Source organism: Salvelinus fontinalis, chromosome 29 (genome assembly GCF_029448725.1).
Source record: "Salvelinus fontinalis isolate EN_2023a chromosome 29, ASM2944872v1, whole genome shotgun sequence".
Taxonomy (NCBI): Eukaryota; Metazoa; Chordata; class Actinopteri; order Salmoniformes; family Salmonidae; genus Salvelinus; species Salvelinus fontinalis.
The window spans coordinates 27,141,586-27,213,674 of NC_074693.1; the positions used below are offsets into that span (position 1 = coordinate 27,141,586).

At 43.3% G+C, this 72,089-nt stretch overlaps 5 protein-coding genes across 6 annotated transcripts; all 5 read left to right on the forward strand.

The window, feature by feature from the left end:
* Window positions 1–12,007: 12,007 nt before the first annotated feature.
* Window positions 12,008–21,191, forward strand: LOC129827740 (protocadherin beta-15-like). The gene is made up of 4 exons (XM_055888850.1): window positions 12,008–14,889; window positions 19,441–19,499; window positions 19,644–19,759; window positions 20,146–21,191. Exons 1-4 carry the CDS (start codon window positions 12,358–12,360, stop codon window positions 20,499–20,501), a joined length of 3,063 nt encoding a protein of 1,020 aa, XP_055744825.1. The 5' UTR covers window positions 12,008–12,357; the 3' UTR covers window positions 20,502–21,191.
* A 17,049-nt stretch (window positions 21,192–38,240) lies between these two features.
* Window positions 38,241–40,929, forward strand: LOC129827744 (protocadherin alpha-C2-like). Its single transcript, XM_055888855.1, has one exon. It carries the CDS (start codon window positions 38,444–38,446, stop codon window positions 40,886–40,888), a length of 2,445 nt encoding a protein of 814 aa, XP_055744830.1. The 5' UTR covers window positions 38,241–38,443; the 3' UTR covers window positions 40,889–40,929.
* Window positions 40,930–41,476: 547 nt separating this feature from the next.
* Window positions 41,477–43,984, forward strand: LOC129827742 (protocadherin beta-16-like). The gene has a single exon (XM_055888852.1). The coding sequence runs from the start codon at window positions 41,487–41,489 to the stop codon at window positions 43,977–43,979; it is 2,493 nt and encodes an 830-aa protein (XP_055744827.1). The 5' UTR covers window positions 41,477–41,486; the 3' UTR covers window positions 43,980–43,984.
* A 429-nt stretch (window positions 43,985–44,413) lies between these two features.
* LOC129827741 (protocadherin beta-16-like) lies at window positions 44,414–46,984 on the forward strand. Its single transcript, XM_055888851.1, has one exon. It carries the CDS (start codon window positions 44,414–44,416, stop codon window positions 46,967–46,969), a length of 2,556 nt encoding a protein of 851 aa, XP_055744826.1. The 3' UTR covers window positions 46,970–46,984.
* A 384-nt stretch (window positions 46,985–47,368) lies between these two features.
* Window positions 47,369–58,749, forward strand: LOC129827743 (protocadherin alpha-C2-like). 2 transcript variants are annotated; one of them, XM_055888854.1, is made up of 3 exons: window positions 47,369–49,780; window positions 55,181–55,216; window positions 57,150–58,749. In XM_055888854.1, the coding sequence occupies exons 1-2, from the start codon at window positions 47,369–47,371 to the stop codon at window positions 55,190–55,192; spliced, it is 2,424 nt and encodes an 807-aa protein (XP_055744829.1). In that variant the 3' UTR covers window positions 55,193–55,216; window positions 57,150–58,749. The 2 variants fall into 2 exon arrangements, with proteins under 2 accessions (XP_055744829.1, XP_055744828.1); XM_055888853.1 differs by lacking the exon at window positions 55,181–55,216.
* The last annotated feature ends 13,340 nt before the right edge of the window (window positions 58,750–72,089 follow it).

The following is a 72,089-nucleotide window of genomic DNA, read 5'->3' on the forward strand; positions in this document are numbered from 1 at the left end:
TTCTTGTTTTAGTTGTCAAGTTTGGTTGCCTTAGTTTCTGCTTCTTTTTCATGGCCTAAGTACAGCACTGGTAAGTGCACCGACGCGTTGCACATTACACAAGGCCCCGTCAGTTCTGCGTTATTTAAGCTCCCTGTGACGTAGGCTTTATCTCATTCAAATGTCGTTCTGCAGCCTGAGATTCTCGACGCTGGTTTAGCTCAGTGGTTACTTCAAAGCGAAAATCCTGTTTCACGGTCCGCGGGCCAGAAGTACGAACCACGGGCGCTGTCCTGCGTTTTATTTTTTTTATTTTTTTTTATAGATCACCAAAACAAATACTTCAATTCTATTTAAAGTAGACAATTACAATACAGGTTACATTTTTCATTTGTATTATGGACATTTAATAATGAAATACATAGTGACCCTGTGGGTATCTTTATTTTGTTAAGTGTATTTATCTTTAAATAAAAAAAGACATTCTGAAAAGTTTGTGATAAGTCAGTAGCCTATCTAATCCAACAATTACACTGCATCCTTCACTTCTTTACAAAACCGTCTAAACCATTCAAACGAAACCTGGTCTGTGTTTACCTGCACTGCCAGAATCTACAGTACATTGTCCGTGTGTAGGCTGCCTGATTTACCTGAATATACCAGCAGGAGTCGCTCTGAGACCACGGAATATCAGATAGGCCTAATAAACATGAACAAACTGCAATTATTTCTTGCATTTCAAATGAGGCCATTGGGCAACCAGTTTTAGATATATAGGGCCTAGTATTAATGAAGACTGCAAAAACTAAACAAAAACAAATTAAACATAATTATCAGAATTATTTATTGAGTTTTTCCTATGGAAAGTATGTGTATATTGGAAATGATTTTTATATTGTCATATGCCTAAGTGATTTAAGCACTTAGTTAACGGCACATGGAGTTAAACACGTGGGTTGCTTGACCTCAGAAAACTTGAACACAATCTCAATCATTATTCTTATTGTCAAGTTTGGTCGCATTAGTTTCTGTTTTTTTCTCATAGCCTGAGTAATACACAGGTAAGAGCACCAACGCTTTCCACAAGGACCTGTCAGTTCCGTGTTTTTGGAGAGCTCTGTGACGTAAGCTATATCGCATACAAAGGTCTATCTGCAACCCTTGATTTCCGGCGCTGGTTTAGCTCAGTGGTTACTTCAACTTGGTTTCTGTTTCACGGTCCGCGGGCCATGAAGTACGAACCACGGGCGCTGTCCAGCGTTTTTTTTATATCGAAAAAATGTATCCAAAACAAATATGTTAATTCAATTTAATGTAGACAATTGCAATTCAGTTGATAGGTTACATTTTTCATTTGTATTATGGACATTTAATAACAGCATAAAAAAATAATAATAACATTTCTACTTTATTTAACCAGGTAGGCTAGTTGAGAACAAGTTCTCATTTACAACTGCGACCTGGCCAAGATAAAGCAAAGCAGTGCGACACAAACAACAACACAGAGTTACACATGGAATAAACAAACATACAGTCAATAACACAATAGAAAAATCTATGTGCAGTGTTTGCAAATGTAGTAAGATTAGGGAGGTAAGGCAATACATTAATAACATTAACTGAATTGACAGCAATAGATGTTGACCCCGTGGTATCTTTATTTTGTTAAATGTATTTACCTTTAAAGAAATCTAATCCATAGTCCCTATTAAATGTTTTTGCAGTCTTTATGAACGTAAGCTGTTTAACCGGTAGATGGCGCAGAAGATCATTGATGAAAGAAGAAAAGGATTTGACTTCATTTTATCTGTTGCCAATGACCTTGAGCCTTCTTGGATGGGCGCTTCTAATGTAGCTCTATGGCAGCACTCAAGGGGCTTGAATTTTGGAGCTGTACCCTTAGAGGTGACATAGTGTCCCAGTGAGTGACAGAACACTCAAGGGGCTTGAGTTTTGGAGCTGTACCCTTAGAGGTGACATAGTGTCCCAGTGAGTGACAGAACACTCAAGGGGCTTGAGTTTTGGAGCTGTACCCTTAGAGGTGACATAGTGTCCCAGTGAGTGACAGAACACTCAAGGGGCTTGAGTTTTGGAGCTGTACCCTTAGAGGTGACATAGTGTCCCAGTGAGTGACAGAACACTCAAGGGGCTTGAGTTTTGGAGCTGTACCCTTAGAGGTGACATAGTGTCCCAGTGAGTGACAGAACACTCAAGGGGCTTGAGTTTTGGAGCTGTACCCTTAGAGGTGACATAGTGTCCCAGTGAGTGACAGAACACTCAAGGGGCTTGAGTTTTGGAGCTGTACCCTTAGAGGTGACATAGTGTCCCAGTGAGTGACAGAACACTCAAGGGGCTTGAGTTTTGGAGCTGTACCCTTAGAGGTGACATAGTGTCCCAGTGAGTGACAGAACACTCAAGGGGCTTGAGTTTTGGAGCTGTACCCTTAGAGGTGACATAGTGTCCCAGTGAGTGACAGAACACTCAAGGGGCTTGAGTTTTGGAGCTGTACCCTTAGAGGTGACATAGTGTCCCAGTGAGTGACAGAACACTCAAGGGGCTTGAGTTTTGGAGCTGTACCCTTAGAGGTGACATAGTGTCCCAGTGAGTGACAGAACACTCAAGGGGCTTGAGTTTTGGAGCTGTACCCTTAGAGGTGACATAGTGTCCCAGTGAGTGACAGAACACTCAAGGGGCTTGAGTTTTGGAGCTGTACCCTTAGAGGTGACATAGTGTCCCAGTGAGTGACAGAACACTCAAGGGGCTTGAGTTTTGGAGCTGTACCCTTAGAGGTGACATAGTGTCCCAGTGAGTGACAGAACACTCAAGGGGCTTGAGTTTTGGAGCTGTACCCTTAGAGGTGACATAGTGTCCCAGTGAGTGACAGAACACTCAAGGGGCTTGAGTTTTGGAGCTGTACCCTTAGAGGTGACATAGTGTCCCAGTGAGTGACAGAACACTCAAGGGGCTTGAGTTTTGGAGCTGTACCCTTAGAGGTGACATAGTGTCCCAGTGAGTGACAGAACACTCAAGGGGCTTGAGTTTTGGAGCTGTACCCTTAGAGGTGACATAGTGTCCCAGTGAGTGACAGAACACTCAAGGGGCTTGAGTTTTGGAGCTGTACCCTTAGAGGTGACATAGTGTCCCAGTGAGTGACAGAACACTCAAGGGGCTTGAGTTTTGGAGCTGTACCCTTAGAGGTGACATAGTGTCCCAGTGAGTGACAGAACACTCAAGGGGCTTGAGTTTTGGAGCTGTACCCTTAGAGGTGACATAGTGTCCCAGTGAGTGACAGAACACTCAAGGGGCTTGAGTTTTGGAGCTGTACCCTTAGAGGTGACATAGTGTCCCAGTGAGTGACAGAACACTCAAGGGGCTTGAGTTTTGGAGCTGTACCCTTAGAGGTGACATAGTGTCCCAGTGAGTGACAGAACACTCAAGGGGCTTGAGTTTTGGAGCTGTACCCTTAGAGGTGACATAGTGTCCCAGTGAGTGACAGAACACTCAAGGGGCTTGAGTTTTGGAGCTGTACCCTTAGAGGTGACATAGTGTCCCAGTGAGTGACAGAACACTCAAGGGGCTTGAGTTTTGGAGCTGTACCCTTAGAGGTGACATAGTGTCCCAGTGAGTGACAGAACACTCAAGGGGCTTGAGTTTTGGAGCTGTACCCTTAGAGGTGACATAGTGTCCCAGTGAGTGACAGAACACTCAAGGTGCACCACTCTGTATTTTCTGCTGGCTTGCCCCCCCACCACCACCACAGAAAGCACTGAGCTAGGCTGAAACACCTGCATGTTGGTGCTGCCTTACTCCAGAAATGTTAAAAAACAGACCATGTTTGTATGCGGCTTTATTAACTCAATTCTATCTTTTTTTACATTGTTTGGAAAATGATATGTAAATTAAAAAACATGAGCTGTCGCACACCCAGAAAAGTGTGTTTGTGTGCAGGTGCTGACTAATTGCAAATCAACTGCAAACTGTCAAAATGAAGAGAGTATTATGTATTGAGTTTTTCCTATGGAAATGATGTCTATGTTGGAAGTGATGTTTATACTGTCATATGCCTAAGTGATTTAGGCACTTGGTTAACGGCACATGGTTTTAAACAGGTTGGTTATTTGACCTCAATAAATGTATATATAGTCATTCATGTTCTCTCTGACTGATTGTACTATGCACATCAAGACTATATATAGATATTTTTCTTCTTCTGAATGTTCCCTGCGATGATTCAAACCCACGGGCCTGCCTGGTGTTTTTCGACTGAAATTAAATGTTGTTCACAAAAGTTAGCCTATGACGTTATATCAAGAAAATCACATAGTTTATTGATCTAACGAACAATTCTTAAGCCATATAGATGAATGACGAATTTTACAAACCTTTATAGCACTGTGATAACCTATAGCGCAAAGAATCTTCAACACCTTGGCCTACTCTGTTTATTATGACTCGAATGGAGTGTCAAGTCTGAAATTCTTGTTTTAGTTGTCAAGTTTGGTTGCCTTAGTTTCTGCTTCTTTTTCATGGCCTAAGTACAGCACTGGTAAGTGCACCGACGCGTTGCACATTACACAAGGCCCCGTCAGTTCTGCGTTATTTAAGCTCCCTGTGACGTAGGCTTTATCTCATTCAAATGTCGTTCTGCAGCCTGAGATTCTCGACGCTGGTTTAGCTCAGTGGTTACTTCAAAGCGAAAATCCTGTTTCACGGTCCGCGGGCCAGAAGTACGAACCACGGGCGCTGTCCTGCGTTTTATTTTTTTTATTTTTTTTTATAGATCACCAAAACAAATACTTCAATTCTATTTAAAGTAGACAATTACAATACAGGTTACATTTTTCATTTGTATTATGGACATTTAATAATGAAATACATAGTGACCCTGTGGGTATCTTTATTTTGTTAAGTGTATTTATCTTTAAATAAAAAAAGACATTCTGAAAAGTTTGTGATAAGTCAGTAGCCTATCTAATCCAACAATTACACTGCATCCTTCACTTCTTTACAAAACCGTCTAAACCATTCAAACGAAACCTGGTCTGTGTTTACCTGCACTGCCAGAATCTACAGTACATTGTCCGTGTGTAGGCTGCCTGATTTACCTGAATATACCAGCAGGAGTCGCTCTGAGACCACGGAATATCAGATAGGCCTAATAAACATGAACAAACTGCAATTAGTTCTTGCATTTCAAATGAGGCCATTGGGCAACCAGTTTTAGATATATAGGGCCTAGTATTAATGAAGACTGCAAAAACTAAACAAAAACAATTAAAACATAATTATCAGAATTATGTATTGAGTTTTTCCTATGGAAATGATGTCTATGTTGGAAGTGATGTTTATACTGTCATATGCCTAAGTGATTTAGGCACTTGGTTAACGGCACATGGTTTTTAACAGGTTGGTTATTTGACCTCAATAAATGTATATGTAGTCATTCATGTTCTCTCTGACTGATTGTACTATGCACATCAAGACTATATATAGATATTTTTCTTCTTCTGAATGTTCCCTGCGATGATTCAAACCCACGGGCCTGCCTGGTGTTTTTCGACTGAAATTAAATGTTGTTCACAAAAGTTAGCCTATGACGTTATATCAAGAAAATCACATAGTTTATTGATCTAACGAACAATTCTTAAGCCATATAGATGAATGACGAATTTTACAAACCTTTATAGCACTGTGATAACCTATAGCGCAAAGAATCTTCAACACCTTGGCCTACTCTGTTTATTATGACTCGAATGGAGTGTCAAGTCTGAAATTCTTGTTTTAGTTGTCAAGTTTGGTTGCCTTAGTTTCTGCTTCTTTTTCATGGCCTAAGTACAGCACTGGTAAGTGCACCGACGCGTTGCACATTACACAAGGCCCCGTCAGTTCTGCGTTATTTAAGCTCCCTGTGACGTAGGCTTTATCTCATTCAAATGTCGTTCTGCAGCCTGAGATTCTCGACGCTGGTTTAGCTCAGTGGTTACTTCAAAGCGAAAATCCTGTTTCACGGTCCGCGGGCCAGAAGTACGAACCACGGGCGCTGTCCTGCGTTTTATTTTTTTTATTTTTTTTTATAGATCACCAAAACAAATACTTCAATTCTATTTAAAGTAGACAATTACAATACAGGTTACATTTTTCATTTGTATTATGGACATTTAATAATGAAATACATAGTGACCCTGTGGGTATCTTTATTTTGTTAAGTGTATTTATCTTTAAATAAAAAAAGACATTCTGAAAAGTTTGTGATAAGTCAGTAGCCTATCTAATCCAACAATTACACTGCATCCTTCACTTCTTTACAAAACCGTCTAAACCATTCAAACGAAACCTGGTCTGTGTTTACCTGCACTGCCAGAATCTACAGTACATTGTCCGTGTGTAGGCTGCCTGATTTACCTGAATATACCAGCAGGAGTCGCTCTGAGACCACGGAATATCAGATAGGCCTAATAAACATGAACAAACTGCAATTAGTTCTTGCATTTCAAATGAGGCCATTGGGCAACCAGTTTTAGATATATAGGGCCTAGTATTAATGAAGACTGCAAAAACTAAACAAAAACAATTAAAACATAATTATCAGAATTATGTATTGAGTTTTTCCTATGGAAATGATGTCTATGTTGGAAGTGATGTTTATACTGTCATATGCCTAAGTGATTTAGGCACTTGGTTAACGGCACATGGTTTTTAACAGGTTGGTTATTTGACCTCAATAAATGTATATGTAGTCATTCATGTTCTCTCTGACTGATTGTACTATGCACATCAAGACTATATATAGATATTTTTCTTCTTCTGAATGTTCCCTGCGATGATTCAAACCCACGGGCCTGCCTGGTGTTTTTCGACTGAAATTAAATGTTGTTCACAAAAGTTAGCCTATGACGTTATATCAAGAAAATCACATAGTTTATTGATCTAACGAACAATTCTTAAGCCATATAGATGAATGACGAATTTTACAAACCTTTATAGCACTGTGATAACCTATAGCGCAAAGAATCTTCAACACCTTGGCCTACTCTGTTTATTATGACTCGAATGGAGTGTCAAGTCTGAAATTCTTGTTTTAGTTGTCAAGTTTGGTTGCCTTAGTTTCTGCTTCTTTTTCATGGCCTAAGTACAGCACTGGTAAGTGCACCGACGCGTTGCACATTACACAAGGCCCCGTCAGTTCTGCGTTATTTAAGCTCCCTGTGACGTAGGCTTTATCTCATTCAAATGTCGTTCTGCAGCCTGAGATTCTCGACGCTGGTTTAGCTCAGTGGTTACTTCAAAGCGAAAATCCTGTTTCACGGTCCGCGGGCCAGAAGTACGAACCACGGGCGCTGTCCTGCGTTTTATTTTTTTTATTTTTTTTTATAGATCACCAAAACAAATACTTCAATTCTATTTAAAGTAGACAATTACAATACAGGTTACATTTTTCATTTGTATTATGGACATTTAATAATGAAATACATAGTGACCCTGTGGGTATCTTTATTTTGTTAAGTGTATTTATCTTTAAATAAAAAAAGACATTCTGAAAAGTTTGTGATAAGTCAGTAGCCTATCTAATCCAACAATTACACTGCATCCTTCACTTCTTTACAAAACCGTCTAAACCATTCAAACGAAACCTGGTCTGTGTTTACCTGCACTGCCAGAATCTACAGTACATTGTCCGTGTGTAGGCTGCCTGATTTACCTGAATATACCAGCAGGAGTCGCTCTGAGACCACGGAATATCAGATAGGCCTAATAAACATGAACAAACTGCAATTAGTTCTTGCATTTCAAATGAGGCCATTGGGCAACCAGTTTTAGATATATAGGGCCTAGTATTAATGAAGACTGCAAAAACTAAACAAAAACAATTAAAACATAATTATCAGAATTATGTATTGAGTTTTTCCTATGGAAATGATGTCTATGTTGGAAGTGATGTTTATACTGTCATATGCCTAAGTGATTTAGGCACTTGGTTAACGGCACATGGTTTTTAACAGGTTGGTTATTTGACCTCAATAAATGTATATGTAGTCATTCATGTTCTCTCTGACTGATTGTACTATGCACATCAAGACTATATATAGATATTTTTCTTCTTCTGAATGTTCCCTGCGATGATTCAAACCCACGGGCCTGCCTGGTGTTTTTCGACTGAAATTAAATGTTGTTCACAAAAGTTAGCCTATGACGTTATATCAAGAAAATCACATAGTTTATTGATCTAACGAACAATTCTTAAGCCATATAGATGAATGACGAATTTTACAAACCTTTATAGCACTGTGATAACCTATAGCGCAAAGAATCTTCAACACCTTGGCCTACTCTGTTTATTATGACTCGAATGGAGTGTCAAGTCTGAAATTCTTGTTTTAGTTGTCAAGTTTGGTTGCCTTAGTTTCTGCTTCTTTTTCATGGCCTAAGTACAGCACTGGTAAGTGCACCGACGCGTTGCACATTACACAAGGCCCCGTCAGTTCTGCGTTATTTAAGCTCCCTGTGACGTAGGCTTTATCTCATTCAAATGTCGTTCTGCAGCCTGAGATTCTCGACGCTGGTTTAGCTCAGTGGTTACTTCAATCAAAAATCCTGTTTCACGGTCCGCGGGCCAGAAGTACGAACCACGGGCGCTGTCCTGCGTTTTATTTTTTATATCTAAAAATGTCTCCAAAACAAATATGTTAATTCAATTTGAAGTAGACACTTACAATTCAGTTGATAGGTTGCGTTTTCCATTTGTATTGTGGACATGTAGTAATAACATTAAATCAATAGCAGTAACTGAATTAACAGCAATAAATAGTTTAGTTTAATCTTTATTTAGTTAAATGTATTTATCCTGGCCTGGGGCATAAAAAACTAAATTTTTGATTTAGGTCTACCAAATTATTTAAATCTTATAATAACAGTGTTTTTTTCCCAGTATAGTTTCTATCTCGTACTTGCATTCACTGGGAACCTGCAGTCCCCCATTGACCTATAGGTTAGGGAAGACTTGTGCAATACACTGATTAACGTAGCCTGAATCATAGCGGAGGTCTTCAGTCGTTTTACAGGCTCCCCTCTCGGCGCTGGGTTTCTGCAGAGGTTACTTCAGCTGTGAAACGATCTAAAGGGCATCATGTGGGCCCACATACAAACCAGCAAAAATGAAAAAATCTACTACAAATGAGAAATTGTTGTTATTGGTGAGGGTTCAGCATTACGATTGGGTTAACTTCCCTTTAGAGAGTTGTTACGTTGTACATTTTTTTGTAGCCTTTGCCTTCACATTTCACCCGTATTTTAAAAATACATATTTAGGCTTTGTTTTGAGGATATAGTTTAATATGAAATTGAAGTGTTTTTATTGTTTCAATGTAAAGAAAACAAAGATTATGATTGTAGGCTACAGTATTGCAGTACTGTCTATTCTGACATTTCTCCTCAAACAATTATCCGGCAGATGGCGCTCTAGGATCACGAATAAAAACGCATGTCAGTAAGCCTGTACATTAACTGTGTTCGACTTTCCACATGGCTTAAGGTCAAGTCCATTTCAGTACAATTCAGAATTTAGGAAGTGAATGAGCCGCAGTTTAAGATTTTCAGTATTTTCAGTTAATATTCTTATTCATTTGTAATGTTATGACAAATGATTTCTAGCCTACTTTACTGACATTTGGATAATTAAATAATAATGTGCCCAACTTCTACAAACAAGAATCAAGTAATACCGATACATGATAGAGCAGGTCTGGACTATGATTTTCCGACAGAGTTGAACGTTGTGTGTTTCAAGCCTCCAGCAGATTGAGAGAGTCAGGCTGGAATAACATGACTTGAGCAGAGGGAGGACATCGACAGGGGAGAGGCTAGTAGACTATAGAGACATTAACATATTTTTTGTCGTTCTAGAAATCTTTGTAAACAAATGATCTTCAGCTTCATGTAATGTTTAAAACACGTATAGTTGCTGTCACGGATTGTTGTTCATTGAACTCCATGCCCACTCAGTGATGGCACATCTTGCCTCTATGTCAACATAGAAAAGAACGAACTGCCGTTCAGCCGGTTAACTCTCGGTTTAGTTAGCCTATCACCGGACTGCCGCCAATCGTCTCTCCCCGCGTCTCTCGGCTCTCTCTCCTGCCTCTCTATCAGCTATCCTCTCTCATTGTGTGTGTGTGTGTGTGTGTGTGTGTGTGTGTGTGTGTGTGTGTGTGTGTGTGTGTGTGTGTGTGTGTGTGTGTGTGTGTGTGTGTGTGTGTGTGTGTGTGTGTGTGTGTGTGTGTGTGTGAGTACGTGTGAGTACGTGTGAGTACGTGTGAGTACGTGTGAGTACGTGTGTGTGTGTGCGTGTGTGTACGTGAGAGAGAGGAAGGGAACGGTAGAGACAGAGAAAGCAATTAAATGGCCTCTGTGTGCTCTGCCGGGTCACGGTTAAGGTGATTGTTGAGTGTGAGAGCAGTTCAGAGAATGCCGTGGTGCTTTTGCCATCGGACAATGCAAGTGGGAGTGCGAGGAGAGGCGAGGGCGGTTGAAACGATGCGCCATGTAAATGCATGTTAATGTAACAGGCACCCAGGGACTGTCGGTGCATCCAGTGGAGTGTTTAGGGATTATTTATCACAAAACATTTGTTTTCTTCTGTTGGGGAACGGTTGATCCCGGATAGCTACACACTAATCCCCCACTCCGTTAATTAAAAAGACGAGGAAACCAATGGAACTGGTGTTTTTTCAGAAATGTAATCATTTCTGGAGAAACTTAACCATCTGCTGGAGGTTAAGTCTGTGAGCAGCTTGTGTTTTCTGGTTATTTAAAACCGCGGATTTCCCTTTTTTCTACTAGAAGAAGAGGCGGGTGGATGGTCTCTGGGGGTGAAGGGAGAAGAGGGTCGTCGCTAAAAGAGGGTGTTGGTCTCGGTGGTTGTGTCGTCAGCTGAAGTGGAGAAATTTGAGCTCGAGCCACGGGGTTTATTTGGAATGCGACTTGAGTCTGTCAAGAGACGACGCCGAGCGCGCCGAGGGATTCTGTATGCCTAATGTGTGTGTGTTTTGGATGTCTGACTGACTGACCAGGATTAAATGGGAAAGATTAGATTTGAGCAAACATGTGCCACACTCTTAAGAGTCCCGGGCTTTCCTCTTTGTCTTTTCAGAGCCAAAACTGCCATCTCCATAATCTTATAAAGTTATTCCATCATATTTACATCTGTTCAAATTACTTTGGCTAAGATTGTGCCTTGTCTGTACAAATAACCTCCTGTCTTGCCATGTTTTTATGTTATCTCCGTAAAATGATCGCAATTATCCCTTTAAATAATCATGTCAAATGTGACTATGATATAATCCCAACAGTAATACCTTCCTGTGATTAAACGGTGTGATTATGGTTTTGTGAAGTTGCTTTTATGTTGATTGAGTTGATACGTGTTCAGGTCTGCCTATACAGATAAAGCCGTTGTAATGCGTGTTTCTTTGTACCAGTGCCTCTTTTTTTGCCTTCATTATTTTTAGCTGGAAAATAGATGCTCACAAACAATCATTAAAATTGAATAACCCATTAAGGATTCTTTTAGTTAACCCCAAATACTCTCTGATGATAAATCCATGGGGTCATTTTGGTCATTCATTTTCAAAGAAGCCCTATTTGCAATCACATGTAGACCTACAGTGGCCAATAGCGATATGATACAAGAAGAGCCTTTTACTTGTTGTTATAGTTGTATTCCCAACACTGTGTTTATATCAATTGTTTTATTGAAAGGCCTGAAGGACCATGAGCAGGACGAGATCTTTGAAATCTGCACAGCGAATAACTAGAAAACGGCACCCTCGATGGAAAGTGATTTACCCCTAATCCAAATCTGCCCCTGATGTCTCGAATGAAAGTTACGCTGTTGTCGCGTCTCTAATCGCTCTGAGGAGCCGCGCCAGATAAAGGGTTAACCGTGCTACTGTAATTAGAGTCGCTGCTCTCATCTCGTCGTCCTCCAATATAGTGCTGGGCGTAGCCACGGACCCCTACCTCTCCTAACACACACACACACCTCCCCATCGGCTCCTCGGAATATCTAATACACTGGGAAATCATAGTGCGAGCCTCACCCGCTCACACACTGCTACTGCGCGCGTGGAGCAGAGACGCTTTATACTCCTCTCATCCAAGTTTACGTTCCTGTTTTATATTATTCTAAAGTGCAATAATTTGGTGAAAGTATATTGTACGTGCGCAAAGGAGCAATCTGCTCGGAAGTGTTGCCTTTTTATTTGTTTCTACAACAACTGGAAACAAATCGACAAATAATATTATAAAGTGCATAATGTCATTGACGGGTAAACTCATTCTGTGCTGTTTTCACTCTTGACGATTTTCTGGTGCGCGTTTGAGATGGGGCACAGGCTCGTGAGCACCCGGTGGACACCGTTAACCGGGCTGGTGGGGTGCCTGCTGGTGTGCACTTGTGTGGTGGAACTAGTTCTCGCACAGATTCGGTACTCTATCCCCGAGGAGTTGGAGCACGGAGCTTTTGTCGGTAATATCGCCGAGGACCTGGGCTTGAATGTAGCCAAGCTGTCCTCTCGTCGGTTTCGTATTGTATCCGTGGCCAAAAAACAATACTTAGAAGTGAATCTGGAAAACGGTATTTTGTTCGTTAATGAGAAGATTGACCGCGAGGAACTGTGTGAACGGAGTCCGACCTGCTTCTTGCACTTGCAAGTGGTGATCGAGAATCCGTTAGAACTGTACCGAGTGGAGGTGGAGATTTTGGATGTGAATGACAATTTTCCCAATTTCCCATGGAGCGAGTTTAATCTGGAGATTACAGAGTCAGCGGCGCCCGGGTCTCGGTTCCCGTTGGAAAGTGCGCAGGACCAGGACGTGGGCACCAACTCGCTCCGCTCCTACCAGCTGAGCTCTAACGAACACTTTGTGCTGAACACCCAGACGCGTAATGATGGGAGCAAGTTTGCCGAGCTAGTTCTGGAGACCCCACTGGACCGGGAGCAGCAGAAGACGCATGAGATGGTGCTCACATCCGTGGACGGGGGGTCGCCTGAGCGCTCGGGCACAGCGCTCATCACCATCACGGTGTTGGATGCCAACGACAACGTGCCCGTTTTCGATCAGTCTGTTTACCGGACGAGCCTGGTAGAAAACGCACAGAGAGGGACATTAGTGCTGAAGCTAAATGCTACTGATTTGGACGAGGGTGCGAACGGGGAGGTGTCCTATGCATTCAGCGGGCACGCACCACTCAAAGTGCGCGAGCTGTTCAGCGTAGACCAGTACACAGGTGAGATCCGAGTGAAGGGGATTGTGGACTATGAGAAAGAGAGTGTGTATGAGCTGTACGTGCAGGCTAAAGACAGGGGTCCCTCGGCAGTGGCCGTGCACAGTAAGGTGTTGGTGGATATCTTAGATGTGAATGACAACGCGCCAGAAGTCATCCTCACCTCCGTGTCCACGCCTGTCCAGGAGGACGCGCCACCGGGAACGGTGATAGCCGTTATAAGCGTCATGGACCGGGACTCGGGAGAGAACGGGAATGTGGACTGCCAGATCCCCAGCAACGTCCCCTTCCAGCTCCACTCCTCTTTTAAGAACTACTACACTCTGGTGACTAGCAGGTTTCTCGACAGAGAAGCCTTCTCCGAGTACAACATTACCCTCACGGCCCGGGACTTGGGCTCCCCGTCCCTCTCCACGAGGAAAACCATCCTCGTCCAAGTGTCTGACATTAACGACAACCCCCCGCGCTTTGCCCAGCCATCATACACAGTTTATGTGACTGAGAATAATGCCCCGGGCGCATCCATTTGCTCAGTCACTGCTTTCGACCCCGATTCTAATCAGAACGCCTATCTGTCCTACTCGATTCTAGAGGGTCAGATCCATGGCATGCCCGTGTCCACTTACGTCTCCATCAACTCGGACAACGGAAACATCTACGCGCTGCGCTCCTTTGATTACGAGCAGCTAAGGAACTTTCAGATACGGGTGCAGGCGCAGGACGCCGGTTTCCCCCCACTCAGCAGCAATGTCACAGTAAATGTGTTCGTATTGGACCAGAACGACAACTCTCCAGTCATCGTGTCCCCCTTGCCCAAGAACGGGACTGTAGCGACAGAGGTGGTTCCGAGGTCAGTGGATGCGGGGTACCTAGTCACCAAGATCACTGCGCTAGATGCGGACATAGGACAGAACTCCCGCCTCTCCTACCAGGTGCTCCAGGCTACAGACCCGGGGCTGTTTAGTGTCGCGCTCTACACAGGAGAAATTAGGACAATTCGCCGGTTCGTGGATAAGGACGCTACGAGGCAGAGACTCGTCATCCTGGTCAAGGACAACGGCCAGCCGCCTCTCTCCGCCACCGTCTCCATCCTCCTCTCCGTGGTCGAGAACGTGCCCGAGTCCCTGTCTGATTTCAGCGACCTCACTCTGAGCCCGCAGCCCCCCTCCAACCTCGCTCTCTACTTGATCGTGTCACTGAGCACCATCTCGCTAATCTTCCTGGTGGCTATTATTGTGCTGGCTGCGGTCAAATGTTACAAGGACAGAGACACCCTCAGTGGGTACAGCCTCCCTCCCTTCGCCTGCTACTGCTGCGGGGGCTTCCAGCCAGAGCCACCCCCCGAGGTATTCAAAAAATCTAACCTGAACCTGCAAATCTCCACCGGGGCTAAAGTGCCTACCAACTGCATGGAGGTAAATGGCAACGGTACTCTGTCCCAAGCCTACTGCTATAAAGTGTGTCTGACCCCCGAGTCAGCTAAGAGTGACTTTATGTTCCTGAAGCCGTGCAGCCCCAGCAGTACCTCGAGGAACAACGAGTCGAAGGCGGCTGACAACTTTGCCTGGAGCGCGCACAACCGGAGCGCATCCGTGAATAACAATTCCGGAGCCACCACTCCGAATGAGGTAACGTGAGAGTGAATGTGCTAGAATTAATATAATCATTTAGCCCCTTCACTTATACTTTCACATATACTGTGTGTTAATGCCCATTGTTGTTTAAAACATAATCAAGTACTTCACATTCTATCTAATGAAGGTGAAATCATACATGCGGCAGTGTGACTGTATCTGAGTGAACTTGAACGACACAATATTCAGACGTCAATATTCATCAGGAGTAAAATTCTCTACTAATGCAACCTACACATGTTTATTTTCCATTCCTGTTAGTGTTTATACCTTAGTTATAGACCTACAGTAATGACGTGATAAAATGTTTTGGTTTTATAATAAGAGAGTGGATATTCTATTCACGGAGGCTATGAAAGAAATATGAGACCAGAACCACAGTATATTTTACACTGAACGTGTGTTGTGGGGCTTCTGTCTCTCTCGTCGCGCACAGAACAGAACCGTCTGCCAGAAATATCCGTTTCACAGAGCAACGGAGATCAATAAACCCCAGTCCTGTTTGTTTCGCTGCTTAAACATCGATCCCTAATCTATTTTTGCTTCTAAGCTATTTGAGCTGTCTATGATCATCATTTGTCCATTGTTTATTTGAAAACATTTCCCAAGTAATAATATAGTAAATGAGAAATCCCATAACGTTAGTATGCTTGTGTATTGGTGTGGTAGCATACAATCAATGTCATTGCATGTTCTATCTCCTGCTTTGTGATACGACGAGAGAAACATCGCCCATACTTTTCCTTCACAAACCACCAGTTGGAATTGATTTCTAGTAGTGTCTGCGAATAGAGTGTTTACCATAAGTACAAGGTTAACGGCTGACAGACCGTTAACAGACAGGCCATCTCGGAAATAGAACTCCGCTTTTCTGGGCTAAAGTAGGCTGTCAACGACCGTTCTGGAGAATCGTCCACCTCTCATTTGTTTGGACAGATCACCTCACTAACTATGCCTCAAGGGCACAGACACGGTCGAGCCGTTATACTGCACACAACGCGGTGCATACGAAAGAGGGGTCACGTCCATTATTGATGAAAAATGGCAAAGGGCTGGTTTCTGGGGTACTGGGGAGGAGAAGGGGTGGGGGAGCCATGGTCCTGGCTGGGACGTGGCGCGCCTGTAGATTACCCCCGGCGAGGAGAGAGATGTGGATCCGTGTTTTGTCCTGAGAGAAGGAAGGGTGGGGGGACCGAGGGAGGGACGGGGAGAGAGAGAGGATGGCGAGACTGCTGTTGTCGGAGTCACTAGATTGGACCGGCAAACCGTGAATGTGATGTGTGCGTATTGCCCACTGTACATCTCTATAATCTGCTACAATGTAAGCAGACAGTGACGGATGAAGGGACACTTTTCTTCCTAGAATATCCCATCTCCGTATAGACTGAAGACTAAAAATGTCAGTCCCATTCATAGCAGGAACACCTCTGGCCATATAAAGAGCTTGATTCGAGGTCATGCTGATTGTTCTGCTCGTATTTATGTCCCTCCAGGGGCTTGGTGTCCTTGATGACGTTCATTGGTTCCCTTAAATCACCCCTGTGTTCGCCGAGAGTCACTCTCCCATATGAGTCAAATTGGATGGGTGCACAGCATGCGGCGGATCGGCGGATGACAGGATACCACCTCAAATACTTACCAACTAAACAGTGGGATGGTTATATAGCCTATTGTCAACCATATCAATGTTTTATGTAGACCTACATGTCGGCCTAGTGTAATCTCAGCAGGGTGATAAAAAATACATCAATTGAAGGTGAAAGAGGAGACAGATTAGGCCTCTCCTACTCACAGGTCAACTGTGAAATAGACTGATCAGCTGAGATGACCTAGATAAGTGGATAAAGCTGCAAGGACGGCACAACTTTTCTCGCCTCAGCAAGACATAATTAAAAGCTGATCTTCTCGGAGAATCAGGGCAATATTCATGTAAAAAAATATACATAAAACACAAAAAACAATTACGTGTATAATTGTATTAATTTCCTGAGAATTTCCTGTGTGCCACGGTTTCCTTTGAATATTAAAATCGTGTTTTCGTTTCATCTCGATTGGGCTCTAATTGTTTTTTGTGCAGAGCTGGCGTGGAATGTATTTTGAATACCGATTCTAATAATAGTGAATTAATAGAGCATGGAATCCACACTATGAGACTTATTCCCAGAATACATATCACTCTGGAGTGCCCGTCCCGCTCCCCTGCTGTGTTGTGCTGCAGTGGATGAAAGCGAAATAAATGACAGGCGAATCATTGCTCAAGGCACGGCGCACATCCTCGCTGCGTTCTGAAAAAAGGCCACAGGGAGGCAGTCAAGCTCCATGGAAAAAACATAATTTGTCGAATTCATTTTGACATCCGTTCCTTAAATGTCCAATTCAGCCGTTTTTATTTCAATATCACGTAATTTCTGGGTTACAATTAAGTACCTTACTGCGATTGTTGAAATTAAAATGGTCAAAAAGGAGACAAAAATAGCTTTTTAGCAAAGAGCAATATCTCAAGCAATAATTTAGCTAGGACTCTGGGAGTGGTCTGAGTGAGGAGGGGAAAACTAAAAACTAGATGTTATTAGCAGAGAGGTTTGGAACTCTCTTATTGGTCAGGGTTATTACCTAATTTATCACATGGTAATGTCAACAGGCCAAAAACCATCCCACCACAACAGGCTGAAATATCAGGCAGTCGTTTCAAACAGCTCTTACACTAAAAGGGCATTATCATCATTTTCACAAGTTCACAGTGTTATTCCAACCTCATAGTGTGGAAATATACACTGCTCAAAAAAATAAAGGGAACACTTAAACAACACAATGTAACTCCAAGTCAATCACACTTCTGTGAAATCAAACTGTCCACTTAGGAAGCAACACGGATTGACAATAAATTGCACATGCTGTTGTGCAAATGGAATAGACAAAAGGTGGAAATTATAGGCAATTAGCAAGACACCCCCAATAAAGGAGTGATTCTGCAGGTGGTGACCACAGACCACTTCTCAGTTCCTATGCTTCCTGGCTGATGTTTTGGTCACTTTTGAATGCTGGCGGTGCTCTCACTCTAGTGGTAACATGAGACGGAGTCTACAACCCACACAAGTGGCTCAGGTAGTGCAGCTCCTCCAGGATGGCACATCAATGCGAGCTGTGGCAAGAAGGTTTGCTGTGTCTGTCAGCGTAGTGTCCAGAGCATGGAGGTGCTACCAGGAGACAGGCTAGTACATCAGGAGACGTGGAGGAGGCCGTAGGAGGGCAACAACCCAGCAGCAGGACCGCTACCTCTGCCTTTGTGCAAGGAGTAGCACTGCCAGAGCCCTGCAAAATGACCTCCAGCAGACCACAAATGTGCATGTGTCTGCTCAAACGGTCAGAAACAGACTCCATGAGGGTGGTATGAGGGCCCGACGTCCACAGGTGGGGGTTGTGCTTACAGCCCAACACCGTGCAGGACGTTTGGCATTTGCCAGAGAACACCAAGATTGGCAAATTCGCCACTGGCGCCCTGTGCTCTTCACAGATGAAAGCAGGTTCACACTGAGCACATGAGCACATGTGACAGACGTGACAGAGTCTGGAGACGCCGTGGAGAACGTTCTGCTGCCTGCAACATCCTCCAGCATGACCGGTTTGGCGGTGGGTCAGTCATGGTGTGGGGTGGCATTTCTTTGTGGGGCCGCACAGCCCTCCATGTGCTCGCCAGAGGTAGCCTGACTGCCATTAGGTACCGAGATGAGATCCTCAGAGCCCCTGTGAGACCATATGCTGACACATGCACATTTGTGGCCTGCTGGAGGTCATTTTGCAGGGCTCTGGCAATGCTACTCCTTGCACAAAGGCGGAGGTAGCGGTCCTGCTGCTGGGTTGTTGCCCTCCTACGGCCTCCTCCACGTCTCCTGATGTACTGGCCTGTCTCCTGGTAGCGCCTCCATGCTCTGGACACTACGCTGACAGACACAGCAAACCTTCTTGCCACAGCTCGCATTGATGTGCCATCCTGGATGAGCTGCACTACCTGAGCCACTTGTGTGGGTTGTAGACTCCGTCTCATGCTACCACTAGAGTGAGAGCACCACCAGCATTCAAAAGTGACCAAAACATCAACCAGGAAGCATAGGAACTGAGAAGTGGTCTGAGGTCACCACCTGCAGAATCACTCCTTTATTGAGGGTGTCTTGCTAATTGCCTATAATTTCCACCTTTTGTCTATTCCATTTGCACAACAGCATGTGCAATTTATTGTCAATCAGTTTTGCTTCCTAAGTGGACAGTTTGATTTCACAGAAGTGTGATTGACTTGGAGTTACATTGTGTTGTTTAAGTGTTCCCTTTATTTTTTTGAGCAGTGTATATAATACACAGGAACATCACGTTTCTGACTGCACTGCTCCTTTAAAGTGACATGAATATAATGTAGAATATGGAAATTAATAGAACTCTACTAATATTTACTGAGAAAACATTGAATCCCTATTTGTGTCAAAGCTCATCTCTTTAACAAGGTTTTTAGACATGAGGTTTTAATATCATATTTTCTCTCTTAATCTATAGCTCAAGCAACCAAACACAGACTGGACCCTCCCAAAGAACCAGAAGTCCTCTCTGAAAAGGTAACAGTCACAGTTGACATGTACACTTCCAACTACCTCAGCATACCGGTCTTTGAGACAGAATGTTATTCATGAATGGCTGGTGTGTGGTCATGCCAGAACATATTACGTGATTCTTTATGGATGGATCTATATCCTCCACAGCTATAACTCTATCAACATGGACGGCACTCTGATGAGGAAGGCCATGCATGCAGACCCAGAGAACTACATGACACCCATGACGGGCCAGTACTGGACCTGGGGCACCCACATGAGGGGTACGTGAGGGCCTGGGCTTGAAACACACACACACACACACACACACACACACACACACACACACACACACACACACACACACACACACACACACACACACACACACACACACACACACACACACACACACACACACAATACAGAGAGAGAGCTAATGCCTCTCCCTGGATATTAGCAAACAGATGTATGTTATACCCTGATGAAGACGTTGGACATAAATATTTTTGCACCTGAGCTCCTAGAGTGTGCGGCTCTCCTTTATTTAAAATAAATAAATGTTATGACGACGTAAGCACCACTTCCACAGCGTTTACGTGTGTGTCTGTACTATCCTTGATTTCAGTCATACAGTATATTAATCAACATTATGTTTCTTCTTCCATAGACTACAAGATGTCTCCTCCTGCCACTGGGCCTCCTCCTCGCTCCTGGACCCCTCTGTGCACCCCTCCACCCCAGCAACAGCCCCAACCCCAACCCCAGCAGCCTCAGCAACCTCCACTCCCCCCTCACCCCCATCCTCACCCTCACTCTCAACCACCTCCAGACTACCAACACAACGTGTACATCCCTGGCACGCCGTCGGCCCTGTGCACCCTGAGGCCAGCAGCCAGCCACCACCGCAGCGAGCTGGATGTCCACAACTCCTTCTCCACCTTCGGCAAGAAGAGACGCTTCATCCACAACTACGAGCCCCGGACAGAAGCAGCTGTCATCAACAACGACCTGTATAACGATTAATAATGGGACTCTGAGAGAGGGATTGAGTGAGTAGCCTCTATGATATGAATGAATGAATGAGCCCTATGGTCTGTAAACATAGGAAACATACTATGGACAGAGAGTTAAATGAAAAGGGATTCATTCATGACTGAATTAATGAAATATGTGTACAAACGGAGGAATGAATAAATCAACTTTCGACCTCTATGCTAACGGAAAGAGTGAGATGGATGGATGAATCCAAGAAGAGGGATCTTTAAACCGTTTTAAGATCTGCCACTGTTGGCCATTGTTATTTTGTATACATTACTGTCACATGTTTTCCACAGTCTGTTTTTTAATTGATTACATTTATTATTGTTATTATTATTATTTAATGTTTTGACAATCAGCCTGGAGCAAAGAAAATTATGAGAAATATCCAAACAGCCTAAGATTGGACAGCGCTTTGCACATTGTTATAAATATCAATTCTATTTTTGAATGTTTACAAAAACGGACACAAATAACCAGGTTGCGTTTATTCATCTAAAACGGTTTTTAAATGTACGGTTCTGTTCAGCAGAACTTGTGAGAATATGTATGAATATACCTGTAGATATGCAAACTGCATTTGTGATGCAGGTGATCCACAAATGCTTAAACAGTCATCTCCCAAACACATATATTGTATATACATTTCTGAGAATAAAGTATTTTTTCTCATAATATGCTCTTCTTCCTCATGTATCAAGTATGGATCCTGCTCTGTTGAGCCCATGATGCTCATGTCAACGCCAGCTTCCCACAAACAGGTTTCATTCTGAGGATGGGTTGAATTGATTGAGACACCTTTTCAATGTCAATCAGCATCAGTCACACATCCACTTTAAAGTTGGGAAATTGTTTTAGGGTGAAAAAGTTGCCAGGAGCACTAACACCGGGGAAAGCTTTCTGCCACGGTCAGCTGTGGCAAGGAATAAACATAGGAAAATGCCAGTACATGTCCATTGGAGTGCTTGCATTTCCATTTGCCCGCAGAGAATAGTCGAGGTTCCTTAACTGAACAAACAGAATATCATTTTAATTAAAGACAGTGGAACTGGGCTTGGGAGTTTAAATGCCACCCCTGGACGAAAACAGCAAAACGTTCGTCACCCCTCTCTCCATGCACTTTTCCTTTTAAAATCCCGGGGAATGAGTTCCCGAATGTCAACAGATCAGTATCCGCCGGATCCAGAAGAGTAATTAGGGCGGCAGGTGCCACAGATTGAAAATAATTATCTTAATAAGGAAACGGTTTCCATGGAGACGCTTCTGGAACTGGAGCGTAACCTTCTGTCTGGCTGGAGAGGAGGAGGAGAACCATAGGGACGGTATAGCAGGGCTGGAGAGGAGGAGGAGAACCATAGGGACGGTATAGCAGGGCTGGAGAGGAGGAGGAGAACCATAGGGACGGTATAGCAGGGCTGGAGAGGAGGAGGAGAACCATAGGGACGGTATAGCAGGGCTGGAGAGGAGGAGGAGAACCATAGGGACGGTATAGCACGGCTGGAGAGGAGGAGGAGAACCATAGGGACGGTATAGCAGGGCTGGAGAGGAGGAGGAGAACCATAGGGACGGTATAGCAGGGCTGGAGAGGAGGAGGAGAACCATAGGGACGGTATAGCACGGCTGGAGAGGAGGAGGAGAACCATAGGGACGGTATAGCAGGGCTGGAGAGGAGGAGGAGAACCATAGGGACGGTATAGCAGGGCTGGAGAGGAGGAGGAGAACCATAGGGACGGTATAGCAGGGCTGGAGAGGAGGAGGAGAACCATAGGGACGGTATAGCAGGGCTGGAGAGGAGGAGGAGAACCATAGGGACGGTATAGCAGGGCTGGAGAGGAGGAGGAGAACCATAGGGACGGTATAGCAGGGCTGGAGAGGAGGAGGAGAACCATAGGGACGGTATAGCAGGGCTGGAGAGGAGGAGGAGAACCATAGGGACGGTATAGCACGGCTGGAGTTACCGGTCAGCTAGACATCATTTCAATCAGCGTGATATGGCACGTGGAGCTACTGTATCAGCTTGAAAAATAGAGGCATACAACTTTTCACACCCACTAAAATATCACCAAACAAGATGTGTCTATGAATAGAAACCATAGCCTGGTATAACATGCTGGGGTGTTGTTTAGTAGATTTCATAGTCCGAATGAATCTGAGGCAGTGTTGCGTTCCGTAGGATGCATGAACAAACAGGCATTCTTCTCATGATCTAATAAACTAAGGACCCCACATTCATAATGACGAGGGCTGCTAAATTGCATTTCCCTTCAGGACATAATCCAAGTCTTGACCTTATTGAGGCCTAGTCAAGCCTCTTCCCCTGGACCTCAGAGGGAACACCTGCAGTATGTCTCATTAAACAATGTGTACCTCCAGCAGCTCTGTGAGCCATGGGGCTTCTTCTGCGTGGTACAATGTTCTCCTCCTCTCATCATACCTACCTCCTCCCCATAAACATACTGTTCATCTCCCCAAAACTTCGCCCATCCTAACGTCCCGCCAATCCCTCGCCCATCCTAACGTCCCCCCAATCCCTCGCCCATCCTAACGTCCCCCCAATCCCTCGCCCATCCTAACGTCCCCCCAATCCCTCGCCCATCCTAACGTCCCCCCAATCCCTCGCCCATCCTAACGTCCCCCCAATCCCTCGCCCATCCTAACGTCCCCCCAATCCCTCGCCCATCCTAACGTCCCCCCAATCCCTCGCCCATCCTAACGTCCCCCCAATCCCTCGCCCATCCTAACGTCCCCCCAATCCCTCGCCCATCCTAACGTCCCCCCAATCCCTCGCCCATCCTAACGTCCCCCCAATCCCTCGCCCATCCTCACCTCCCTCTAATCCCAACACATTCTCCTCCATGTCAGCTTCCCTCTTTCCGATCACTGGATCAATAAAAGTCCATTAAATACACTAAGACCACAACATTAGTTATGTAAGCAAAACACGTACATAAAGTCAAAGTAAATGCAAAAATGCTCTTTCAAACCAGCAGGGAACACCATGACCTAGATATGTGTTATTGTGAGCGAATACAAGGATAATACACCATTTAGAGAACTGAATGAAACACATGGCCTATTGTGGTTTCACAAGGCATGACCAATGTGATCAGGCACGGCACAGTATGTATCTAGACATACAGTATCTGTATAGTGTAAAGACAGTAGATCTGTATATGTGGTCTACCTGATGTATCTCCACCAGGGGGCACCATTCAGTCACAGAGGGAGAAAGAATGAAAAGTAGCAGACATGATGGAATAGGAGAGCTTGTTGCATTTCACAATACAGATTTAATCACGTAAAGTACACCTTCAATATAACAATGGAACAGATCACATAACAAACATTACTAACTCTCAGACAGCACATAAGGCCTAGTTGTGTTTCAGAAATTGCAGGTATGTTTGCTGAAGTTAACACGTGTTGGATATTGGTTTGAGAAAGGCGAAATCAGTTTGTGGATTTGGTGGCTTCCTGGTAATCTGTAGAGGTCGTCTGTAGAGTCATCTGTTGTCTGAGGTATCCTCTGGTTCATCAGGAGGTGACCTGTGATGACAAAACAACACAGAATACAGCGCCAGTTAGATAGTGACAGAGGGGGAAAGAAAGCTGTATATATATATATATCATTGCAATACATTATATTAATAAAAGGGGCAATTTGCAATTGCTACAACCATTTTTGAACTTTTAAATTCATGATATACAGTGCATTCGGTAAGTATTCAGACCCCTGGACCTTTTCCACATTTTGTTACAGTACATACTTATTCAAAAATGGATTACATTTGTTTTTTTACTCATCAATCTACACACAAGTCCCCATAATGACAAAGCAAAAAAGGGTTTTTAAATTTTTTTGCAAATGTATTACAAATAGAAAATGCAAATATCAAAATGACATACTGTACATCAAACATATGGTTTCCATGTGTTTGATGCCATTCCATTTACTCCGTTTCAGCCATTATTATGAGCCGTCCTTCCCTCAGCAGCCCTTTTACATAACTATTCAGACCCTTTACTCAGTACTTTGTTGAAGCACCTTTGGCAGCGATTACAGCCTTGAGTCTTCTTGGATATGACTCTACAAACTTGGCACACCTGTATTTCGGGAATTTCTCCCATTCTTCTCTGCAAATCCTCTCGAGCTCTGTCAGGTTGGATAGGGAGCGTCGCTGCACAGTTATTTTCAGGTCTCTCCAGAGATGTTTGATCTGGTTCAAGTCCGGGCTCTGGCTGGGCCACTCAAAGACATTCAGAGACTTGTTCCGAAAACACTCCTGCGTTGTCTTGGCTGTGTGCTTGGGGTCGTTGTCCTGTTGAAAGGTGAACCTTCACCCCAGTCTGAGGTACTCAGCGTTTTCATCAAGGATCTCTTTAGACTTTGCTCCGTTCATCTTTCCCTCAATCCTGATTAGTCTCCCAGTCCCTGCCTCTGAAAAACATCCCCCCAGCATGATGCTGCCACCACCATGCTTCACCGTAGGGACGGTGCCAGGTTTCCTCCAGACGTGACGCTTGGCATTCGGGCCAAAGAGTTCAATCTTGGGTTCATCAGACCAGAGAATCTTGTTTCTCATTTTCAATGCTGCAGAAATGTTTTGGTACCCTTCCCCAGATCTGTGCCTTGACACAATCCTGTCTCGGAGCTCTACGGACAATTCCTTCAACCTCATGGCTTGGTTTTTGCTCTGACATGTAATGTCAACTGTGGGACTTTATATAGACAGGTGTGTGCCTTTCCAAATCATGTCCAATCAATAGAGTTCACACAGGTGGACTTCAATCAAGTTGTAGAAACATCTCAAGGATGATCAATGGAAGCAGGATGCACCTGAACTCAATTTCGAGTCTCATAGCAAAGGGTCAGAATACAGTTTAAAAAAAAAAAAAAAAAAAATAGCTAAAGTTTCTAAAAATCTGTGTTCACCTTGTCATTATGGGGTATTGTGTGTCAATAGATGAGGAAAATGTAATTTAATCTATTTTAGAATAAAGCTGTAAGGTAACAAAATGTGGAAAATGTCAAGGGGTATGTATGAATACTTCCCGATTGTACATTACCGTATTGTACATCTAGGTTTGTACCTTCCATCACCATGATTAAAAACAATGCACAATACAGGCATTGATGTAACGGCATTCCTCCTCCTCTTCATCTTCGGAAGAGGAGGAGTATTGAGGGAACCAAGGCGCAGCGTAGTGAAAAGACATATTTATTTAACGAAAAAACGAACTTGATTAAACTAACAAAAACAACAAACGGTGTAGACAGACCTAGACGACGTACTTACATAAAACAAGAAAACGCACGAATAGGAACATAGGCTACACAAACCGAACAAACCGTAAACAGTCCCGCGTGGTGTACAGACACAGACGACAATCACCCACAACGAACACTGTGACAACGCCTACCTAAATATGACTCTTAATTAGAGGAACGCCAAACACCTGCCTCTAATTAAGAGCCATACCAGGCAACCCAAAACCAACACAGAAACAGAAAACATAGAATGCCCACCCAACCTCACGTCCTGACCAACTAACACACATAACAAACTAACAGAAATAGGTCAGGAACGTGACATAACCCCCCCCATAAGGTGCGAACTCCGGGCGCACCAGCACAAAGTCTAGGGGAGGGTCTGGGTGGGCATCTGACCACGGTGGTGGCTCAGGCTCCGGGCGAGGTAACCACCCCACCATAATCCATCCTAGCCTCCATCTCCCCCTAAGAATGTCCACCCTCATTTTACCCCCACAAAATCCCCTTAGTAACATCAATGACAGGGACAGCACCGGGACAGAGAGATAGATCAAGACAGAGGGATAGCACAAGACAGAGGGATAGATCAGAATAAAGAGGTAGATCAAGATAGAGAGGGAGATCATGATAGAGGGGCAACTCCGGACTGAAAGGCAGCTCCGGACAGAGAGACAGCTCTGGACTGAGGGGCAGCTCTGGGTATATAGCAGCTCATGGCTGACTGACGAATCTGGACGCTCATGGCAGGCTGACGGCTCTCGACGCTCATGGCAGGCTGACGGCTCTCGACGCTCATGGCAGGCTGACGGCTCTCGACGCTCATGGCAGGCTGACGGCTCTCGACGCTCATGGCAGGCTGACGGCTCTCGACGCTCATGGCAGGCTGACGGCTCTCGACGCTCATGGCAGGCTGACGGCTCTCGACGCTCATGGCAGGCTGATGGCTCTCGACGCTCATGGCTGGCTGACGGCTCTCGACGCTCATGGCTGGCTGACGGCTCTCGACGCTCATGGCTGGCTGACGGCTCTCGACGCTCATGGCTGGCTGACGGCTCTCGACGCTCATGGCTGGCTGACGGCTCTCGACGCTCATGGCTGGCTGACGGCTCTCGACGCTCATGGCTGGCTGACGGCTCTCGACGCTCATGGCTGGCTGACGGCTCTCGACGCTCATGGCAGGCTGACGGCTCTCGACGCTCATGGCTCTCTGACGGCTCTGGCCGCTCATGGCTCGCTGGCGGCTCTGGCAGATCCTGTCTGGTTGGCGGCTCTGGCAGATCCTGTCTGGTTGGCGGCTCTGGCAGATCCTGTCTGGTTGGCGGCTCTGGCAGATCCTGTCTGGTTGGCGGCTCTGGCAGATCCTGTCTGACGGACGGCTCTAGCGGCTCCTGTCTGGCGGGCGGCTCTAGCGGCTCCTGTCTGGCTGACGGCTCTGTAGGCTCATGGCAGACGGGCGGCTTTGCAGGCTCATGGCAGACGGGCGGCTTTGCAGGCTCATTGCAGACGGATGGCTCAGACGGCGCTGGGGAGACGGATGGCTCAGATGGCGCTGGGGAGACGGATGGCTCAGATGGCGCTGGGGAGACGGATGGCTCTGGCCGGATAAGGCGCACTGTAGACCTGGTGCGTGGTGCCGGAACTGGAGGCACCGGGCTAAGGACACGCACCTTCATACTAGTGCGGGGAGCAGGGACAGGGCACACTGGACTCTCAAAGCCCACTCTATACCTGGTGCCTGGTACCGGCACTGGTGGCACCGGGCTGAGGACAAGCACATCAGGATTAGTAGGGGGAGAAGAAACAGTGTGTACAGGGCTCTGGAGACGCACAGGAGGCTTAGTGCGTGGTGCCGGAACTGGATGCACCGAACTGGATACACGCACTACAGGGAGAGTGCGTGGAGGAGGAACAGGGCTCAGGAGACACACTGGTAGCCTAGTGCGTAGTGTAGGCACTGTAGGTACTAGGCTGGGGCGGGGAGGTGGCGCCGGAAATACCGGACCGTGGAGGCTTACTGGCACTCTTGAGCATTGAGCCTGCCCAACCTTACCTGGTTGAATGCTCCCGGTCGCCAGACCAGTGCGGGTAGGTGGAATAACCCGCACCGGCCTATGTAGGCGAACCGGGGAAACCATGCGTAAGGCAGGTGCCATGTATGCCGGCCCGAGGAGACGCACTGGAGACCAGACGCGTTGAGCCGGCCTCATGACACCTGGCTCAATACCCAATCTAGCCCTACCAGTGCGGGGAGGTGGAATAACCAGCACTGGGCTATGCACTCGTACAGGAGACACCGTGCGCTCTACTGCGTAACACGGCGCCTGCCCGTACTCCCGCTCTCCACGGTAAGCCTGGGAAGTGGGCGCAGGTCTCCTACCTGCCCTTGGCCCACTACCTCTTAGCCTCCCCCAAGAAATTTTTGGGTGTTACTCACGGGCTTTTTGGGCTTCCGTGCAAGACGCGTTCCCTCATAACTCCGGTTCCTCTCTCTCTTTTCCTCCACTCTCCGAGCTGCCTCCAGCTGTTCCCATGGACGGTGATTCACTTTAGCCCATGGTCCTTCTCCGTTAAATATTTGCTCCCAACTCCACAAGTCCTGTATACTTCCCCGTTGCTCCAAATTACGCTGCTTGGTTCTGGATTCTTGGTGGGTGATTCTGTAACGGCATTCCTCCTCCTCTTCATCTTCGGAAGAGGAGGAGTATTGAGGGAACCAAGGCGCAGCGTAGTGAAAAGACATATTTATTTAACGAAAACACGAACTTGATTAAACTAACAAAAACAACAAACGGTGTAGACAGACCTAGACGACGTACTTACATAAAACAAGAAAACGCACGAATAGGAACATAGGCTACACAAACCGAACAAACCGTAAACAGTCCCGCGTGGTGTACAGACACAGACACGGAAGACAATCACCCACAACGAACACTGTGACAACGCCTACCTAAATATGACTCTTAATTAGAGGAACGCCAAACACCTGCCTCTAATTAAGAGCCATACCAGGCAACCCAAAACCAACACAGAAACAGAAAACATAGAATGCCCACCCAACCTCACGTCCTGACCAACCAACACACATAACAAACTAACAGAAATAGGTCAGGAACGTGACAATTGAATACATTGAGACATCAAGTTGTTTGTGTTGATGTGATGATGAGGCTCAGTTGGTAGAGCATGGCACTTGCAATGCTAGGGTTGTGGGTTCCATTCCCAAGGGGGAGCAGTATGAGAATGTATGCACTCACTGCTGTAATCAGTGTCTACTGATAAGGAATGAATAGACCATTTCAGTTTACTCATAGAAAACTGGAAAACATACAGTACCAGTCAAAAGTTTGGACACACCTACTCATTCAAGGGTTTTTCTTTATTATTACTATTTTCTACATTGAAGAATAACAGTGAAGACATCAAAACTATGAAATAACACACATGGAATCATGTAGTAACCAAAAAAGTGTAAAATAAATCAAAATATATGTAATATTTTAGATTCTTCATTGTAGCCATCATTTGCCAGCTTTGCACACTCTTGGCGTTCTCTCAACCAGCTTCATTGGGAATGCTTTTCCAACAGTCTTGAAGGAGTTCCCACATATGCTGAGCACTTTTTGGCTGCTTTTCCGTCAGTCTGCGGTCCAACTCAACCCAAACCATCTCAATTGGATTGAGGTCGGGTGATCCTGGAGGCTAGGTCAGCTGATGCAGCACTCCATCACCCTCCTTCTTGGTCAAATAGCCTTTACACAGCCTGGAGGTGTGTTTTGGGTCATTGTCCTGTTGAAAAAGGAATGATAGTCCCACTAAGCGCAAACGAGATGTTATGGCGTATTGCGGCAGAATTCTGTGGTAGCCATGCTGGTTAAGTGTGCCTGGAATTCTAAATAAATCACTTACAATGTCAACAGCAAAGCACCCCCAAACCATCACACCTCCTCCTCCATGCTTCACGGTGGGAACAATACATGCTGAGATCATCCGTTGGCCTAATCTGCGTCTCACAGACACGGCGTTTGGAACCAAAAATCTCACATTTGGACTCATCAGACCAAAGGACAGATTTCCCCCGGTCTAATGTTCATTGCTTGTGTTTCTTGGTCGAAGCAAGTCTCTTCTTATTATTGGTGTCCTTCAGTAGTGGTTTCCTTGCAGAAAATCGACCATGAAGGCCTGATTCATGCAGTCTCCTCTGAACAGTAATGTTAAGATGTGTCTGTTACTTAAACTCTGTGAAGCATTTATTTGCGCTGCAATTTCTGAGGCTGGTAACTCTAATGAATTTTATCCTCTGCAGCAGAGGTAACTCAGAGTCTTCCTTTCCTGTGGCGGTCCTCATGAGAGCCAGTTTCATCATATCGCTTGATGGTTTTTGCGACTGAAGAAACGTTCAAAGTTCTTGAAATTCTCCGGAATGATTGACCTTCATGTCTTAAAGTAATGATGGACTGTTGATTATCTTTGCTTATTTGAGCTATTCTTGCCATAATATGGACTTTGTCTTTTACCAAATCTTCTGTATATAACCCCTACCTTGTCACAACACAACTGATTGGCACAAACGCATTAAGAAGGAAAGAAATTCCACAAATTAACTTTTAACAACGCACACCTTCAAATTGAAATGCATACCAGGTAACTACCTCATGAAAATGGTTGAGAGAATGCCAAGAATGTGCAAAGCTGACATCAATGCAAAGGGTGGCTGCTTTGAAGAGTCAAATATAAAATATATTGTTGAAGTCGGAAGTTTACATACACTTAGGTTGGAGTCATTAAAACTCGTTTTTCAACCACTCCACAGATTTCTTGTTAAAACCTCTAACGAGTCACCCTCCCGGATCCGGGATCCTCCTCATCAAAAAAGCTGGCTAGCATAGCCTAGCCTAACGGGACAGGGATATCATATAATATAATTTTCATGAAATCACAAGTCCAATACAGCAAAGGAAAGATAAACATCTTGTGAATCCAGCCATCATTTCCGATTTTTTTAATGTTTTACAGCGAAAACACAATATGTATTTCTATTAGCTAACCACAATAGCCAAAGACTCAACCGTATATTTTCACCATGTTTCTACCGCATAGGTAGCTATCACAAAACCGACCAAATAGAGATATAATTAGTCACTAACCAAGAAACAACTTCATCAGATGACAGTCTTATAACATGTTATACAATAAATGTATGTTTTGTTAGAAAATGTGCATATTTGAGGTATAAATCATAGTTTCACATTGCAGCTACCATCAAAAATATCACCAAAGCAGCCAGAATAATTACAGAGAGCAACGTGAAATACCTCAATACTCATCATAAAACATTTATGAAAAATACACTGCTCAAAAAAATAAAGGGAACACTTAAACAACACAATGTAACTCCAAGTCAATCACACTTCTGTGAAATCAAACTGTCCACTTAGGAAGCAACACTGATTGACAATACATTTCACATACTGTTGTGCAAATGGAATAGACAAAAGGTGGAAATTATAGGCAATTAGCAAGACACCCCCAATAAAGAAGTGGTTCTGCAGGTGGCGAACACAGACCACTTCTCAGTTCCCATGCTTCCTGGCTGATGTTTTTGGTCACTTTTGAATGCTGGCGGTGCTTTCACTCTAGTGGTAGCATGAGACGGAGTCTACAACCCACACAAGTGGCTCAGGTAGTGCAGCTCATCCAGGATGGCACATCAATGCGAGCTGTGTCAAAAAGGTTTGCTGTGTCTGTCAGCGTAGTGTCCAGAGCATGGAGGCGCTACCAGGAGACAGGCCAGTACATCAGGAAATGTGGAGGAGGCTGTAGGAGGGCAACAACCCAGCAGCAGGACCGCTACCTCCGCCTTTGTGTAAGGAGGAGCACTGCCAGAGCCCTGCAAAATGACCTCCAGCAGGCCACAAATGTGCATGTGTCTGCTCAAATGGTCAGAAACAGACTCCATGAGGGTGGTATGAGGGCCCGACGTCCACAGGTGGGGGTTGTGCTTACAGCCCAACATCGTGCAGGACGTTTGGCATTTGCCAGAGAACACCAAGATTGGCAAATTCGCCCCTGGCGCCCTGTGCTCTTCACAGATGAAAGCAGGTTCACACTGAGCACATGAGCACATGTGACAGACGTGACAGAGTCTGGAGACGCCGTGGAGAACGTTCTGCTGTCTGCAACATCCTCCAGCATGACCGGTTTGGCGGTGGGTCAGTCATGGTGTGGGGTGGCATTTCTTTGTGGGGCCGCACAGCCCTCCATGTGCTCGCCAGAGGTAGCCTGACTGCCATTAGGTACCGAGATGAGATCCTCAGACCCCCTGTGAGACCATATGCTGACACATGCACATTTGTGGCCTGCTGGAGGTCATTTTGCAGGGCTCTGGCGGTGCTCCTCCTTGCACAAAGGCGGAGGTAGCGGTCCTGCTGCTGGGTTGTTGCCCTCCTACGGCCTCCTCCACGTCTCCTGATGTACTGGCCTGTCTCCTTGTAGCGCCTCCATGCTCTGGACACTACGCTGACAGACACAGCAAACCTTTTTGACACAGCTCGCATTGATGTGCCATCCTGGATGAGCTGCACTACCTGAGCCACTTGTGTGGGTTGTAGACTCCGTCTCATGCTACCACTAGAGTGAAAGCACCGCCAGCATTCAAAAGTGACCAAAACATCAGCCAGGAAGCATAGGAACTGAGAAGTGGTCTGTGGTCACCACCTGCAGAACCACTCCTTTATTGGGGGTGTCTTGCTAATTGCCTATAATTTCCACCTTTTGTCTATTCCATTTGCACAACAGCATGTGAAATGTATTGTCAATTAGTGTTGCTTCCTAAGTGGACAGTTTGATTTCACAGAAGTGTGATTGACTTGGAGTTACATTGTGTTGTTTAAGTGTTCCCTTTATTTTTTTGAGCAGTGTACATGGTGTACAGCAAATGAAAGATAAACATCTTGTGAATCCAGCCAATATTTCCGATTTTTTAAGTGTTTTACAGCGAAAACACAATATAGAATTATATTAGCTTACCACAATAGCCAAACACACAAATGCATTTATTCACCGCAAAAGGTAGCTATCGCAAAAACCAGCAAAAGATATAAAATTAATCACTAACCTTGAACAACTTCATCAGATGACAGTCTTATAACATCAGGTTATACAATACACTTATGTTTTGTTCGAAAATGTGCATATTTAGAGCTGCAAACCGTGGTTATACATTGTGAATATGTAGCAACATTTCCCCAAAATGTCCAGAGCTATTTTGGACACTCACCTAATCTGACCAAAGAACTCATCATAAACTTTACATAAAAATACTTGTTGTATGGCAAATGAAAGATACACTGGTTCTTAATGCAACCGCCGTGTTAGATTTTTAAAAATAACTTTACCATAACAAACAACTTGCGTTATTGCGAGACAGCGCTCGCCAAAACGGCGGAGAATTGGAATCAACATTTTCCACAGAAATACGAAATAACATCATAAATTGTTGTTACTTCTGTTGAGCTTACATCAGAATCTTGTACAATGAGTCCTTGGTCCAGAATAAATCATTGTTTGGTTTTAGAATGTCCTTTTCTTCTGTCGAATTCGCGCCACAATGCTAACTAATGTTGATAACGTTCCCATTTTCTCTCGATGCAAAGAACGGAAAACTCCAAAAGTCCCAATAAACGTTGAATAATCTGATAAAACTCGGTTGAAAAAACCTACTCTACGATGTTATTATCACATGTATCAAATAAAATCAGAGCCGGAGATATTCGCCGTGTAAACCCGAACGCTATATCAATAGAGGTGCTTCGCGCGCCTTGGTAGACAAAGGAAATTCCTGACCTGCCACTCCAAAAGCTCTTGTTCGAACTCAGATCAAACTAGACACCGGATTCCACCTTCCACCTTCCACTGTTGACATCTAGTGGAAGGCGTATGAATTGCATGCATATCGATAAATATAAGGCAATTGAATAGGCAGGCCCTGAAACAGAGCCTCGTTTTCAGATTTTTCACTTCCTGCATGGAAGTTTGCTGCAAAATGAGTTCTGTTTTACTCACAGACATAATTCAAACAGTTTTAGAAACTTCTAAGTGTTTTCTATCCAATAGTAATAATAATATGCATATTATATGATCTAGAAAAGAGTATGAGGCCGTTTCATTTGGGCACGATTTTTTCCAAAGTGAAAACAGCGCCCCCCTATTGACAAGAAGTTTTAACAAACTATAGTTTTGGCAAGTCGGTTAGGACATCGACTTTGTGCATGGCACAAGTCATTTTTCCAATAATTTTTAACAGACAGATTTCACTTATAATTCACTGTATCACAATTCCAGTGGGTCAGAAGTTTACATACACTAAGTTGTCTGTGCCTTTAAACAGCTTGGAAAATTCCAGAAAATTATGTTATGGCTTTATAAGCTTCTGATAGGCTAATTGACATAATTTGAGTCAATTGGAGGTGTAACTGTGGATGTATTTCAATTCCTACCTTTAAACTCAGTGGCTCTTTGCTTGACATCTTGGGAAAATCAAAAGAAATCAGCCAAGACCTCAGAAAATTATAGACCTCCACAAGTCTGGTTCATCCTTGGGAGAAATTTCCAAACACCTGAAGGTACCACGTTCATCTGTACAAACAATAGTATGCAAGTATAAACACCACGGGACCACGCAGCCGTCATACCACTCAGGAAGGAGACGCGTTCTGTCTCCTAGAGATGAACGTACTTTGGTGTGAAAAGTGCAAATTAATCCCAGAACAACAGCAAAGGACCTTGTGAAGACGCTGGAGGAAACAGGTACAAAATCATCTATATCCACAGTAAAAACAAGTCCTATATCGACATAACCTGAAAGGCTGCTCAGCAAGGAAGAAGCCGCTGCTCCAAAACCACCATAAAAAAAGCGAGACTAAGGTTTGCAACTGCACATGGGGACAAAGATCATACTTTTTGGAGAAATGTACTCTGGTCTGATGAAACAAAAATAGAACTGTTTGGCCATAATGACCATCGTTATGTTTGAAGGAAAAATGGGGAGGCTTGCAAGCCGAAGAACACCATCCCAACCGTGAAGAACGGGGGTGGCAGCATCATGTTGTGGGGGTGCTTTGCTGCAGGAGGGACTGGTGCACTTCACAAAATAGATGGCATCATAAGGAAGGAAAATTATGTGGATATATTGAAGGAACATCTCAAGACATCAGTCAGGAAGTTAAAGCTTGGTCGCAAATGGGTCTTCCAAATGTACAATGACCCCAAGCATATTTCCAAAGTTGTTGCAAAATGGCTTAACTTCTCTAGGGTACATGAGACGGTAGCGTCCCACCTCTTCAACAGCCAGTGAAACTGCAGGGCGCCAAATTCAAATACAGAAATACTCATTATAAAAATTCAGAAAACAAAACATATTTTACATAGGTTTAAAGATTAACTTATTGTGAATCCAACCACGGTGTCAGATTTTAAAAATGCTTTACGGAGAAAGCATACCTTACAATTATTTGAGAACATAGCCCAGCAGACAAATCATTACAAACAGTAACCAGCCAAGTAGAAGAGTTACACAAGTCAGAAATATACATAAAATGAATCCCTTACCTTTGATGATCTTCATATGGTTGTACTCAGCAGACATTCATTTACTCAATAAATGTCCCTTTTGTTCGATAAAGTCTCTTTATATCCAAAAACCTCCGTTTTGTTTGCGCGTTTTCTTCAGTAATCCACAGGCTCAAACGCAGTCAAAACAGGCAGACAAAAAATCCAAATTGTATCTGTAAATTTCATAGAAACATGTCAAACGATGTTTATATTCAATCCTCAGGTTGTTTTTAGCTTAAATAATCGACAATCTTTCAACCGGACAATAACGTTGTCAATATAAAAGGTAAACAAGAAAGGTACTCTCTCGATCGCACGCATGAAAAAGCTCTATGACACTTTAGGGTCCTCTCATTCCGACTGCTCTTACTTCCTCATTTATCAGAATACAAGCCTGAAACTATTTCTAAAGACTGTTGACATCTAGTGAAAGGCATAGGAACTGCAATTTGAGTCCTAAGTCAATGGATACTGTAATGGCATTGAATAGAAAACTAAAAAAAAAAATAAATAAAAAACTTCCTGAATGGATTTTTCTCTGGTTTTCACCTGCAAAATCAGTTCTGTTATACTCACAGACACTATTTTAACAGTTTTGGAACCTTTAGAGTGTTTTCTATCCAAATCTATATGCACATCATATCTTCTGGGCCCGTAGCAGGCAGTTTAATTTGGGGATGCTTTTCATCCAAAATTCCGAATGCTGCCCCCTGCCCTAGAGAAGTTAAGGACAACAAAGTCAAGGTATTGGACTGGCCATCACAAAGCCCTGACCTCAATCCTATAGAAAATTTGTGGGCAAAACTGAAAAAGCGTGTGTGAGCAAGGAGGCCTACAAACCTGACTCAGTTACACCAGCTTTGTCAGGAGGAATTGGATAAAATTCACCCAATTTATTGTGGGACGCTTGTGGAAGGCTACCCAAAACGTTTGACCCAAGTTAAACAATTTAAAGGCAATGCTACCAAATACTAATTGAGTGTATGTAAACTTCTGACCCACTGGGAATGTGATGAAAGAAATAAAAGCTGAAATAAATCATTCTCTCTACTACTATTCTGACATTTCACATTTTTTAAATAAAGTGGTGATCCTAACTGACCTAAGGCAGGGATTAAATGTCAGGAATTGTTAAAAACTGAGTTTAAACGTATTTGGCTCAGGTGTATGTAATCTTCCAACTTCAACTGTATTTTGATTTGTTATTTTTTTTGGGTTACTACATGATTTCATATGTGTTATTTCATAGTTTTGATGTCTTCACTATTATTCTAAAATGTAGAAAATTGTAAAAATAAAGAAAAACCCTTGAATGAGTAGGTGTGTCCAAACTTTTGACTGGTCCTGTATATCAAGTATTAAAATATTCCACAAGTATTATCAGATGAACTGTTTTGTAGAGATAATTATCAGACTCAAGTTACAAATACTGGTAAACACTCAAATACATTTCCTTTAATTGTTTTCACAAAAGTAGTGCAATGGGCCTTTACTAGTCCTGTATTAGCGGACCGATATAGACATCTTCATAGCGGGGAAAAACGTCTGCATCCCCTCATCGGCATAAGAATTGCAGCACCCCTTCATGCGGAAATATTGATATAATAACTATCATATTGAAGTTAACTTGGAGTCACGCGATGATATGTTGTGTGGTCCTCCCACTATGACTCGGAAACCATGCAGGTTATTAGGCCACAGATTAAATACATAATGATGAACTTCACAGGGTGGTGAAAGTGCACGTGATGAGCTTGATGCTCCTTGCCAATACACATCTTATTATGGTGACATGATGATCGATGCTTGGTTGCCGTTTGACAATTATTATAAAAAAACATTTGAATAGCTATTATTCCATAATAATCTCATTATGCAAGTAGCCTACCAGCACTGTATATGCAAGGTGTCGGCTAGAGCGCACGTGCCTAGACTAGAGTGGGCATGTTTGCTATTTAACGCAACCGTGTTTGTGACAAAACCATCAGGAGAGTTGAAAATGCGATGGAAACCCATTTAACTTGTATTTTTCATTCGGTGCACAATGTCATCACGCACAGTCTTTAATCGGCAATAAGTAGGTTCGATGGAAACACATCTCTGGTGGGAAAATGCGCATATTGTTTTAGGCAGATTTGAGAATATTCATCTGAAAATCTTTCACAAATTGGATGGAAACCTAGCTAGTGATTATGACGTGTTCTCCGGGAGCTGTCCACTGGTGTGGTGCTGAAATTCAAGCCAATGGTCTATTGTTGCGTCACATTATAAGATTCTAGACAGCAAAAAGGTGTTTCATTCATATTTTTTTCACCGGTGATGTCATAATCAGTGAATGGAAGTCAGTTAATTCCAATCACATGGATTTGGCGCTAGATTTAATGATAATACATTGAAATTTGTATTGCGCTTTTCATTACAGAGTTATATTGAAAAATATACAATTATATACAATAAAAACAACATACATTTAGAATCAAGGAAGATAAAATAATGATTGTGGGCTAGATGCTAAGTACATTTTAGATTTGGACTAGGACTATGAAAAATAAGTGGGGTTTTGATTTCACTGTTTTTGATTTATTCACTGATTATCACATCAACCGTGAAAACAATAGATAGGCATAATACAATAGTACAGGTTAACATGCCCTTCGTTCTTAGTAATATGAATATTAACAGCCTACTTAGTAATACAGCACAATATTTACTATTTTATATCTCTATCAGTACTGTCTTGCTTAAGTAGACAATTCTGCAACATCACAACAACCAGTGGCCTCTCTCCCGGACTCCCCTCCTGCGTTAGCCAGATGGTGTCGCTGTTCACCAGTAAATGTCTCAGCTCTGCTGAGAGGGAGCCATGACATTCTCATCCATCTCTGCTGTAGGACAGACCTGTTTTAGCTTAAACAAACATGGCTATTTAATTTACAACAACACTGGTCTGAACACCAGGCTACTATATAGAATTTTATAGAAGCCTTAATAGCATCCGAATATAGGGAGTCTAGTTAAATCTGAGTGGAGTTCAACGTCCAGGATGTATCGGGAGAGAAGGGTTTTCTCGGCTGTCTTTGTGTTCTGTGCGTTATGGGGCAGCGCTTTGTCTGTGACGCGGTATTCCATACCCGAAGAGATGGAGAGAGGTTCTGTAGTGGCCAATTTAGCCGCAGATTTGGGACTGGAACTTGCAGGTCTGGCTCATCGCGAGGTAAAACTTGATATTTTCCATAGCAAGAAGTTTTTGGACGTCAACAAAAAGACAGGTGAGCTGTATATTGTAGAGAAAATAGACAGGGAGTATCTTTGCACCACTAAGACTACCGACTGTTTTTTAAAATTGGACGTTATCATTGAAAGCCCTTTACGCATATTTAACATAGAATTGGGAATAACAGATATTAATGATAACGCACCTCATTTTCGTAGGGACAGAATAGAGCTTGATGTTTCAGAATCAGCTACACCAGGAGAGAGATTCTCCCTTCCTAATGCAGTGGACCCGGATGTTGGTATAAATACAGTCAAAACCTACCAGCTCAGTGCTAGCGAGCATTTTACCATAGAAATCCAGACTGGGAGTGATGGTACTAAATATGTTGACTTGGTCTTGACAAAGGCTTTGGACCGGGAGGAGAACGCCGTTCATAACTTAATACTCACGGCTGTAGATGGCGGGGTCCCATCGCAATCTGGTACAGCTAATATCGTTGTTAGAGTGCTGGATACAAACGATAACGCCCCTCGATTCGACCGTTCGGTTTATACCGTTAATGTGACAGAAAACTCCGCGATTGGAACGCTAGTAATGAAGCTAAACGCCACAGATTTAGATGAAGGGCCAAATGCAGACATCACATATTCATTCACACTTTACACGTCAGAGAAAACACAATACGTATTTGCACTGAATCCAAACACAGGAGAGATAACAGTGAAAGGAACTATTGATTATGAAGATATGAAGTTTTACGAGATGCATGTTGAGGTTAAGGACAAAGGACAGCATCCCCTATTGGGTCAATGTAAAATTTTAGTTGACGTTACAGATACAAACGACAACTATCCAGAGATAGCCGTTAAATCGTATAAGAGTACAGTTAATGAGAACATTCAGGTTGGGACAGTCATAGCAATCGTAGGTATAAGCGACAGGGACACAGGTGACAATGGCAAAGTGAACCTATCTATAAACCAACAGGTGCCATTTGTTTTGAACAAGTCGTCTGACTTCCTTTACGAGCTCATTGTCTCGGAAACATTAGATCGTGAGAAAGTTCCAGAATATGATATCACGCTCGTTGTGACGGACGGAGGAAGGCCCTCCTTGTCTGATAATGAAACGATAACTTTACATCTGTTGGACGTCAATGATAACGCGCCACTCTTCCCCCAGTCGTTCAATACTATTCCCGTTATGGAGAATAACGCGCCTGGGGCCTTGCTAAGTTCCCTCACTGCGTTTGATCCAGACCTCCATGAAAACCAGTATCTAGTTTATTTCATCATAGAAAAAGAGATAGTGAACACCTCCATTTCCATGCTGTTTTCCATCAATCCGGAGAACGGCAATCTTTACGCACTGAAGACGTTTGACTATGAGATAGAGAAGGAGTTCTTTTTCCACATTGAAGCCAGAGACTCTGGTGTTCCTCCGCTCAGCAGTAACGTGACTGTCCACATCATTATTGTGGACCAGAACGACAACACCCCGGTCATAGTCTCTCCGTGGCGCGTGCACGGCTCCGTGGTGGAGGAAAAGATTCCCAGATCCACCGATAAAGGATCCCTGGTCTCCAAGGTGATAGCCATAGACACGGACTCGGTCCAGAACTCTCGGATTACATACCAGTTTCTACAGGTTACTGACGCCACCTTATTCAGTCTGGACCAATACAATGGAGATATCCGGACCATGAGAATGTTCAGTTACAGAGATCCGCGTCATCAACGGCTGGTTGTCATCGCCAAGGACAACGGGGAACCTGCTCTCTCAGCTACAGTTACCATCAAGCTGTCAACAGTGGAGACTGCTGTTAAAGCCTACTCTGACATGACTGAAGTGCCTCTAGGATATGACATATTTTCAGACTTAAACCTGTATTTGGTGATCGGCTTGGGCTCGGTGTCCTTTCTGTTACTGATCACCATATTGGTCACCTGTGTGCTGAAGTGTCAGAAACCGATGCCCAGCAAAGCGGCTCCTCCCAGTAGGAACAGCGTGACCAGCGAGAGGAACTCGACCATCGCAGATTCCACTCTGGTCTCCAACGATGCCTACTGGTACAGTCTGTTTCTAGCAGAGACCAGGAAAGGAAAGCTGGTAGTCAGACAGCCTGTGCCAAAGGCGGGCTCCAGATACATTGTGTCCAGTTTACCAAGGAGCACGGGCCTGACAGAGACCAGCGACTCAGCAGCCTCTACTCTGCAGGTAAGAAAGCAATCTCCATCTGTTTTAACCAAATTACCTACAGCCTTTTTTTGATAATCATGCTGCGTAAAAGCCATCATTTAGGGCGTAATTTGGTACAAAATGTAAATTTGATAAGGGGTAGCGGTGAACAACAAGAATGACCAAAACAACAAACTGATAAACCTTTCCTCCCTCTACCGAACGTTTAAACTATACAATGCCATGCAATGTTTATAAAAATGATGACAACATTAGATTTGACAAACGTAGCGAAATTGACAATATATATATATACATATTCCCATGCCCTTTAAAAACAATTTATTAAAAATAACGACGTAAACTTTTCTTTCTCATTATACAGCATTCATAGACCACAACAAGTGTACCGTTTTCATGTAGATATGTGAATGCTGGTAAATGCACAAAGTGTCGCTGCTCACCAATAAAACACACCTCTTGTGATGTAAAGTCGCAATGACAGTTTGTAACAAGGAAGAAAGCAAGGTCCTTTATCTGGACAGCTCCCTGGTTCTGAAACCATCGCTTTGACAAAGGATTATCTTAAACACGTCTCGCTTCTACTCCCAAACGGTTGACTATTTACATATTATCACAATCCTCACGTTTTCAATTTTGCTTTGCGCATGATAAGCAATCATTTGAAACAATGGATGTACATCGGATCATTCATCCCTCGAGGAGGTACGTCTCGGTCTTTCTGCTTTTCTCTGCAGTCCTGAACATGGCATCTGCCGTTACCCATTATTCTATTCCCGAAGAAATGGAGGAAGGCTCTATTGTTGCTAATCTAGCCACTGATTTGGGACTGGACATGAAAACCTTAAGCAACCGCAAGATGCGGTTAGATACCATAGCTAATAAGAAATATGTGGACGTTAATAAGGACACAGGAGAAATGTATATCGCTGAGAAGATAGACAGGGAACTGCTTTGCAACATTAAGACAGCTACTTGTTATTTAAAAATGGAAGTTGTCCTTGAGAACCCACTGAGGATATTTAACATAGAGTTAGAAATAATGGATATCAATGATAATGCGCCACAATTTCGAAGAGATACAATACATTTAGATATATCCGAGTCTACACCGTTAGGTGAGCGATTTTCTTTAAGCAATGCGGTTGACCCTGATATTGGTGCAAACTCGGTGAAAACCTATCATCTTAGCGAAAGCCACCATTTTGGTATTGAAATTCAGACTGGAAGAGACGGATCGAAGTTTGCTGATTTGATTCTGAAAACGGCTTTAGACCGAGAGAAGCAGGCGTTTCAAAATCTAATACTCACGGCTGTAGACAGCGGGGTACCCACGCGCTCGGGTACAGCCAGCATCATTGTTCATGTGTTAGATACAAATGACAACGCCCCTTATTTTGAAAAGGAAAGCTTTCATATAAACGTACCGGAGAACTCCCCAATCGGAAATCTTGTAGTGAAGTTAAACGCAACAGACTTAGACGAAGGGTCAAATGCAGAAGTAATATACTCATACAGTCTTTATACAACAGAAAAGACACAGGGCACGTTCAAATTAAATCCTGATAGCGGTGAGATAACTGTAAAGGAAATGATCAATTATGAAGACTTTAGGATCTATGACATGGAAGTCATAGCAACAGATAAGGGGGCCAACTCTTTGTCAGGTCAGTGTAAATTAACTATTTTAGTGACAGATATGAATGATAATCATCCAGAAATGTCAATCAAATCATTTCAAAGTCCTATAAAGGAGGATATAGCAGTAGACACAGTAATAGCAGTTGTCAGTGTCAGCGATAAAGATTCAGGTGAAAATGGGATTGTAGATATTCGTATTCCTGATGAATTACCTTTTGCACTAAGAGAGAATTCCGATAACTATTATGAGTTAGTAGTATCAGAACCTCTAGACCGTGAGAAGGTCCCAGAATATGACATAACTTTTACCGTAACAGACAGGGGTTCCCCTCCGCTATCTGACAACGAAACGATGACTTTAGAACTACTAGACGTTAACGACAACGTTCCACAGTTCCCCCAGTCGTTCTACACTATACCCGTTATGGAGAATAACGCGCCTGGGGCCTTGCTAAGTTCCCTCACTGCGTTTGATCCAGACCTCCATGAAAACCAGTATCTGGTTTATTTCATCATAGAGAAGGAGATAGTGAACACCTCCGTTTCCATGCTGTTTTCCATCAATCCGGAGAACGGTAATCTTTACGCACTGAAGACGTTTGACTATGAGATAGAGAAGGAGTTCCTTTTCCACATTGAGGCCAGAGACTCTGGTGTTCCTCCTCTCAGCCGTAACGTGACTGTCCACATCATTATTGTGGACCAGAACGACAACACCCCGGTCATAGTCTCTCCGTGGCGCGTGCACGGCTCCGTGGTGGAGGAAAAGATTCCCAGATTCACCGATAAAGGATCCCTGGTCTCCAAGGTGATAGCCATAGACACGGACTCGGTCCAGAACTCTCGGATTACATACCAGTTTCTACAGGTTACTGACGCCACCTTATTCAGTCTGGACCAATACAATGGAGATATCCGGACCATGAGAATGTTCAGTTACAGAGATTCGCGTCATCAACGGCTGGTTGTCATCGCCAAGGACAACGGGGAACCTGCTCTCTCAGCTACAGTTACCATCAAGCTGTCAACAGTGGAGACTGCTGTTAAAGCCTACTCTGACATGACTGAAGTGCCTCTAGAATATGACATATTTTCAGACTTAAACCTGTATTTGATGATCGGCTTGGGCTCGGTGTCCTTTCTGTTACTGATCACCATATTGGTCACCTGTGTGCTGAAGTGTCAGAAACCGATGCCCAGCAAAGCGGCTCCTCCCAGTAGGAACAGCGTGATCAGCGAGAGGAACTCAACCATCGCAGATTCCACTCTGGTCTCCAACGATGCCTACTGGTACAGTCTGTTTCTAGCAGAGACCAGGAAAGGAAAGCTGGTAGTCAGACAGCCTGTGCCAAAGGCGGGCTCCAGATACATTGTGTCCAGTTTACCAAGGAGCACGGGCCTGACAGAGACCAGCGACTCAGCAGCCTCTACTCTGCAGGTAAGAAAGCAATCTCCATCTGTTTTAACCAAATTACTTATAATCAATCGCTTTGACAATAATGTGCTGTATCTCTTCGTGTAAAACCAGGGCACAAAGTGAAGGCATGGTGAGACATTGATGCATATAATATTGGGGTAGTTGTGAACAAGTATGATAACCGAAGAAAAAAAACTACGCACAGGCCTACTTTCTCTTCTATTCAACCTATTTTAGGCAATTAAAACTTGCCTGCAAGATTTTAATTCGCATGTGCGAATGCTGGTAAAATGCGCAAAGTGTCGCTGCTCACCAATAAAAGGCACTGTTCTGTGAAGTAACAGTCGCCATGACAGTTCGTCACAGCGAAGAAAGCAAAGCAATGTCTGTGGACATCTCCCTGGTACTGAATCCATCGCTGTAAAACGATTATCTAAAATACATATCGGTACACTTGTCGACTCGTTTGGCTTCTCAAAGCATCATCAGAAGGTCCCGGTTTTTGTATTGCATTACCCACGGATAACAACAATCAAACGATGGAGTCGCATTGCCTCGTTCAACGGTGGAGAAGGTACGTATCGGTCTTTCTTCTTCTCTCTACCACCATGAACACGTCGTCTGCCGTAACCCATTATTCTATTCCAGAAGAAATGGAGGAAGGCTCCGTTGTTGCCAATTTAGCTACTGATTTGGGACTGGATGTGAAAACATTGAATAGACGCAAGATGCGATTGGATGTTGTCGCCAATAAAAAATATCTGGAGGTTAACAAAGATACCGGAGAGCTTTACATTTTACAGAAAATGGACAGAGAACATCTTTGCAGCTCTAAAACCAATTGCTTTCTTAAACTGGACGCTACAATTGAAAACCCATTACGAATGTTTAATATTGAGCTAGAAATCATGGATATCAACGACAATTCACCTTATTTTCGAAGAGACGAAATGCATTTGGATATATCCGAGTCGACTGCAATAGGAGAACGCTTATCTTTGAACAACGCCGTGGATCCTGACGTCGGCACTAATTCTGTGAAAACCTACCATCTAAGAGAAAGTCATCATTTTAATATAGAAATTCAGGCCGGACGAGACGGGTCAAAGTTTGCTGATTTGATTCTGAAAAAGGCTTTAGACCGAGAGAAGCAGGAGGTTCATAATCTAATACTCACGGCTGTAGACGGTGGAGTCCCCTCACGCACAGGCACAGCCAACATCATTGTTCGCGTTCTAGATACGAATGACAACGCCCCTCAATTTGATAAAGAAAGCTACACCATCAATGTGATGGAAAACGTTCCAATTGGAAGCCTTGTGGTTACACTGAATGCAACTGACTTAGATGAGGGTACCAATTCGGAAATAATATATTCATATAGCCTCTATACATCAGAGAAAACTCAAGCCACTTTCAGTTTGAATTCTAATAACGGAGAAATAACGGTGAAAGAAATGATAAATTATGAAGACTTCAGGATTTATGATATGGAAGTCATAGCAACTGATAAGGGGACCAACTCTTTGTCAGGTCAGTGTAAAATAACTATTCTAGTGACGGATATGAATGACAATCATCCTGAAATATCAATCAAATCATATCAAAGTCCTATAAAGGAGGATATAGCAGTAGACACGGTGATAGCAGTTGTCAGTGTCAGCGATAAAGATTCAGGTGAAAATGGGATTGTCGATATCCATATTGCGGATGAATTACCTTTTGCACTAAGAGAGTCTTCCGATAACTATTATGAGTTAGTAGTATCAGAACCTCTAGACCGTGAGAAGGTCCCAGAATATGACATAACTTTTACCGTAACAGACAGGGGTTCCCCTCCGCTATCTGACAACGAAACGATTACTTTAGAACTACTAGACGTTAACGACAACGTTCCACAGTTCCCCCAGTCGTTCTACACTATACCCGTTATGGAGAATAACGCGCCTGGGGCCTTGCTAAGTTCCCTCACTGCGTTTGATCCAGACCTCCATGAAAACCAGTATCTAGTTTATTTCATCATAGAAAAGGAGATAGTGAACACCTCCGTTTCCATGCTGTTTTCCATCAATCCGGAGAATGGTAATCTTTACGCACTGAAGACGTTTGACTATGAGATAGAGAAGGAGTTCCTTTTCCACATTGAGGCTAGAGACTCTGGTGTTCCTCCTCTCAGCAGTAATGTGACTGTCCACATCATTATTGTTGATCAGAACGACAACACCCCGGTCATAGTCTCTCCGTGGCGCGTGCACGGCTCCTTGGTGGAGGAAAAGATTCCCAGATCCACCGATAAAGGATCCCTGGTCTCCAAGGTGATAGCCATAGACACGGACTCGGTCCAGAACTCTCGGATTACATACCAGTTTCTACAGGTTACTGACGCCACCTTATTCAGTCTGGACCAATACAATGGAGATATCCGGACCATGAGAATGTTCAGTTACAGAGATCCGCGTCATCAACGGCTGGTTGTCATCGCCAAGGACAACGGGGAACCTGCTCTCTCAGCTACAGTTACCATCAAGCTGTCAACAGTGGAGACTGCTGTTAAAGCCTACTCTGACATGACTGAAGTGCCTCTAGAATATGACATATTTTCAGACTTAAACCTGTATTTGATGATCGGCTTGGGCTCGGTGTCCTTTCTGTTACTGATCACCATATTGGTCACCTGTGTGCTGAAGTGTCAGAAACCGATGCCCAGCAAAGCGGCTCCTCCCAGTAGGAACAGCGTGATCAGCGAGAGGAACTCGACCATCGCAGATTCCACCCTGGTCTCCAACGATGCCTACTGGTACAGTCTGTTTCTAGCAGAGACCAGGAAAGGAAAGCTGGTAGTCAGACAGCCTGTGCCAAAGGCGGGCTCCAGATATATTGTGTCCAGTTTACCAAGGAGCACGGGCCTGACAGAGACCAGCGACTCAGCAGCCTCTACTCTGCAGGTAAGAAATATCTTCACCTCGGATTCAACATCATTTGCTATAACTTTGTCAGTGCGTGTTCCCCAGGTAGATTCTTACTCCATTTTATACAACCTTAAATGTTGGAACTTCTTTGCTCTGAAATGCATTGCATGTTTTCCTTGTTGCTGATGTAAACGTTTGAATTTTTATACTTGACACCTCATTTTCTATCTATATGTGCACACTTTTAATTAACTGGTAATACATTAATACTATGAGGTCTGTAGTACTTTAAAATGAAAGATGCAAAGTTTTGTTAAACACGCAAAGCGTCGCTGTCCACCAGTGAAAAGCATTAGTAAGTGATGTAATAGTCTCCATGGGAGCTGCGTCACGGGGACGAGACGGGAGCATTGTGATATGGACAGCTCTGTGGTGCTGAAACTACCACGTTTGAACGGATCATTTGAAACACAACCTGGCACTTTTTAGAAACAGTCGTTGTGTTGTCTTATTCAATATTTTCACTGTTCAATTGTATGTTTTGGAATTGCTTCACACTGGGAGTAAAGCAAACTATTTATAACAATGGATTCGCGTATTAATGGACAGTCCTGGAGAAGGTACGTCTCGGCCTTTATTCTTCTCTCTGCAGCCATGAATACGGCGTCTGCTGTTACGCACTATTCTATTCCCGAGGAAATGGAGGAAGGGTCCGTTGTTGCTAATTTAGCTGCTGATTTGGGACTAGATATGAAAACCTTGAGCAAACGCAAGATGCGGTTAGATGTCATCGCCGGTAAGAAATATCTTGACGTGAACAAAGAGACGGGGGAGCTGTATATTGTTGAAAATATGGACAGGGAATACCTCTGTAGTTCTAAAACAGCTACAACTTGTTTTCTAAAAATGGAGGTAATTATTGAAAATCCAGTTCGGATATTTAACATAGAATTGGAAATCGTTGATATAAATGACAACGCGCCTCGTTTTCGTAGAGATATCATAAACCTAGATATTTCTGAATCGACCCCAGCCGGAGAGCGTTTTTCTCTAAGCAATGCAATTGACCCCGATGTGGGCACGAATTCTGTAAAAACCTACCATATCAGTGAAAGTGATCATTTTGATATTGAAATTCAGACCGGGAGGGATGGATCGAAGTTTGCTGATTTGATTCTGAAAAAGGCTTTAAACCGAGAGGAGCAGGAGGTTCATAACCTAATACTCACCGCTGTAGATGGTGGAGTCCCCGCGCGCTCTGGTACAGCCAACATAATTGTTCGTGTCCTGGACACAAATGATAATGCCCCTCAGTTTGACAAAGATTCATATAATATAAATATAATGGAAAACTTTCCAATAGGAAGCCTTGTGGTTAAATTGAATGCAACAGACTTAGATGATGGTATCAATTCGGAAATAATATATTCATATAGCTTGTATACATCAGAGAAAACACAAGAAACGTTCAGTTTAAACCCTAATAACGGAGAAATAACGGTGAAAGAAATGATAAATTATGAAGACTTCAGGATTTATGATATGGAAGTCATAGCAACTGATAAGGGGACCAACTCTTTGTCAGGTCAGTGTAAAATAACTATTCTAGTGACGGATATGAATGACAATCATCCTGAAATATCAATCAAATCATATCAAAGTCCTATAAAGGAGGATATAGCAGTAGACACAGTGATTGCAGTTGTCAGTGTCAGCGATAAAGATTCAGGTGAAAATGGGATTGTAGATATCCATATTGCGGATGAATTACCTTTTGCACTAAGAGAGTCTTCCGATAACTATTATGAGTTAGTAGTATCAGAACCTCTAGACCGTGAGAAGGTCCCAGAATATGACATAACTTTTACCGTAACAGACAGGGGTTCCCCTCCGCTATCTGACAACGAAACGATGATTTTAGAACTACTAGACGTTAACGACAACGTTCCCCTTTTCCCCCAGTCGTTCTACACTATACCCGTTATGGAGAATAACGCGCCTGGGGCCTTGCTAAGTTCCCTCACTGCGTTTGATCCAGACCTCCATGAAAACCAGTATCTAGTTTATTTCATCATAGAAAAAGAGATAGTGAACACCTCCATTTCCATCCTGTTTTCCATCAATCCGGAGAACGGTAATCTTTACGCACTGAAGACGTTTGACTATGAGATAGAGAAGGAGTTCCTTTTCCACATTGAGGCCAGAGACTCTGGTGTTCCTCCTCTCAGCAGTAATGTGACTGTCCACATCATTATTGTTGATCAGAACGACAACACCCCGTTCATAGTCTCTCCGTGGCGCGTGCACGGCTCCGTGGTGGAGGAAAAGATTCCCAGATCCACCGATAAAGGATCCCTGGTCTCCAAGGTGATAGCCATAGACACGGACTCGGTCCAGAACTCTCGGATTACATACCAGTTTCTACAGGTTACTGACGCCACCTTATTCAGTCTGGACCAATACAATGGAGATATCCGGACCATGAGAATGTTCAGTTACAGAGATCCGCGTCATCAACGGCTGGTTGTCATCGCCAAGGACAACGGGGAACCTGCTCTGTCAGCTACAGTTACCATCAAGCTGTCAACAGTGGAGACTGCTGTTAAAGCCTACTCTGACATGACTGAAGTGCCTCTAGAATATGACATATTTTCAGACTTAAACCTGTATTTGGTGATCGGCTTGGGCTCGGTGTCCTTTCTGTTACTGATCACCATATTGGTCACCTGTGTGCTGAAGTGTCAGAAACCGATGCCCAGCAAAGCGGCTCCTCCCAGTAGGAACAGCGTGATCAGCGAGAGGAACTCGACCATCGCAGATTCCACCCTTGTCTCCAACGATGCCTACTGGTACAGTCTGTTTCTAGCAGAGACCAGGAAAGGAAAGCTGGTAGTCAGACAGCCTGTGCCAAAGGCGGGCTCCAGATACATTGTGTCGAGTTTACCAAGGAGCACGGGCCTGACAGAGACCAGCGACTCAGCAGCCTCTACTCTGCAGGTAAGAAGGACCTCCACCTCTGAATGACCTCCACAGCAAAGCACAATGCAACAACAATATGACTGAGTCACTGCAATCTTAGAAAAAGAGTTCCAAAAGGGTTCTTCAGATGTTCCCATAGGAGAACCCTTTTCTGATCCAGGTAGAACCCTTTTGGGTTCCATGTAGAACCCTCTTTGGAAAGGGTTCTTCATGGTACCGAAAATGATTCTACCTGGAACCCAAATGGTTTTACCTGGAACCAAAACTAGTTCTTCAAAGGATTCTCCTATGGGGAACGCCAAATAACCCTTTTAGGTTCTCCAGTGCCATCTGAAAGTATTCAGACCCCTTGACTTTTTCCACATTTTGTTACGTTACAGCCTTGTTCTAAAATATATATATACATTTTTAATTCCCTCATCAATCTACACACATTACCCCATAACTATCACGGCTCACGCTAAGACCCAGATGTAGACACAGGAGGTGGAAAGTATGAGTCTCAGAGTTTATTAGTTCAAGGTGCAAGCAATCGGTAGGTTAATAACTTCTTATGTCTGCATCCCGCTACCGGGATCGATATGACAACAGCCAGTGAAAGTGCAGGGCGCCAAATTCAAACAACAGAAATCTCATAATTGAAATTCCTCAAACATACATGTGTCTTATATCAATTTAAAAGTAATCTTGTTGTTAATCCCACCAAAGTGTCCGATTTCAAAAATCCTTTATAGCGAAAGCACTACAAACGATTATGTTAGGTCACACCAAACCACAATAAGCACAGCCATTTTTCCAGCGAAAGATAGCAGTCAGAAAAAGCAGAAATAGAGATAAAATTATTCACTAACCTTTGATTATCTTCATCAGATGACACTCATAGGACTTCATGTTACACAATACATGCATGTTTTGTTTGATAAAGTTTATATTTATAACAAAAAATCTGAGTTTACATTGGCGCGTTACATTCACTAGTTCCAAAAACATTAAGTGATTTTGCATAGCCACATCGTTTCAACAGAAATACTCATCATAAATGTAGATGATAATAAAGTTATATATAATATATAATATATATAATAATATAATATAATATAATATATATATATAATAATATATAATAAAGTTATAATTCCAAGTTATACACATGGAATTATAGATATACCTCTCCTTAATGCAACCTCTGTGTCAGATTTTTTTTAAACTTTACGGAAAAAGCAAATCATGCAATAATCTGAGACAGAGCTCAGAACAATAGCCAAATTAGCCGCCATGTTGGGGTCAACAGAAACCAGAAAATACATGATAAATGTTTCCTTACCTTTGATGAACTTCATCAGAATGCAGTCCTAGGAATCCCAGGTCCACAATAAATGCTTGATTTGTTCGATAATGTCCGTTATTTATGTCCAATTAGCTACTTTGGTTAGCGCCTTTGGTAAACAATTCCAAAGTCACAAAGCGCGTCCACTATAACATGACGAAATGTCCAAAAGTTCCATAACAGTCAGTAGAAACATGTCAAACGATGTACTGAATCAATCTTTAGAATGTTGTTAACATATATCTTGAATAACGTTCCAACCGGAGAATTAGATTGACTTCAGTTGAGCGATGTAACGGAGCTGCCTATCACGTGAACGCGCGTGGTCAGCTCGTGGCAGTGGTGACTAATTCCTGTCTCCTTCGGCCCCCCTTCACATTAGAGTCATCAGACAAAGTTCTATTGACTGTTAACATCTAGTGGAAGCCGAAAACTCATCAATATCTCGTTGTAATTTCAACGAGAGCTTGGTTGAAAATCTGCCACCCTCAGAACAAATTCAAACAGGAAGTGAAACTTCTCAGGTTTTTGCCTGCCAAATGAGTTCTGTTATACTCACAGACATAATTCAAACAGTTTTAGAAACTTCAGAATGTTTTCTATCCAATACTAATAATAATATGCTAATATTAGCAACTATGACTGAGGAGTAGGCCGTTTACTCTGGGCACCTCTGTGCACCTTTCATCCAAGCTACTCAATACTGCCCCTGCAGCCATAAGAAGTTTAAGGCAGGCAAAGAGTCGTAATCCAAATCAGAGTCAGGCAGGTACAGGACGGCAGGCGGGATCAGGGTCAGGACAGGCAGAAAAGTCAGAACTGGGAAGACTAGGAAAAACAAAAACTATAGCACGGGAACCACGGGAACACGCTGGTAAGACTTGACGGGACAAGATGAACTGGCAACGGACAAACAGAAAACGCAGGTATAAATACACATGATGTAATGGGAGACACTTGGTGTGGGTTGGATCCAATAACAAGACAGGTGAAACAGATCAGGGTGTGACAGTCCCCCAAACACCTCTCCTCCGGGCCAGTCAACCAGGTACTGGAATCCCCTGCCCTGCGGTCGAACACTCAGGAGTCACCAAACTGTGTATGCCAGATGGCCATCGATGAGATGGGGGAGAAGGGTGGGCCTGGAAACAAGAGACAAAGTGCTGTGAGACAAGGGTTTCATTTTAGATACATGGAAAGTGGGATGTATACAGAGGGTGTGGGGCAATAGAAAGACCTTAGAGATGGGGAAAAGGTCGATAAAATGTGGGGAAAGTTTGCGGAACTCCACCCGGAGGGGCAGATCCCGAGTGGAAAGCCATGGAAAGCCAGAGACCCGTACCCCCCCCCCCCCCCCCCCCCTCCGGAACTCCACCCGGAGGGGCAGATCCCGAGTGGAAAGCCAGAGACCCGTAGCAGAACAGGGAAGGGTGTTGCGGGCATAATCCACCTACACCAATTGCTGGCTCCGGGTTGGATGAAAACCAGAGGACAGGCTGGCCGACTACGCAATGAGGGTGCAGAACGCCTTCCAGAACCGGGATGAGAACTGAAGACCGTGATTGGAGACAATATTGACCGGAAGTCCATGGATCCGTAAGAAGTGCTGCACCATGAGCTGGACCGTCTCATTAGCTGAGGGCAACTTAGGGTGGCTTAGGAAAACCTATCCACCACCGTTTGGATGGTGGTGTTGCCATCTGACGGAGGGAGACCCGTGATGAAGTCCAAGGATATATGGGACCAGTGGCCGTGAGGTACAGGGAGTGGTTGAAGGAGGCCAGCCGAGGTCTTGTTCTGCACACACAGTGCAGGCGGCAACGAGGAGATATCAGGAACCATGGCGGCCACCAAAAACATTGTTGGACCAAAGCCAAGGTCCGATGGGAGCCAGGATGACAGGTGAGTGTGGAAACAAACATCCAGTAGGCTGGGAACACTGCTCCTTGCGGACCAGACCTCCACCACGAACTGACGGGACGGGTCCGGATGGATTAAGATGGAAGCTGTAGTGAATCTCTGCTTGAGGTCTCAGAACGTCCGGTCAGTTGCTGGGAACCATATGAACGGAAGTTTCCGTCACATTTTTTTCTAAGAGTGTGTGCCCTAAAACAGGGGCTCTTTTACTCGGGGCCCCAACATTGGGGAATATCCTGCATCCCACCACGCGCGCCGTATTTCTACGGGCACAAGCACAGTTCATGACACAAACTGTTCACACCCCTCTTGTTGCTAAAAATAATTTAGCAGCTTTAAAGCTTATTTCCTGCATTTCTATACATTTTATCATTGGGTTACAACAATATCTACATTTTTGGGGAGTACAATATATCTCAATATTTGTATAATTTATTTTATACAGTCTTTTTTGCTCATTTTTATCAAGGGTGTTGTTAATTATGGACATGACTCTATTGGCTACGCATACGCCTCCAGTTCCACGACAAGCAAAGTGACGTTAACCCAGTGAAGTTGTTGGGAAGTTACAGTAATGAGAGAGCAACACAAAATGTTGATTAGAACCACACTACTGTGTAAGAACAACAAGTAAATCCAAGATGGCATCGTGAATAACACAAATATAACACTTTGGGTACAAGTTCTGTTTATTTCTGAGAAGAAGCAATGATGATTTTATAAAATATTGTTCAATAACTGCAATTTGGAAAATTACTGAAACTTATGCGTAAGATCAAATTTGATAATGTTTTTGGCATCACATAACCTATTCACACAAACTTGTCGCATACTGTTTACCCAGATATACCGTATACAAAGTGTCAGGTGTTGAGAGGGCAGGTGTAACATTTCCACCTTCCACCACATTACCAGTCTAAAAACAGGTCCCCTTCTGGCATTGCCAGGTAATCAGGCCTAGTTCCTTTATCTCTGAAATTCATTCATCTGTTATAAATGTATATTTTCTCCCTCTAGCACCTCAACAAACAGCTGCAGCACCTGCTGGGAAAAAGGCCTCTCTACTTTGGTCTGACAGGTTGAATGGCGTGTGGCTTATATTTCACCGCACTGACTGTACCTGCATACTGCATCCGTCTAGAGCTAACACACAGTGATGGAGATTACACAGCCATACTGCATCCGTCTAGAGCTAACACACAGTGATGGAGATTACACAGCGCCAGCAGCAATGTTGTTTATATATGGTGCAGCCTACAAGAAAATGAGACAGAAACCCCTTGAGCTTTCAAAACAAACAAGGTTACGGTTTCACATTAGACTTCCTGTCCTTTATGAGTCTAGATGGACCAAATGGCTTCCTCTCATTATTGACATCGCATGATCTATTCTAATCGGTATTTGTTTATTGACTTTCATTTCATCAAATATCTCCATCCCCTGATTTAAAATGCATCCGAATAAACCCCCCTCTCTCTCTCTCAGTGAGCCGTCAAGCTGAACGCCTCAATGAGGCCACTCCCGCCTCCATGCTGCAGAGGTTGTCTCTCCTCCTCTTACGTCACTCAGTAGGGAAGAGAGAGCAGGAGGAGGTCTGCAGCAAGAGAGGGGTCAGGGCTGTAGTGAACTTGTTTTGCTGTGCACCACTCTCTCTGTACCTAATAATGTGCACTGTCATTCCTCAAAATCCAGCCATAGCCTATCCATAGTCTATCTACATGTTCTGAAATATCTGTTCTCGTGTTATTATACATTTACGCACTCGTTCCAATGTATAACAAATGTTTTACTTGATCAAGGCTGGTTCTTGTAAAAAGGTAAGTATTTGTAGAATAAATTATGTGTGTGCGCTTATGTGTGAGGGTGACTGTGTGTGTGGATTGCTGAAACGGTTGTTTTCCTAACCAACTCATGTTACCCTTTTCAGGTTGCCATGACATTTTTCCTTCTATCCTGTTTTGTCTGTTTTGGGCTGTAGGCTATATATTTTTGAAGTATTGACTTTCAGACTTTTCCCAAGATTGATCAGATAATCCCTTCAGTAGAAATGGAGTGATTAATATGACAAAATGAGAGTATAGCCATAGGCCATAACCATGCATACAGAAAGATTCCTTGTGTTCTGCAATGTCTTGACCATTGAAATGCTTCTTTCTTTTCTCCCTGTTCTTAAGTACCCTAAATGAGGGAAGTCCACTGTGCAGCTGGAGGTATGCAGGAGTCTCACTCAACCGCCCAGGGAACCCCTTTTAAAATGGCCTTACAGAAATGATGTGTTTTCTTTTTCGTGTCTGTTTTTGTTTCAGTGGAGTTCTTCTCGTCCTGTGTTTTTCCCCTCTCGTTAAGAGGAGCGGTGGTTTTGATCACAAATGTCACTCTGGTGATACCCCTGCCCCGTTCCTCATGGCTTCATCCATGAAAAGCACCAGATTGGGTCTGTCCTGCATCGACCTTTTGCCCCTTTTTAACAGATCCTCATCCCCAAACTAGCCAATGCTGCCCATGTTAAACTCTTATCCTCAAGGCTCCTCCTATTGGGCCCGTCTCAGCTCTGACTACATAATAATATCCTCCTCCTATTGGGCCCGTCTCAGCTCTGACTACATAATAATATCCTCCTCCTATTGGGACCGTCTCAGCTCTGACTACATAATAATATCATCCTCCTATTGGGCCTGTCTCAGCTCTGACTACATAATAATATCCTCCTCCTATTGGGCCCGTCTCAGCTCTGACTACATAATAATATCATCCTCCTATTGGGCCTGTCTCAGCTCTGACTACATAATAATATCCTCCTCCTATTGGGCCCGTCTCAGCTCTGACTACATAATAATATCCTCCTCCTATTGGGCCTGTCTCAGCTCTGACTACATAATAATATCCTCCTCCTATTGGGCCCGTCTCAGCTCTGACTACATAATAATATCCTCTAGCAATGCTACTATTACGATGCTGATATGTAGGTTCTGCTGCCCTAGTTTCCTAACTCTAAAGTACATTTGGTCTTTCTTCTCTGGCAGAACAGTGACCTCTGGACGGTTTCCTATCAGGGAAACAACCTAATGGAATTGATTGGCCTCAGAGGACATCAGACAGAGACATTGTGATAATCATAACGCTGCTGATCATCATCTGGGATCTATTTGGCAGAAACTCTGGCTTTAGTTGTAATCCAGATTAAAGAGGGGGATGGATGACGGTATGCCCTCTCTCCTGCGATTCCTTTTTTGTTTAGGGCACACACTTGTGTGTAACTCCTGATTGCAGCCAGTTACTGAGCACTCAACCCTGAATCTGGCCCCCGGGGGCCGCAGAATGACAGACAAAATAAAAAAACGGAAATCGTACAATTGTCCGGCCCCCTCTTGCACACCACAACTGATCCCTGACTGATGCATCTCACAGCATCCTTCCCCGGCCCTCCCAGACCCTCCCAGCAACCACCACAGACATATTACAACCCAGGCTGACATACATGTTAGCATGTAGCAGAACTTCCCCCAAATCCCTAGGTTTTCCAGTAATCCTGCTTGGAAGATTATGGACTTCCTGCTTTCCCCCTCCTGATTCAGGTAATCTTCCAACCTGGTATTCTGGAAAGACAGGGGATTTTGGGAAAGTTCCTGGATGTCTGCAACCCTAAACAGAACTATATGGTCCTCTGCATGTAATATTAATACATGCTCATCCCCTTCACTCCCATCACTAATGCAGATCAGGGACATGTTCTACTGTATCTTAGACTATTTGTTTGGTGGATTGGACTGTACTGTTTGTGGTGTGAATGATTGACTGTTTGATTGTTTGACTGACTGTTGATGAGTTCACAACACAATGATCCTTGTGAATTCGTCTTCACTGGGATGTGATGCCTGACCTAATTCTTTGTGCAGAGGGACAGAAAAGGAAACTTATCACCCAGTTACTTAGCAACTACTCTCTCCCTCACGTAATCTTGGAGCATGGTGTACATCGATAGCCCCACCACCACCAGAATCCTCCACTCTGTCCTTCTGCCTGATGCCTTGTCAGACTGACAGACCTCGGCTGCATGAGACGTGTCATAGTCTGGCCAATCACAAGGCTGTGAGTGTCCCAGATCCCTCCCACCTTTGTCTAATTCTCTTCTCTTATTCTCAGGGGTCCACCACCACTGGCAGCGGCAGCAGTTCCTCATAAGGCCCCATCCCCAATGGTCCACCAGAGTTACATCAGAAGGAACCCCACGTCCACTGATGAAAGGAACCCCCGTCCTTACCCTACTCAGCCCCCTCCCCTAAGCGACCAGGCCTCCAGTGACACTTCACCTACACCCCCTTGGCCAAACAATGACTGTCATCCCAAGGACCTAAAGGACACTCTGATGGTCCCCTGCCCCCTATCCCCCAGCCATGACCCAATCTCTCTAATAGCACACACTAGCCCCAATCAACTTCAACGTCTTTCAACATCCATTCAACACGCATGGTTCTGCTATGGCCCACCACTGAGGGCCCCTCACGTTTCAACTAGCCACAGTGAAGAGAACATACACTAGAGAGACAGAATGCAGGAGGGTACTACAGGACATGCAGCAGGAGTTAAAACAGCCACTATGAATATACAGAGACAGACATAGGAATGTGGAATTGCAGTCAAAGACTGTACCCCCTTTCCAAAAGGAAAGACCTTGGATGTTGGGTTTTTACTTAAGTATTTGTTCTTGTTCGGTCAGAGCACACGTGTGGAAATGTAGAATCAAACAAACCAATATATCCTAAAAAGGAATTTAGAATACTTTCACCAATCCATTCATCAAACAACAAAGAGTGAGCCCTTCTTTATCAATAGTGTATATGTACGTATATCAGCCCTTTCCTTCATGTGCATCTGCTTTGTTAGGAAATGTGTTAGATGTGGTCCGGGATATTTTAAGTGACTCACAGTGTCTACCAAGGTCTCACTCTACCATCACTGTTTATTCAGTTTTTTATTTTTCACTTTTCATAACAACAGTGTCATTACAAAGAATACTGTTAGCCACTATGATGAAGTCACAATTATGACACCTCTCTGATGAAGGTGCAATGACAAAGACTGCTGGTCTGGAGGAGGGGTCAGAGGTCATCGGCCTATGCTCTCACCCTCCTCCTCCACTCCAGATCAGAGCAAACTGCACATAGTTCCCTCCTAAAAACATCCATGGTCTACCCCTATGTGAGGTTGGGGGTTGTCTGGGCTTTGCCAGTGATGGGAAGTATTAGAAGTATCTGGTATCATTTTGAATTAGGCCCTATGGCAAATAGTTTCATCCAAATATAATATGTGCATTTTTTATATTGTTTCACTGCCTTATACGTTCATTTTAAACCTTTATCAGTGAATAAGTTCATTTTAATCACTTAAATGAATGACTTATTTTATGTGTAATGCTGGATGTATTGTGATGCCAATGCTTTACTATTGAAGTAAATATAGAAAACATTACACTGGCCAAATTAATCTGTTTTTAAAGTTTACATTTCTTTATTTTTAAAACTATGTACAAAATGTGACTGCTTAACAAAATGAAACTCCAATATGTATTTAAAATATTACTACAATAACTACTATTCATGCTTTTAGTTCTGATCAAGGCAAGTATATACGTGCTTTGTGTAGCCTATAGTATCTATTAATGGTGCAATATGTAGTCAGTCTGTATGTATTGTACTGCATGCCATGTTGATCTGATCTATAAAACTATTACAATAATGATGAATTACCTCTTTGCTCTCTGGTTCTTTTAGCTCTCCAAGGTGGGCCCACTCATCCGTAGGACACAAAAGATGCCCCTAACCGCTGATAGGAGGTCAGATATTTTTCAGATATGGTTAAGGTCAAGTTTGGTAGGTATCTGATCCTAGATCTGTGGTGTAGGGGCAGCTTTTGCTAGGGTCAGCTGAGCAGTTCCACAGCAGCTCATTGGTTGACATGCTAGCTAATGAAGCCTACTCAATTCAACTTTTGAAGTAACTGCACATTAGCAGTTCTACCAGACAAAAGATTCACGGTTGAACTGATTACTTGAAATGTTTAATAAACAAATCAATAGCCTGACGCAGGGTTTCCCAAACTTGTTCCTGGGGACCCCTGGGTGCACATTTAGGTTTTTGCCCTAGCACTACACAACTGATTTGAATAATCAAAGCTTGATGATGAGTTGATTATTTGAATCAGCTGTGTAGTGCTAGGGCAAAAACCAAAACGTGCACCCAGCGGGGCCCCAGGACCAAGTTTGGGAAACCCTGGCCTAACCTGTTGGTGCTGGGGTGTAGGTGATCTGTAAAACAGAAGCAACAACAGGACAGAGATAGGAATAAAGTCATTATAAAATTATTGAATCTCATTGGTTAATACTTTACCGATTGATGAAACGTGATAGGTAGATATTGAAGGTGGTAAAGTGACAAAAGACTCAGAGGTAGGCCTCATAGAGTTAGATAGAGGACTCATCTTTACATTTGTGCCATTATGGCGTCTGTGACAGCATGGGCAGCGCCATTGAGGTTACAACCCATAGGAATCCCCACCCAGTTGACACTTGAACTACTTTAAATTGGCATAGTGGAAGCACTCAATGGCGCTACCCATGCTAAAACAGCCATTTGGCCATTAGAGACCTCTATCATTCTCTATGGTAGGCCAATAACTTAAAAGGGAAATGTTTTGCTTGTCAGCACTTAGTTTGTTTCCCAAACTACAGAAATCATCCCTGTATGATGCATTTTGCGTCTTATGATGCTGCGTTTTGCATCCTGTTATGCAAAATGCATCATACAAAGATGATTTCTGTATTTTAATAGTTACATATGTTGAAAACATGATTGCTGACAAGCAAAACATTTTGGGACCTTATCAACAATGAACTAATGAAACAAATACAAAAGATAGTTATTGGGTAGAATTTCTCTTTAAGTCACAGGCAGAAATCCATTATGGTTCATTTTTTGCTTCAACAATTTTTTTTGTTTGGGGGGTGTACAGCTATAATATTCATGTTTCACACTTAGTTTATACCACATGTACCCATAGGCTGCCCCCCCCCCCCCCCCCCCAAAAAAAAGTAAGAAATACAGACAGAGAAATCATATTGATTTCAAAGGATTTTTTAAAATAATACAATTGGTATGTAAAGAGGTGGGCCTACTCCCCAATATGTCCAGACCTCAATTGTTCCTTGACTTCCGTAATTCTAATGAGTGTTTATGAACGCAATAAGTGGAAAACTAAACTATATCTGCAGGATATTAACTTAATTGAACTGTGAGTTCGGGCAAATGAGGAAAACAACACGATTTTACTACAAAGGTAAACAAGAACGTTGTTCAATTAGGCCAACAGTGACAAATGCGATATTGTTTCGAATCGTAAATTACGTAAATTCAGCGCAGAGAATGTCAACAATACAGTTATCGTGATATGTGCAATGCTTTGATAAGACCAGGTCTATTTATTCTGATGGCAAAACGAGTGGCGTTAGCTAGCGGATATTTGCTTTTTCACTTTGTGGCCTAAAATGTTCTGTAGGCCTAGTCGTGAGGAAGAGGCAGATACATTTTCACTTTAAATATGATGGAGCTGGCTAACTACTGGTGAAATGGCACGTCAGATTTGATTTACATACATGCTCACGTAAATGTGATTTTATTCTACTATTCACAACATGACAGTGTAGATTTACAGTGAGAGACAGGCCATGGCTCATGACATATGTGACCATTTCCTTGACCCCTCTCTGATGGCCAGAGGGGTCTTGATGCTTGAGTCTGTGTTTATCACTGGAGGTCGGTGGCACCACCGTTGGGAAGGAGGGGCTCGTGGTAATGGCTGGAGCGGAAACACTTGAATGGTATCAAATATAGTACGTTGGGAAAATATTCAGACCCCTTGACTTTTTCCACATTTTGTTACGTTACAGCCTTATTCTAAAGAGGAATATTTCCCCCCTTCATCAATCTACACACAATACCCCATAATGACAAAGCAAAATCAGGTTTAGACATTTTTGCCAATTTATTAAGAATTAAAAAACGAAATATCAAAATGACATACTGTACATCAAACATGTTTTCCATGTGTTTGATGCCATTCCATTTGCTCCATTTCAGACATTATTATGAGCCGTCCTCCCCTCAGCAGCCTCCACTGGTGTGTATGTGGTTATGTTAATGTCTAGGTCAGCCCATACAAATAGAGTGAATTGAATGGTACTGCTGTAACTAAAGTAGTTGGGCAAAGAGAGATGGCCAAGAGCAACAAGACAGAGTCTACATAACAGACTGCTGTGAGTAGGACATCTAGTGATTCAGGACAGAGAGCCTCCCCTCCTCACACCGTAGTTCAGTTAGTACTGATGATCTATGATTCAGGACAGAGAGCCTCTCCACCTCACACCATAGTTCAGTTAGTACTGATTATCTATGATTCAGGACAGAGAGCCTCCTCCTCACACCATAGTTCAGTTAGTACTGATTATCTATGATTCAGGACAAAAAGCCTCCTCCTCACACCATAGTTCAGTTAGTACTGATTATCTATGATTCAGGACAGAGAGCCTCCTCCTCACACCGTAATTCAGTTAGTACTGATTATCTATGATTCAGGACAGAGAGCCTCCTCACACCGTAGTTCAGTTAGTACTGATTATCTATGATTCAGCACAGACAGCCTCTCCTCCTCACGCTGTAGTTCAGTTAGTACTGATTATCTATGATTCAGGACAGAGAGCCTCTCCTCCTCACGCTGTAGTTCAGTTAGTACTGATTATCTATGATTCAGGACAGAGAGCCTCTCCTCCTCACGCTGTAGTTCAGTTAGTACTGATTATCTATGATTCAGCACAGACAGCCTCTCCTCCTCACGCCGTAGTTCAGTTAGTACTGATTATCTATGATTCAGGACAGAGAGCCTCTCCTCCTCACACCGTAGTTCAGTTAGTACTGATTATCTATGATTCAGGACAGAGCCTCTCCTCCTCACACTGTAGTTCAGTTAGATAATCAGCACTATGATTCAGGACAGAGAGCCTCTCCTCCTCACGCTGTAGTTCAGTTAGTACTGATTATCTATGATTCAGGACAGAGAGCCTCTCCTCCTCACACCATAGTTCAGTTAGTACTGATTATCTATGATTCAGGACAGAGAGCCTCCTCCTCACACCATAGTTCAGTTAGTACTGATTATCTATGATTCAGGACAGAGAGCCTCTCCTCCTCACACCATAGTTCAGTTAGTACTGATTATCTATGATTCAGGACAGAGAGCCTCCTCCTCACACCATAGTTCAGTTAGTACTGATTATCTATGATTCAGCACAGACAGCCTCTCCTCCTCACGCCGTAGTTCAGTTAGTACTGATTATCTATGATTCAGGACAGAGAGCCTCTCCTCCTCACGCCGTAGTTCAGTTAGTACTGATTATCTATGATTCAGGACAGAGAGCCTCCTCCTCACACCATAGTTCAGTTAGTACTGATTATCTATGATTCAGGACAGAGCCTCTCCTCCTCACACTGTAGTTCAGTTAGATAATCAGCACTATGATTCAGGACACAGAGCCTCTCCTCACACCGAGCCATCTGGTCTGCTGCAAGGTGCTGACTTTTACTTTTATTTTCTATACATGGCAGCATAATGCAATTCCAACAAATATAAATGAGTAAATTGTGACAGATCTTAAAGATGATGATGATCTGGGAGAAAAAGATGGTATCGATAGTATTGATGATATTGCTGGTATTGATTGTATTGCTGGTACTGATTGTATTGCTGGTACTGATGATACTGATAGTATTGTAATGAAACAGCAGGGAGCAGGTGTCAAACCCTCAACCTTCTAGCCCGAGGTCCTGCGCGCTATCGACTGTCGCGCTAAAAGCCTGCTCGGGTGGCAGAGTCGATTTCCACGCTTATAAACCCAGGGTTGTTACAGTATTGATGATATTGCTAGTACTGATTGTATTGCTGGTATTGATAGTACTGACGGTATTGATTGTACTGATTGTATTGCTGGTATTGCGGTGAAGGGTACCTGTCAGAGACAGGTAAATAGTCAGGTCCGTAGTGTTAGCAGGACACCTCGCTGTCCCTTCACGTCCTTTGGCTCTGGTCTGTGTAAATGGTATAGCTGGATTTGTTTTTATTTCACCAGGTAGGCCAGTTGAGAACAAGTTCTCATTTACAACTGCGACCTGGCCAAGATAAAGCAAAGCAGTGTGACAAAAACAACAGAGTTACACATGGTATAAACAAACATACGGTCAACAACACAATAGAAAATTATATGTACAGTGTGTGCAAATGTAGTAAGATTAGGCAGGTAAGGCAATAAATAGGCCATAGAGGCAAAATAATTACAATTTAGTATTAACACTGAAGTGATAGATGTGCAGATGATGATGTGCAAGTAGAGATACTGGGGCGCAAAAGTTAACCACTCGTCTCCACAGCATAGCTGGTTAACCACTCGTCTCCACTGCATAGCTGGTTAACCACTCGTCTCCACTGCATAGCTGGTTAACCACTCGTCTCCACTGCATAGCTGGTTAACCACTCGTCTCCACTGCATAGCTGGTTAACCACTCGTCTCCACTGCATAGCTGGTTAACCACTCGTCTCCACTGCATAGCTGGTTAACCACTCGTCTCCACTGCATAGCTGGTTAACCACTCGTCTCCACTGCATAGCTGGTTAACCACTCGTCTCCACTGCATAGCTGGTTAACCACTCGTCTCCACTGCATAGCTGGTTAACCACTCGTCTCCACTGCATAGCTGGTTAACCACTCGTCTCCACTGCATAGCTGGTTAACCACTCGTCTCCACTGCATAGCTGGTTAACCACTCGTCTCCACTGCATAGCTGGTTAACCACTCGTCTCCACTGCATAGCTGGTTAACCACTCGTCTCCACTGCATAGCTGGTTAACCACTCGTCTCCACTGCATAGCTGGTTAACCACTCGTCTCCACTGCATAGCTGGTTAACCACTCGTCTCCACTGCATAGCTGGTTAACCACTCGTCTCCACTGCATAGCTGGTTAACCACTCGTCTCCACTGCATAGCTGGTTAACCACTCGTCTCCACTGCATAGCTGGTTAACCACTCGTCTCCACTGCATAGCTGGTTAACCACTCGTCTCCACTGCATAGCTGGTTAACCACTCGTCTCCACTGCATAGCTGGTTAACCACTCGTCTCCACTGCATAGCTGGTTAACCACTCGTCTCCACTGCATAGCTGGTTAACCACTCGCCTCCACTGTATAGCTGGTTAACCACTCGTCTCCACTGTATAGCTGGTTAACCACTCGTCTCCACTGCATAGCTGGTTAACCACTCGTCTCCACTGTAAAAAAAATCCTGTTAATTTACGGTAAAAGTCTGGCAGCACAGGTGCCAGAAATAGACAAACTACAGACTAAAAATGTACATAAATAATCTGTATAAAATGGGGATTTACTTTCCATCAAATAAAGCATATTACTGCAATTTTACGACATTAACTCCTATTTTTTACCTGGAATCCTCTTTTTGCTGGAATTGGTTGTGAAAATAAAGAATTGGCCAGCTAAAAAGCATAAAGAACTCCTTAATTGATGACAAAATATAGCTGGAACGCAGATTATAATCATAATATTACAAAAACCTACTCTCAATTCAACTGGTATCAGTTGTGAATAGAGAATTGGTCAGCTAAAAAACTAATAATTCCTTAATTGATGCCAAAGTTACACAAACACAGATAATTGTCATAATATTACAAAAACCTACTCTTGATCTAACTGGCATCAGTTATGAAACTAACAAATTGTTACGTGAAAAAACAGACATTACTCCTTAATTGATGCCAAAATATAGCTAGAACCCAGATAGTCATTACATAATGAAAAACTAGTCAATTCAACTGGTATCATTTGTGAAATAGAGAATTGGTCAGCTAAAAAAAGACAACTCCTTAATTGATGACCAAATAAAGCTAGAAAACATATAATTATCATAATATTACGAAAACCTACTCTCAATTTAACTATTATTGGAGGCAAAAACAAAGAATTCTTCAGAAAAAAACAAAACAAAATAACAGACATTACTCAAGGATTTTCTTATACATTTGAAGTTGGAAGTTTACATACACCTTAGCCAAATACATTTAAACTCAGTTTTTCACAATTCCTGACATTTAATCCTAGTAAAGATTCCCTGTCTTAGGTCAGTTAGGATCCTCACCTTATAAGAATGTGAAATGTCAGAATAATAGCAGAGAAGTATTTATTTCAGCTTTTATTTCTTTCATCACATTCCCAGTGGGTCAGAAGTTTATACACTCAATTAGTATTTGGTAGCATTGCCCTTACTTTTTTTTTTTTTACTTGCGTGAAACGTTTTGGGTGGCCTTCCACAAGCTTCCCACAAATAAATTGGGTGAATTTTGGCCCATTCCTTCTGACAGAGCTGGTGTAACTGAGTCAGGTTTGTAGGCATCCTTGCTTGAACACGCTTTTTCACTTCTGCCCACAAATGTTCTAAAGGATTGAGGTCAGGGCTTAGTGATGGCCGCTCCAATACCTTGACTTTGTTGTCCTTAAGCCATTTTGCCACAACTTTGGAAGTATGCTTGGGGTCATTGTCCATTTGGAAGACCCATTTGAGACCAAGCTTTAACTTCCTGACTGATGTCTTGAGATGTTGCTTCAATATATCCACATTGTTTTCCTGCCTCATGATGCCATCTATTTTGTGAAGTGCACCAGTCCCTCCTGCAGCAAAGCACCCCCACAACATGCTGCTGCCACCCCCGTGCTTCACGGTTGGGATGGTGTTCTTCGGCTTGCAAGCATCCCCCTTTTTCCTCCAAACATAACGATGGTCAAACAGTTCTATTTTTGTTTCATCAGACCAGAGGACATTTCTCCAAAAAGTACGATCTTGTCCCCATGTGCAGTTACAAACCGTAGTCTGACTTTTTTTATGGCGGATTTGGAGCAGTGGCTTCTTCCTTGCTGAGCAACCTTTCAGGTTATGTCGATATAGGACTCATTTTACTGTGGATATAGATACTTTTGCACCCGTTTCCTCCAGCATCTTCACAATGTCCTTTGCTGTTGTTCTGGGATTGATTTGCACTTTTCGCACCAAAGTAAGTTCATCTCTAGGAGACAGAACACGTCTCCTTCTTGAGCGGTACGACAGCTGCGTGGTCCCATAGTGTTTATACTTGCGTACTTATGTTTGTACAGATGAAAGTGATACCTTCAGGCGTTTGGAAATTGCTCCCAAGGATGAACCAGACTTGTGGAGGTCTACATTCTTTTATTTTTTTATATAAATCTGAGGTCTTGGCAGATTTCTTTTGATTTTCCCATGATGTCAAGCAAAGAGGCACTGAGTTTGAAGGTAGGCCTTGAAATACATTCACAGGTACACCTCCAATTGACTCAAATTAGATCAATTAGCCTATCAGAAGCTTCTAAAGCCATGACAATTTTCTGGAATTTTCCAAGCTGTTTAAATGCACAGTCAACTCAGTGTATGTAAACTTTTGACCCACTGGAATTGTGATACAGTGAATTATAAGTGAAATAATCTGTCTGTAAACAATTGTTGGAAAAATGACTTGTGTCATGCACAAAGTATATGTCCTAACTGACTTACCAAAACTATAGTTTGTTAACAAAACATTTGTGGAGTGGTTGAAAAACGACTTTTAATGACTCCAACCAAAGTGTATGTAAACTTCCAACTTCAACTGTATATATTTTCAGAAGATTTATTATTATATTAAGATGTTCAATACATGTTCAAACCTTTACCTCTGCCATGCCACTGCACGCACAGGTTAAGGGGTAGAAAGGGAGGGATGTGTTGAGAAGAGGGGTATCAGGTAATCTCAGCGTACAAACATTTCTGGAACTATACACTTGATAGTTATGGTGTCAAACATGGGAAATTCAATTAAAGCTTTTTTTTTACAAAAACAATCAGTATTTAAACATTTTGGTTATAATATTTAGGTCAAGTTATTATTATGTTGTCGTAACCCACAATTATATGGGGGGGGGGGGGGGGGATGTGTATAGGACAAGGTGTATCGATCCTAGTGCAAAAACATTTCTGGAACTCAAACTTTACATATACTGTGTCAAACATTCACTTAAAAGCAACTTGCCACGTGCTAATGTAAAAACATTCAGTTCTAACATTTTGGTCAAGTGTTTTCTATCATCTGCCTGTTTCTTGACTCCCTCCATTCATGGTCTGCAATGTTTGAGATCAGAGAAATAACTTTTGTACTGATTGCATGCTGCTTTCTTGAGTTCTTCTCCACTTTGGACCCAATATCTGGGTTGCTCTTGCGTTGGATGAAATAACATAAATAACGTCATTCTATACTAGTTCTTAAAATCACTAGCAGTGGTCCTCTACCCCGTCAGATAGAATCATTTGATTTGTTGACTAACAGAAATGGACCTGCAAAAATCCATTGATCTAATTTAAAGGGGCTACACGTAGGATGTTTGCAATGTGATATTAGAAAATGTCTGAAACAGTTAAAGTAACAGTGGAACGATAATATTTCACAATGTTTTTTCACCAGAAAGTATATTGGGTGCATAGAAAGTGTATCCTGAAATGCTACATTTCTATTGGCCAACAAGGAACTAGTGTGGTTCTGTTTTGAAATTGAAAGTTGTAGTTAACAGTAATGCATCCTAGATGACAACACCAGACTAGAGTTAGTTAGAACGTGTGCCAAGAAAGTAATGTCTATTGCAATATAACCTTACACGCCACTTTCCCAAGTGCTACAAAGAAATCCTGGGAGAACTATACAGTCAATCACTTCAAATGCAGGAACTCCAATGTTGTCAGAGGGGTAATTTATGTTAAAGCAATAATATGCCACAAACATCATTACCAGGGCATTGATGAAGGTAAGAAAGCCATTCAGGGCGATCTGGTCCACAGAAACCATAACGTTTTCAGCAGTCAGAGGAGAGCTCCCTATGGTAATAACAGACAAGGGGTGAAATCTTTTACCACTGTTTATCTTCCATTCAAACTCTTCCTCTCTTTACCCATCTCTCATTACCTCCTGCAACCTCACCCACTTCATCTCCCTCTTTTGCTCCTGCTCCATCCCTCTCCCTCAAACTCCCATTCTATCTCCCTCACATACACCTACACAGGTCTGACACATTGTTACCCAAGCAAAAAAAAGCTGTATACGCTTGTAATTTTGGAACCACTTAGTTGTACATTAGAACACTATATAGTATTAAAATAGTATTTAAACGCTATTTAAATAATAAGTAGTGATGGGAAGAATAAATGAAAAAACAGCTCTGATGCCCAGTTCAGTTTTCAAAGAGCTACCAATTCAATGCAGTAAACCAGAAGCTTGTTGTCAGTTACAACACCACGTGCCCAATGACGTTCGAAGCTTCGGACCTCACACAACAACCTGCCAGGAGTCGGACTCCTCTCCATCAGTATAGCTTCTGTTAAGTCTCCTTCTTGTTCCTTAGAGTAGATGATTTCCCTTAAAGGTCAGAGAGAGAAGTTGACTTTCTTATTTAATTTAAAACCCTTTAAATTGCCCTTGGTTCTTTTTGTCTCGTTCCTTATCCACTTGTCCTGCTTTATTGTTATGCAGGACCGGTCACAATACTTTTAATACAGGATTACAAATAGCCTTTCGGTACACTTAAAATAAGCTATTCGTTTAAATTAGGAATATATTTTATTGCATTAAAATGCTATTTCCAATCCTGTATTATAAGTATACTAAAGTATAAGATAATTAGGTTTCTTTTTAACACACTCACTGTACATATGATTACTTTTAATACTATTCAGTGTACTAAAGTAAAATTTATGTGGTTCCAAAATAATACTTTAAAAAAAAAACACTGATTTCACTTGGGTATGTAAAGTGAAAACGCAGAAAATGTCTTACCACAAACAACGATGCATGGTGTGCTTGGCAGCTTTGCAGTCAATTTCCGACAGAAGGCAAGTTTCATCAACGTTGAGGAACATCTTGTTAAGTAGCAGCAAAACAGACCCAGGTAGTTTGGTTTCTGGCTTCTCGTTGACAGTGTCTATATCTGACAGTGTCTTGGCAATCTTGCTCCACCACTCACTAGACTTGAAGTAGAACACAATTCTCACACATTTGCTCGCCATGGCTCACATGCTCTTCATTGAGATCAACACCAGTAAGTTCTCTAAAATGAGTCTTGATGCCAGGGGTCTGGTGTAGATATGGCCATTCTTTGGCAATGTCAGAGGTCTCCATACCACAAATGATGTCTTTCCTCTGGGACTAGAAGGTTGCTGCCATTTTCTTTTCAACACTCTTGTTGTCTTCGCTTCTGTTTTTGTACATCTTATTTAGTTCTTCTTGTGTATGTTTCTGTGTCAAGACTCACTTGACTGTCTTAGGGAAAGGGTGGTGTTCCCTCGCTTCAAGTTATCAACTCGCTCTGCAGCTGCTTAGTAAGGGAGCCGTGTCCACGACCAACATTTCATCTTCGATGACATCTTGGAATGCCTTAGGATAAGTCAGCACCATTTTTCTGGCTACTTCCCTCAAATGTTTCTTTCCTGGCATTGGACAATCAGTAAGGATTTCACATACATTCAAGCGAATAACTTCACGTCTCTCCCTTCCAGTTGGACGCTCCTTGTTCTCCAGCTTTCTTGTAACCTCAGATGGCATTCGATTCCAAGGAATTACAAACTGAAGTGCCAGTTATTGTCCACTGCTGCCCGCCTACTGGGGCTGGAGCATGCGCTTGGACTTGAGCTAGCCGGTGGTGAGCTTGTGCTGTCAGTGTTGTATCTACCACCTGTGAAAGTGCACAAGAAACACATTTGTGGTTCTCTTAACTCCACATTTTACTCCCTGACACCACAAACAATATCATCACCGAGTTTCTAAACCAAACTTAACTCCCATTATAAAATATACATCTTGCTATCAATTGTCTGCTTGTTAAATAATGATTATTATGATATAAAACATGAGATAAAAGCCAGAAAACTACATTTGACCCATCATGAATAGGAAGGCTACACTAGTCAGTGTCTGAGAAACTGAGCCTAGAGGTTCTAACGCCTGTGTAGATTGAAATCGGAAGTATAGCTCGAAAAGCTTCCCAAAACTTATCATTTGAACTATTTGAATTAGACAAATATTACCCGACTTGACACCCACCTTGAAAATATTTTAGTGTCAATCATATCGTCAGAGTCCATTTAAGTTTTGGGTGTATATGCACTTTTTAAACAGTAAATGTATAGCACGTTTAGCATTTTCTTATGTACTTACTTATACATTTACATTTACATTTAAGTCATTTAGCAGACGCTCTTATCCAGAGCGACTTACAAACTGGTGCATTCACCTTATGACATCCAGTGGAACAGCCACTTTACAATAGTGCATCTAAATCTTTTAACGGGGGGGGGGGGGGCAGAAGGATTGCTTTATCCTATCCTAGGTATTCCTTGAAGAGGTGGGGTTTCAGGTGTCTCCGGAAGGTGGTGATTGACTCCGCTGTCCTGGCGTCGTGAGGGAGTTTGTTCCACCATTGGGGTGCCAGAGCAGCGAACAGTTTTGACTGGGCTGAGCGGGAACTGTACTTCCTCAGTGGTAGGGAGGCGAGCAGGCCAGAGGTGGATGAACGCAGTGCCCTTGTTTGGGTGTAGGGCCTGATCAGAGCCTGAAGGTACTGAGGTGCCGTTCCCCTCACAGCTCCGTAGGCAAGCACCATGGTCTTGTAGCGGATGCGAGCTTCAACTGGAAGCCAGTGGAGAGAGCGGAGGAGCGGGGTGACGTGAGAGAACTTGGGAAGGTTGAACACCAGACGGGCTGCGGCGTTCTGGATGAGTTGTAGGGGTTTAATGGCACAGGCAGGGAGCCCAGCCAACAGCGAGTTGCAGTAATCCAGACGGGAGATGACAAGTGCCTGGATTAGGACCTGCGCCGCTTCCTGTGTGAGGCAGGGTCGTACTCTGCGGATGTTGTAGAGCATGAACCTACAGGAACGGGCCACCGCCTTGATGTTAGTTGAGAATGACAGGGTGTTGTCCAGGATCACGCCAAGGTTCTTAGCGCTCTGGGAGGAGGACACAATGGAGTTGTCAACCGTGATGGCGAGATCATGGAACGGGCAGTCCTTCCCCAGGAGGAAGAGCAGCTCCGTCTTGCCGAGGTTCAGCTTGAGGTGGTGATCCATCATCCACACTGATATGTCTGCCAGACATGCAGAGATGCGATTCGCCACCTGGTCATCAGAGGGGGGAAAGGAGAAGATTAATTGTGTGTCGTCTGCATAGCAATGATAGGAGAGACCATGTGAGGTTATGACAGAGCCAAGTGACTTGGTGTATAGCGAGAATAGGAGAGGGCCTAGAACAGAGCCCTGGGGGACACCAGTGGTGAGAGCGCGTGGTGAGGAGACAGATTCAGATTCAGATTATAGCCAAGGAACAATCGTTGCTGCGAGGTGTTTGGGGGCTACCAGACACACTTCTGGGTGTTGGATTATTCCTTCCTATCCTTTTCACCTTGGATAAAAAGAAGAGGTTGGGAATCAGGCCGTGTACCGTGTTCTACTTTTCTCACCATGCTTAACACATTTTACATACTGTAGTGACAATACCATGTTTTAATGACAGTTATGAGTTATTGAAGTAACAAACGGACACTAACATGTAGCGTTCACTTGGGCTATCAGCTTCCTTGCTTCTACTGGCCTCAGGACATGGAGAAGATCTGCCCCCTGGACATTCTTCTTGTCTTCCAGCTCTTCCACACCCAATGTCTTAAGAGGATCCAGCACTGACTGATGTCCATTTGAGTTTGGCAGCAAAGAACATATAAATGATGCAAGAGCACTGTCTTGATCATCCATGTCTACTAAAGAGAAAAAGTAAAGACTACCATTCAATACAAATTGTTCACATGGTCTCTATTCAACTGTAATTTTGTCCAAACGTGTGTTATTTGAACTGTCTACTTCCACCACTTAATTGATTTCCTATTCAGCATCT

What these genes read in the sequence shown, in the direction of transcription:
- LOC129827744 (XM_055888855.1), top strand. Translation starts at nt 38,444, where the DNA reads ATGTATCGGGAGAGAAGGGTTTTCTCGGCTGTCTTTGTGTTCTGTGCG.
- LOC129827742 (XM_055888852.1), top strand. Translation starts at nt 41,487, where the DNA reads ATGGATGTACATCGGATCATTCATCCCTCGAGGAGGTACGTCTCGGTC.
- LOC129827741 (XM_055888851.1), top strand. Translation starts at nt 44,414, where the DNA reads ATGGAGTCGCATTGCCTCGTTCAACGGTGGAGAAGGTACGTATCGGTC.
- LOC129827740 (XM_055888850.1), top strand. Translation starts at nt 12,358, where the DNA reads ATGGGGCACAGGCTCGTGAGCACCCGGTGGACACCGTTAACCGGGCTG. An exon ending in GAGCCACCACTCCGAATGAG is followed by an intron (nt 14,890 to 19,440) that starts GTAACGTGAGAG and finishes CTTAATCTATAG; the next exon opens with CTCAAGCAACCAAACACAGA. An exon ending in CTGGGGCACCCACATGAGGG is followed by an intron (nt 19,760 to 20,145) that starts GTACGTGAGGGC and finishes CTTCTTCCATAG; the next exon opens with ACTACAAGATGTCTCCTCCT.
- LOC129827743 (XM_055888853.1), top strand. Translation starts at nt 47,369, where the DNA reads ATGGATTCGCGTATTAATGGACAGTCCTGGAGAAGGTACGTCTCGGCC. An exon ending in CAGCAGCCTCTACTCTGCAG is followed by an intron (nt 49,781 to 57,149) that starts GTAAGAAGGACC and finishes TCTTATTCTCAG; the next exon opens with GGGTCCACCACCACTGGCAG.